At 41.7% G+C, this 67,484-nt stretch overlaps 2 protein-coding genes across 4 annotated transcripts; one reads left to right on the top strand and one right to left on the bottom strand.

The window, feature by feature from the left end:
- Positions 1–17,651: 17,651 nt before the first annotated feature.
- GSX2 (GS homeobox 2) lies at positions 17,652–19,417 on the bottom strand. The gene is made up of 2 exons (XM_068186741.1): positions 18,182–19,417; positions 17,652–17,992 (listed from the first exon to the last, which is right to left on the bottom strand). Exons 1-2 carry the CDS (start codon positions 18,636–18,638, stop codon positions 17,652–17,654), a joined length of 798 nt encoding a protein of 265 aa, XP_068042842.1. The 5' UTR covers positions 18,639–19,417.
- A 16,729-nt stretch (positions 19,418–36,146) lies between these two features.
- Positions 36,147–67,243, top strand: CHIC2 (cysteine rich hydrophobic domain 2). Of its 3 annotated transcripts, XM_068186738.1 has the most exons (7): positions 36,148–36,452; positions 43,168–43,222; positions 43,365–43,520; positions 56,927–56,983; positions 57,150–57,209; positions 59,615–59,669; positions 60,085–67,243. In XM_068186738.1, the coding sequence occupies exons 1-6, from the start codon at positions 36,334–36,336 to the stop codon at positions 59,666–59,668; spliced, it is 501 nt and encodes a 166-aa protein (XP_068042839.1). In that variant the 5' UTR covers positions 36,148–36,333; the 3' UTR covers position 59,669; positions 60,085–67,243. The 3 variants fall into 3 exon arrangements, with proteins under 3 accessions (XP_068042838.1, XP_068042839.1, XP_068042840.1); XM_068186737.1 differs by lacking the exons at positions 59,615–59,669; positions 60,085–67,243 and adding an exon at positions 58,393–59,053 and having other exon boundaries at positions 36,147–36,452; XM_068186739.1 differs by lacking the exon at positions 59,615–59,669 and having other exon boundaries at positions 36,155–36,452.
- The last annotated feature ends 241 nt before the right edge of the window (positions 67,244–67,484 follow it).

Genomic DNA, 67,484 nt, shown 5'->3' with positions numbered 1-67,484 from the left:
GTGTAGTTGAAAAATAAATCTTTATACCCATGTGTTTGTATTTCAAAATATAGATTCTTTTCCATTAAAAAGGTGTCATTCTTTCTTGCCCATCACAATAAAGTTTCTTTCAACATGCCAGATCCAATTATTGGTGTACAGCGTGGGTTTCCCAGATTTGTGGTACTGCAGAAGTGCTTCATGAATTAGCAGTGTTTAAGAAAAGGAAGCAGAGAATACCAAGAAATCCTCCCAGTTTGGACCATATACATGCAGCATAAATCTAGGGCCTAATACAGAAACTTACAACGACGACCTGAAACTGAGGTCAACATCAAAATGAAGAAGCAGTGTCATTAATAAAAGTGTATGTAATATTTTATCCTGTATGCGCTCTCTCCATCTGTAACTAATCTATATCATGTGCAAACTAAAACTAAACTTCACAGAAGTTAATGTGTTAGATAAATAAGGTACTACCTTCTCTTTTTTTTTTTCTTATAAAGTTGTCAAAACAGCACAGTAGATACCAATCAGGCCTCTTAGGTTTTTGCCCAATCTTTGCCTTTTTGCAAGACTGTATGAGCAGCATTGGCTCAATAGCTCTTGACTTCATGATGGTGAGACCAGAAAATCGCAATCCCTGTTCTTTTCTGACATACATGCCATACAGCAACCAAGTGTGAGCTGCTCTGATGAGTTCACTCTGAAGCACACCCCTGTGTGTCTGGCAGTCATTGTACAGGTTGGATGGGGATGGAGGAATTGGGAGGAGAGAGGGTCTTGACCCCACTTATTCCACGTTTTCTGGCCAGTGGGTTTAATTTCTTGCCTACCAAATGATTAATGTCTGACCACTACACCGGACTGACTATGCATCTGCCCGTAACTGCTATTCCTAAGTCAAATTATTCCAGATTTCCTCTGTTAGATCACCTAATCCAAAACAAAACCCCTTTGAGATGCTACTACTCACTCTAAGCCTTCCCCAGGAAGATCCATAAAAAGTTCACAGAGGTGAAGATGAATACATGGAATGCGGACAGGACAGGACTGGAAAATAGATCTCCCACCCACATTAAAAAACCCCACAGCTGAAAAATCCTCCCAGCTCTTTCGACATCGCGACCCTGTGCCCCAAAAAATGGGAAAAATGAAGGAAAATCTCATAATAATTTCTGAGCTGGCAGGGAATACATCCACAGTTACTTTTCTCCCAGAAATTAAAGGTTAACATTTAGTAGTGTGAAAGCAACTGGGAGGGTCAGACAAGCTTGTGAGCAGAAGACACCCACTGCTGCAGCCTTCAGAGCTATAGCATAATGAGCAGCAGATTTCGCCCAAGGGAGTGTGAAGCCAATTTGAATGAGGCTATTATGCTGCCAGACAAACCTGGAGAGGAAGACACTGACTGATGGAACTTGATATATGTGATCTGAAATGAAAAACTGTCTAGCCTCCTTTTACAGTCATATTCACCAAGAAGGAACTTAAGAGTAGCCAGCTCTAGCCTTCTATATGCAGGTACCCAAGCTGAGCTGGTTGCCACTGCATTCATGGAAAGAGAGAGGTGTCTCCAGAGAGTGATTCAGGAAAGCACTCAATCACATACTTAACCTCTGAAGTGTGCTCAAACAATATTGATTTCTCTGATTAAAAGGGAATGTTTCCAGTGTATAGCCGAAGTGATGAGAAACGCAATGGACATAAGAGCATCAATCCCTTGCTCCCTCGAGTTAGAAACTGCTGTCAAGTTTTCTCTTTGAGCCCATGACTCTTTAGCTGACCTACTACAGAAGTAGAAGCAGGACCAGGTCAGTAAAGAAATCATCAAATAAGAAAGAATTCTGATTCAGAGGCCTGTTGGACTTGGCTCCCAAGGGGAAATCCCTGCACACTTACACCGATGAGTGGGATTAACAATAGCACTGTCAACTCATCTTGTAAACCCACTACAGCACCTCTAAAATGGTTCACTTGGAACCATTGGCCAAATCTGTGCTTTTTACATGTTATTTTATTTTTTCTTGGGTTGTTGTGCTTAAAATAAAATTAGTTTCAGGTGTGTGCTTAAATTGTTACCATTCAGTATTAACAGAGAATAACATGTGTACACATTTCCACTTGAAAGGAAAAAAAAATCCTGAAAAAAATTGTATTTCCACCAAAGATGGAAAGATGGAAGTAAAATCTTCCACCAAAGATTTTACTGCCTGTAAAATTTTTTTGTATTTGTATTTTCTGGGGTTTTTTGAATGAGTCTTACCATCTCCAGAGCAAAGGCTGCAAGTTTTCACACTGAATTCCAGAAATACACATATCTCCCAAAAGATATGTGTATTTCTGGAATTTGTGGTAAAGCTTTAGTAGGATAACTGGATCTCAAAGCCAACAATCTGTTACCCACAAAATGATAGTAAAATCTGGTGTGCACAATAATTCAATGTAAAATTCTCTCCCTGAGCATTTAGTAAAGCTCATTCTTTTGCTGTTGTTGTTTGAAAATGTAGGGGTTGCAGGAGTAGTGTATGACAGTGCATTGAAGAATATCATAGAAATATCTGTCCTGTGAGACATCACAATCTAGGGTTTGTATGCTCAAAGTTCTTACATCAGTCAATATTATCTTAGAAACTGACCCTGCAGTCAATGAAATCAAAGAGTACTTTGTCACTGATTTCAGAGGAACATTCTCTGAAAGAGTAGCCATTCCTCAAAGTGAAACACTTCCTTATTCCAAAACTTTTAGGTAACCTATAGGAAGACACAGAATACTGGAATGACAATCTGCTGGACACAAAAGGGCAGGTGGCTCAAGGGTATGAACAAATGCATCAGCATTCAACAGCACTCCTTCACACTGGGCTGATCTTGAGTAGTGAGCAGCACAGACAGCAGCATTTGCGAAACCTGGTCTCCGGTCTTGTCTCTCATCTTCTGTACTTGGTGATGCATTATTTTCATCCTCCTCACTCAACATAACAAGAAATGCCAGTAAGTGTTCTCCAAGACCCAGAGCGGGGGAAGCTCCAACAAACAATGCTTTCTGCAAGAGACTGAGAAACTTAAATAAATAATTAAAATCAACTATGGCACTGTTAAAGCAGCGACAGATTTCCATACAATTTTAGCAGAGATTTGTTTTGAATAAAGGGGAAGTCTGCTCTGCATAGCAAATGCAGCAAAGTAGTTTGGTTCCTTGAGGCTTAATATTGGATTAATGAAACCTTAGAAGAATAGAAAAAGAAAGCTGATAGAAATTATTCTGCACTGCTGTTATTTCTGGGCTGCCAACAGCACTGTTGACAATGCCATTGCTGCATAAAATCATTGGCTGCTTTTCCTGTGGATACCTACAATACAAACATCAGTACCTTCAGGCTTGCGTTTGGCTATAAACCTTCAGAGAGAATGCATTTCATTTAGACAACACATTGCCCCCTCCTGCTATTTCATATCCTGCATATCTGGAAAATTATTTTGCCCTCATGTTGCTCAGATGAACAAATGCTTTGTGATCCATTCAAATAAACACTTGCACTTATTTCAGTACATAGCACTTCCAGTCTTCTCTTGTGCTTCAATACCTATTCCTTTGACTCAGATAATAAATGTAACATGACTGATAATGAATTTAACATGAGATCAGTGGCTATACATACATGGTGGGTAACTTTCAAATTCCATAAAAGCAGAAGGGCAATAGGGTCCTAAAAATGGAGCATTTTTAGATTATTAAGTACTAGAAAGTATTGAAAAATGCAAATTAGAAAAAATAGTTAATTCCTCTGGTGTGGAAAATTAAAATAGAAGTATACAAATAATTTTTGTGTTAGATGGAAGACCTACTTGAGGCTTAAAAGTGAAGTCATCACCCATCCCATCTCCTTACCTGTAGTACATATCTTTCTTTAAAAAATATAATTTACATAATAAACTTAACCTAGGTATATTCCCCCCCATAAGTAGCCCTTAAATTTGTCATTTATTTGCTAAAAGATTTATAATTCTGGGATTTCTGGGTGTTCTGACAATATACCAAGTATATATAGAGAGATACAGAGAGACATACATAGGTATCTGTAGTAGTCACAAAATCTTTTAATCAGTTTTTAACAAATTCTGTTAACAAATTCAAATGGTCTACAAAAAATATACCATGAGAGTTAGAGAATCACCTAACTGGTGAGACTTGGCTTTCACCTTGGTCCACACTTTACTCCCAGTCCTGATGCAGCCCTACTCCAATTCTGCCTTTAAGATTTAGCAGCTCTCTAACAGTCAACAGCTCTCTAACAGTCCCCAGGAGGCTTTCCATAAGGATCTGTTTGACCCTCGCTGTAATCCACTCCTGAATTCCTGCCCCACTTTTCTTCTAGCTGTATACAAACCCACCAAGCTGTGCCTACAAACCAGCAAAGCCTTCTCAGCACTTTCCCAGGAGGGTGGGAAATGGCCAACGGTGTGAAGTGGCCCAGGCAAATATCACCATCCTTTTTCACTTTCTAAAATAATTAAAGCCAAACTTTCCTGCTGCTTTCTGCTCCAGCTAGTTAGTGTATGTGTGCAAACTCCCATTTACATGTGCATCCTACTTTGCTTGTGCTAACTTATGTGTGCATGGACACTTCAAGCTGTGTTTGTAGCTCCAGTTGTGTTTGCACATATCTGAGCCAGGCACAGGGTTTGAAATGTTTGTCCTTTGACCTTTTTGGTGGAGAATACAGTTAATCTTAGCAAAAACATCCCAATTTTGGAGTGCTCTAAGTGGATGGAATAGGCTGATACCAAAAGTATTGCTTTAGTCACTGCAACGTCACTTTCATGATGCTGTAGAACAGTTAAAATGTATTTCTTGATTAGCATTAATGTAATTACAATGGAAACTTCTGTTTTCCAAAGATGAAACTGTATTTGCTAATTCGCTGCTCCAGGGCTACAAGCATGCAGTCATTCTAGCAAAGAAACCAGCGAATTACACAAAATAGAGAGCCAAAGGATGCTAGGACCACACAAGTGTACCTTGTTAGGACTGGAAAGGGTTACCTTTGTGCCATTCCCTTTCTCATTTACAATCATTGCCCCTAGAATGGATTCATGTTGTGCCATTTTCTCTTCTAGCTACAATAACAATGAAGTTTTCAAATCCCCATCCCTTCTTTGATTTGATGGTCATTCCTGTTCCCTCTTTTATACAGTCTGGCAGCCTGAACAGTAAAATCACCAATGAATCAAAATACTCCTTTTCTTAGGGAAAACTTTTGTTCTCCACTTTTTTTTTCAACTTTCACCTTTTGCTTTCAGCATACCTTCCAAAGAGAGCCCAGGGGGGAACCACCCAGCTCCCTGAACCGACCCTAAACGTCAATCTTGTCTTTTGCCGCAGTGATTCCCACTCTCCATTAGGTGGCATTAGTTTAGATTCTATCTTGGAGCAAATTTGGTCTAATGACAGTTTCCCGTTAAAGTCCATACCCGAGTTGGCTGGACCATATCTTCTTTCTCTCCTTGTTTCAGACCTGTATGTTGCCCAGCTATAGAGCCGTTAATTCTGTAGGTTTGCCAGGGTCCCCTGTCAAAAAATATATTTGCAAAATGTATACCATTTTGATTAGTAAATAATATTTTCATATGCAAAATTTCCTGTTAATTTCTATATTTTTTTCAGTGTATAGAAAGAACTGTGCATGCATATGTGTAATAGAACATACATGTATAAAACCAACAAAAGAACAATAAACCATTGCCCAACATTATTCCCCTTGTTTCCAAAAAGTAAAGATCTTAAAAGGTGAAAGAGAAACATTTCCTTATCTCATTCCTAAATAACCTCCAAAAAAGAAGGGGGGAATAAAAACAAATCCAGCAAAACCCGTTGTTTCTGTGTTAATTCTGTGAAAGACAGCACTATATAATAGACAGGCTGGAGTATAATACTCCCTGCTTTCCTATGAAAATTTTTTAAAAATTATTACTTCAAACCTAGAAGACTCACAAGATCCACAAGTTCCCTCAAGATAAGTTGAAACCTGAATAAAATCAAATGGGAAAACCAAAGTGAAGATACAGAGAGAGACATGCTGGCTGAGGACTGCAGCTTGCTGCAGAGGCTGGGGAAGTTGAAGCTGGCCCTTCTAAATGAGAGTAAGATAGAAATAGTTTTCAAACATCTCCATCTCCTGTTTATCTTTTACACAAAAAATACACTTCCATTTCAAATGTCAAATTTCTTCAAATGCCCTGCAGTTTGCCTTTGTGGGAAGGGCATCGGAGAGAGCACTAGCATAAGGAAAAAATAGTGAATCTCTTCCATTTCTCTTTAGAGTATGGGAAGAATTAAACACAAGAATAGCAAGGGGGGAAAAACAGTTATGAAAACAAAAACAGATCAGTCCTTTGCTCTAAATACGCACTATGTTTACTCTCTCCTCTTCCTGTAATTTTATGCAAGTCTTTTCTTTTAAAGTTAAAACCCCCTAGTTCTTATAGACAAAGGACCACCAAAGTATATCATCTTTATGGCTTCAGGCAGATCATGGTTCCTGCTGATATTCCTGTATCTCAAGAACAGCAGACGTCTTCCTCTGGAAAAAAACTCTTTCAAAGCGTGCATTTGCACTGAAGGTTTTATTTAAACCATTTCAACTTTGACCTTGCAGCTAAGGGAGTGCAGGTTCTGCCAGCAGATGATACTGTAAATCTCACATTCTAAAGAGGTTAAACTTATGACAGTGATCTGTCTGTCTCTCAAGCTTGTCCCACCCACCCAGTCCCCCTGCAATTTTGGGTTCTATTAGCCAATGTCAATTAGAAAAGTGTAGAAGTCATACAGATGTACTGATGCTCCCTCCTCCCATGTAGGTGCAGGGCTGTAAACAAGATGACTTGATCACATCCTCTGATTTGTATATTTCTCAAGAAATGGAATGAAGGAAAGGGCAGAAGTTTCCATAGAAAAGAAAAAAGAGCAAAACATGGGACAGTCCAGAGAACTGTGAATGACTAGAGGCAAAGGCCATTTTTTCAGCAACAACACTGTGCTCTGTCATGAGATTCCAGAATAAACAAGGCTGACACACATCATCCTGGCAGCCTGCACTTCTCAGGAGTCACTTTCATTTACTTGTACAGGATTTCTCTCAATGCAAAAAGTAGCACCACCCCCTTTGCTTGTCCGATGGGCACAGTGCCTGTACCCTCAGGATGGTCAGCTCCAGCACTGCTGCTCCAATCTCAGACGATCCAAGCGGCTCAGATCAGCACTGCTGGGAGGGGACACAGGTCCTTCCACCCCATGGAGACACCTCCAATAACTGCTGGCCCTGTTATCTGTGCTGATAGTACAGACAATGAAGAAACCCTCCAAGTATGAAGGTGATGATCTCAGTCTTGTTCCTGAATATTTCCACAAATCAGGGTGTTTGAGGCGTTTGAAGGACTCAGCGGCTCTTTTGGGAAAGATCTTTAGTTGGGAGTTTCTTCTCAAGCTTATCTATAATGGCAGCTCACCTGCAAGGTCTGAATTCCATCCCTAAATCAAATTTCTAGCTTAAACTCATTCTGATAATTAGTTCTGAAGATAAAAAGGTCTGCTCATTTTATCACAATCTGGGAGACTATCTCAAGAAGCAATCCATTGTTGAGGTGGACTAGTGTGGAGTAATATGCATTTGGAACTCAATACATTTCACCTTTGCATAAGAAAGAAAAAATAAAAAAGCTTGAGAGCTACTTTCTGTGCATGCAATCGCTTACTCATATTTAATAGCAATTGGAAAAGAGAAAAAAATTGACAACTTTACTGCAATTTGACAACTTCTGCTAAAAATCCAGTGCACTGAACTGCAACAGTCTATTCAATTGTACATTGCCCAAACCCACTCTGACCTGCGTTAATTACAAAAGACAAATCAGATCTTGAAAAATGTTTTAGCAAGAGAAAATAGACAATACCAAAACACTCAAAAACTCTTGTGATCTTTTCTTAACAGCAACAGTGTTTCAATAATGATTTTAAACTGGTAATATGAAATTGGCAGGTCATGCTGAAAAAGAGCAACACAAACAAACAAAAAACCACCCCTCCTTATGGCTTTTCATTTGACTGTCAAAATATGTAATTTCAAAACAAAACTATGGAAGTAGGTGAAAATGATGACAGCAAAATTAAAACTGATCTTAATGGCATCAAGTAGCAATTTTTTTCTGTTACTCTTGTAGCTCCCCTCAGGGTTATTACAGATTTTAGACAAGAAAGATTGCCTGACCAACACTGTTCTCCTGTATTTGGTGGAGGCAATCACATGTCTGTGACAAATGTCTAAGGCACATTGTGGTGTCTTTATGAGTACTAGTTTAAACCAAGTCAGCATAGAATCCCTGTCTATCCACTCCAGAAGATATATCAAAAGCCAGGACTGGTCTTTCAAGGGAATGGAAATGAAAAAAAAAGAAATATTTCTCTTCCCTCACAGTACCTAAACTGGAGATGTCTACGTGCTTTCCTGTAGCAACACTGAGGATATGAGGCCATGAGTACTCTGAAAACTGTTCTAGAAGAATACAGTAAGGGTGTTAGGTTAGTTAAAATCTACACATACTGGAGAAAAAAAGCAATACCAAGTTTTGTTCAAATGCATTTTACATGTCTTATGCTCCTTGGCTTAATGCTATTTACTTCTTCTGCACATGTGGTTGACCACATTCTGACTTAAACTTCATGGTATTTTGAGAAGACTGGGAGCACGGAAAGATGGAATTTTCTCTGTCATGTTATACTTCTACAGAAGAAAAGGGAGTGATCTGTGCTCACATGTATGCATTGGTCGTCAGGGCAGAAGACTTTGTGGTCCCAAACAGAGTTCTGTGTGCAGTGGCACATAGGTCTGAGCTAAAATTCCTCTGCTATTATAGGAATCAGATTTTTTAGGGTAAGATGACTACAACATGCAAGCTATTTCTCAGACACTTTGGGAAATTGTGTTTTACATACCAACTACAGCTGTGCATATATTATGGCCTGTTGGCTCAGGAAGGTAGAACTGGAAAGCAAATGAATAAATGAATTGTCTGGGTCAATCTTAGTGTTAGGTCTCCAGTATTTTGTCTGGATGGCCTTCGGTCCACCCTGGGGTTTCATGCCTCTCAGTCTGTGAAAGCCCCTTGGCAATTCACCGCTGACCCCTGTTGAGTGACAATTAAGAAAGAGAGAGAGAATTCTTACAGAAACCCGACAGCTTTGCAAGTATATTAATCGACAGTTTCACAGCGCTGTCCTGCAGCCTGGCAGGCAGCTTTCCCTGCTCCTCTTTGCAAGAGGATGCTCCTGCTGCTGTCAGCGAGACCCGGCCCGCTGGGGGCTCCGTGGGATGGGACTTGCGCGCCCTGGGCAGCGCCCACCCAGCCCCTCCTCCTCCTACCACCCCTGCCCGCAAATTACAGATCCAGATAACGGGAATGACACATAAAACAGCAAACAAACATACCCAACACCCAACCCGGACCCGCGGTTGTCGGTACTTTTCACCGCCCCTTCGCATAATGAATATTTTCGCGTTTCCTCCCACTCTCCCAATGGGCTACCAGCTGCAGAAGTCCTGAATAGCGAGCTTAATTGGGCTTTGTCATGCAGAATACCTCCATTTTCTATAGCAGGTTACAAAGGGGCTCTTGGCAGACGTGGCGGGTTCCTCTGGCGACGGCGGGTCCTGCCTGGCTGCGCCCAACACCTCCGCACACCGCGCAGGTAGCGCCTCCGCCACCATCTCCCCGGCACAGGGCCACCTCCAGCCCACCATCTCCCCGGCACAGGGCCACCTCCAGCCCACCATCTCCCCGGCTCCGGGCCACCTCCAGCCCACCATCTCCCCGGCTCCGGGCCACCTCCAGCCCACCATCTCCCCGGCTCCGGGCCACCTCCAGCCCACCATCTCCCCGGCACAGGGTCACCTCCAGCCCACCATCTCCCCGGCACAGGGCCACTTCCAGCCCACCATCTCCCCGGCACAGGGTCACCTCCAGCCCACCGCCCCCGGCACAGGGTCACCTCCAGCCCACCATCTCCCCGGCACAGGGTCACCTCCAGCCCACCATCTCCCCGGCTCCGGGCCACCTCCAGCCCACCATCTCCCCGGCACAGGGCCACTTCCAGCCCACCATCTCCCCGGCACAGGGCCACCTCCAGCCCACCGCCCCCGGCACAGGGTCACCTCCAGCCCACCATCTCCCCGGCACAGGGCCACTTCCAGCCCACCATCTCCCCGGCACAGGGTCACCTCCAGCCCATCGCCCCCGGCACAGGGTCACCTCCAGCCCACCATCTCCCCGGCACAGGGCCACTTCCAGCCCACCATCTCCCCGGCACAGGGCCACCTCCAGCCCACCGCCCCCGGCACAGGGTCACCTCCAGCCCACCATCTCCCCGGCACAGGGCCACTTCCAGCCCACCATCTCCCCGGCACAGGGTCACCTCCAGCCCATCGCCCCCGGCACAGGGTCACCTCCAGCCCACCATCTCCCCGGCTCCGGGCCACCTCCAGCCCACCATCTCCCCGGCACAGGGTCACCTCCAGCCCACCATCTCCCCGGCACAGGGCCACTTCCAGCCCACCATCTCCCCGGCACAGGGTCACCTCCAGCCCATCGCCCCCGGCACAGGGCCACCTCCAGCCCACCATCTCCCCGGCACAGGGCCACCTCCAGCCCACCATCTCCCCGGCACAGGGCCACCTCCAGCCCACCATCTCCCCGGGCACAGGGCCACCTCCAGCCCACCGCTGTCCGAAGCTGCCCGGTGCAGGATCACAGATACTTTTCCGCTGCTCCCGGGGCTGCTCCCAAACGCCCCCGGGACCTATCGATCCCGCCGGATCCCTTTCCCTTGGCGAACACGGAAAGAATGTCAGACAGTTTATTTCCGACACGACCTTTTATTAAAACTCGGACCTTATGACCAAGTGTTCCGGTTTCATAGCAAATTGGTGCGGTGAGGATTAATGGGCAAACCCCGGACTCAAAAAAGGTTTGCCATTATGGAGTAAGCATATATTCTCTCTTTGATACAAGTGGTGTGGAGTGTAAATATTCACCGTGAATTACAGATAATTGCCATTTGGAATCCAAGCTGCTACTTCTGCCCACTGATTGGCATTGTTTTCTTCAAACTTATCTTTCCCCCTTTTGTTTCTTGTTTTGACAGTTTAAATCCAGGTCTATATGACATAGAAAACTAATAAAATTCTCATTTCATTGTTAATCTGATTTCATCGCAGTATAGGTTTTACCCTCACACCTGCGTAGCAGGGTGTAATTCCATTAATAATAATGATAAAAAAACCCTAAATCAACATATTCACTGCATGTCTTTTTCCTGATGATATATTGTGAGCAGTGAGAGTTGAAAAAGAGCCATTTATTCTCACCGTGAATGAGTCTGCCTGGAACTGAAGACTTCACCTGCCTCCTCAGTCAATTAGGAATGTATCGAAAATTCTACCAGAAAACGAGTTAAATTAACCGTTAGCTAATTTCCTTGTGTCCCTCCTACATAATCCCCCCTTTTCAGCTTGCCCCAGAAATTACCACATGTTGCAAGGTTCAAATAGTGCCTAATGAAACAGTGACTAAATGGTTCTCTCAAACCCACAGTGAAGCCCTTTCGCTGTGCCTTCAAAGCCTGGGGGGCTGCAGCGGTCGGGGGTCCTCATCTTAAAAAACATTTGACATCTATATATATTTCTAATAATTATCGAGTTTGGCAGCGAAGTCTCCCCCGGCAGGGCCGCGGCGTCTCTCCCTTCCCAGCGCGCACAGTGCGGGGCTGCGGCACCGCGGCTGCCCCGGGCAGAGGGAAGGTATCGCCCCGCCAGAACACGGCCGGGGCCGGGGACCTGAGAGGGCACGGCCACGGAGAGACTGCGCACACACGCGGCACCGTGCCCCGGCGTGCGGGGGGACACGCGTGGGCTGCCTGGGGGAGTCCACACACCTTTATTTCTAGCGCTCTGAGTCGCTGCTGCCCCCGAGGGTGTGGAAACTGCTTTGGAAAGACCGCCTCTGTGTTGCTGGGCTCTGCCGGGGGCAGCGTTTCTCGCCGTCGCGTCGGGGTCTCCCTTTCGCTTTCTTTACATTCACACGGAGGCGGAGCGCTTCTCCCTATTTCATACAGCGGTTCCACATAAATTGTAAACCTCGGTTTTACCGAGGTTCCTTAATTTAAGGACGGGAAGAAAAAAGCCCCTGGTCGGCAATCTTCTCTGTAAAATTCTCCCGAAGAGAAAATTTGCCCCACAGTTACGAGCTCTCATTTCTGTCTAAAGTGGCCTCACTGAAGTGTCATCTACTAAAACTCGGTGAATTCCGCAAAGAGAGTAGAGTCACTTATTTGAAACGGTAAGGCTAATACAAAGTCATCAAAGCACTATGGTTCTTGTCTTTAAGTGACAACCCTCTTTATTGAACTGTTTGAAATACGCCTCCTGCTTTTCAATGTCTCTCTATCCATCTTTGTCTGCTCTTCAGAAAAGCAGACAATATAAAGCAAAGCCTGGCGAGCTCCCCACGCTCTGGCTTGGGCAGTGCCAACGTTAGCCTTGAAATTGTCACTCCTTCATTAATCTGAAACTAGTTATTTTTCCAGAGCACACAGCACACGCTTCCGATCTCTTTGGGTTCGCTTCCAACAGCTTAAATCCCCCCGGACACGCCGGCTGGGGTCGGAGCAGGGGGGAGGCGCGGAGGGGCCGAGGCCGGTTCACCGCCTTGAGCGGGGCCGGCTGGAAAGCGCGCAGGGGGGCGGAGAGGGGCGCGGAGCAGATCCTGCGTGAAATCGGTCCTTTCACGGCGAGGCTGAGCGCGCTGCAGCGCGGACACACGCCCCGAGGTTTTCCGAGTGGCACAGGGGGTTCGGGCTGTTTGTTATTCCGCTGTCATGCGGGACTCCCCGGCAGCTGCCCGGCGCACGGCGTTCCGCCACCGGCGGGGGCCCGGCGGAGCGAGGGCGCCTTCCCGGGGCCGGGTCCCACCCAGGACCCCGGGCCCAGGCTGCCAACCTTGCCTGGGGTTTCTCGCCCGGACCGAGACCCAGTTCAGCCGACAGAGGTGCTCAGAAGCTACGGGGTGCGCTTCCCGCTATCGTAATTATCATGCTTTTCGAGCAGCCACTAAAAGAATGAAAAAAAAAAAAAAAAAGTGTTTTGGCCGGGTTTCTTTCCCGAAGGACTGCATGCGGTCATCTTTAGGCTCAGGATCCACAATGGGAGTGCTCCCTGCCCACGTCCTCCGAGCTGGTGTCAGGACGCTCGCTGGGGCCCCGGAGCGGTGGTAATAAGGACTCGCCCCTTCCTGGCCATCTTATTCCCGTGGGCACCACGGAAACTGCCGAGTGAACCTTTCTGGCCGTGGCCTCGTCCTGCTGCTCTGCCGTCGACTGAACCGTACCAGAGGGAAGAAGAGCCCCGGGCAGCATGTGAGCCGCCGAGCAGCGCTGCTGCCGATTCGGCTGCCCCTGCCACAAGGGCAGCACGAGGGAGGCGCTGGGGAGCCGCACCCGAGGCCGTGTCCCATGGGGGTTAGCTCAGCGGGAGGAAATTAGGGAGTAGGAAATTAGGATAAATAAAGGTGAGTGCAACGGGATTAGATAGACTGTCCTCTCTGCCCCACCTCCAACCGGAGGTACTGAGGAAGGAGAGTTTCCTGGCAGTTCCCTGGCCTGGATTCCTGCACTGTGAGCCCTCCTCTCCATCAGTGCTTGGGGCTTGACTGATGAGGCCCAGCCTGCCGCATATCCCCTAGAGAGGATGTGCAGCCAGCCAGAACACTGAGCCCTTCAGTCTGGGAATCTCTGGAGTGTACTTGCCACTGTGTTCCAGCTACGCCACGTGTGGAAACAAGGAGCTGAACGAAGGGCCTCCACTTCCCCAAGTCTGGGGTAGAAGTGCGAGCTGCTGGCCACAGACATTGTAGCAAGAGCTCAGAGAGAGGGGAAAAGCTTCAGCAGTGCCTATGGGGACTTCAGGGCAGGGCTGGAAAGAGCAGCCGAAGGGGCATGGTGTCTGGCACCGTGAAGTTCCAGCAGTCCACAGCCAATGCTGCCTGTGAGCTAACACATCTGATCAGGACATGGGAGCAGGTTCAACCAGAGGATCCACAACCAGAGGGTCTGACCTCAGCCATGCAGACTAGGGTCAGAGAAACTCCTCAAGATGGATGTTTTCTTCTTCTGATTTTTTTTTTTTAATTGAAAACATTTAAGTAGAATTACAGTTAGTAAATAAATATCTCAAGGGGAAAATTTTCTGGAGGGATGATAACCCAACAGGTTACAGAAGGTCAGTAGCAGGGTCACTCACACAAACATGAGCCACACCTCTTGTGCAAACACTCATGCTTTAGTTGTGCGACCTTCCCCTTGCTGGGGGGGCTAAGTGGTCTGGAGGGTCATTAGGAGCTGTTCCATACCTGAAATCCACCCAGGACACAGGCAACTCCTCTGCCACCAAGTTATGCCAAGAATGGCTCCATCAGGAGCTGAACACTGCCTGTCTTAGGCACTGGATGAGTGAGGGGGGAAATTGCACTTCACACTTTGTGGAAGGAAAAAAAAAAGGATAGAAAGAAGAAGGGGGGAGGGCAGAAGGAAAAACACAACACATTTTAATGTAAATTTGCCTACATTTCAAAATGTTGAATGCTGGACCTGGAAACTGCACGAAACATTTCCTGCAAATTACAGTACATTCAGCTTCCAGTGGTGCTTCTGTCACACTGACTTGGACTGCCAGGTTCAGGTCGAGGTGGTTGTATCCACCTTCTGAGATGTGTTGGGGCAAACCATTGCGTCATTCCTCTTTTCCAAAGTTTTTTACATTTTTTTTTTACATTAAACATTTACTTTGAAATAAAATATTGTTGAAATATTTTTGAAATAAATATTGTCTCAACTGTCCCAATGGCAGTTTGTATCTGATGATGATGATGATGATGATAATATGCCACAATTACCTCCCAACCCTTGAAAGACACATGCAAGCATTGATTGCTACAAGAACTGTCAACCAACTTCATTTTCCTATTTTTTTAAGAAATTGCTAAATACTGCAATGAAGAAAAATCTCACTGTTTATCTTCTAGAAACAGAAAGAAATACTAATTTATTCCCTAAGGTGCATATTTCTACAGAGGTACACTGAGAACATATACACTCTATCAAGTGTATCCTTGCAGATTTAAAGTATCTTTGAGTTTTGCAGTCTTAGAGACTGTGGTGTTTTTTCTCACCCAGCAAAGTTTGCTTTCCTTGGCTACTGCAGGCCTGTTGACTCCCTCCTGTTACAGTATTGGGATGATGTTGCTGAGAGGGTGGGCAGTACTTTCTGTGGAGCTAATGCCTCCTCCCAGAGCTTCAAGGTTGGAAAAGACCCACTGTGATTATAAAAGCAAGTTAGACACAGGTGAACTGAAGCAGAGAATCAAGTTTCCAGTTTTCACCTCAGCAAATTTTAGGGGGAAAGGGGCCAACCCCCTCAGCTATACCCTCCATGAAGTCCCCCTGGGAAGGAGTCACAAGGACCTCAAGCCTTTGGCTCTTTGGTCTCCCCAGCCTGGCAAGTGAGAGGACTGCCACTGGGGTACCAATATCCCCAGCCACTCAGTTGGCATGCTTCTGGCTTCTGCAGTCAGCTCAGGCAGTGAAATGGTGGTGGCATGAGTCAGTGAGATTTTGTATTTGTTTTCCAAATCCAGGCCAGAAACATCAGTTCTGCCTTTCCCTTCCTGACAGACACGCATGTGCTGACTCTGCCTCTGCCCCGAGCCCTGAAGCTGGTCCAGGCTCTAGGACAGTGCCCATAGCAGGATCTCTCCATCCTACCCCAGCCCCGCCCATGCACCTGGCCTCTCCTCCAAGACAGGCAAGCAGTGCAAGTGTCACTGTGCTGGGGCTGCCTCTCTCTTCAGCAGCCAGGGTGATTGCAGGCAAGTCAAATTGGAGACGTACCTCTGAGCTGAAGCTCCGAAGTTAGGGATAAAGCACGATAAATGTAGGGATTGTTTCAGAGGTTGAAGTCAAAAATGTATATTGGATTAGTGGAAAATCCATCCAAGGAAAAGGTGAGAGAAATAACATAATGTGCAAAAGGCACTTCTGATTTGCTTATATTGCTCGCTGTATATAGGCTTTCTGTCTGCCAGTACTGCAGGAACTATGGAAAAAGTTGTAAAGGGGCTCATTTTGGACTGACAAGCTCCAGGTCCATCCCACTCTCATCAGCCTCCTGTAACTCTCCTGCAAGGAGCTGAGGATGGGCTGCCCAAGGCAGCCACGGGACCCGTGGCTGAGCTCTGCCCGACGCAGATTGCAGGGACCTTCAACCGCGTCTCAGCCTAACGGGTTTGCACTCAGATCTCCTCCCTAAGCCTGGACAGGGCGCCTAATGCAACCAACACCGAAAAGAACTAACGCTGTTCCGGCGCCGGAGGGGAAAAACAATCCCCGATCTCTGCCTAACATCAAGCCGTAAAATAACTTAAGCGGAGTGTCAGCCTGGTGAAGGGTCGACGTGTGCAGCCAGCCCCCTCGGTGACGGAAGACCGGAGCTACCAGGCCGGCGGGGCGGGGGACTGCGTGCGGGATCCCGGCACACAGCCCTTCTGCCGGCCCCGAGCCGCCATCGGCGGCCCTGGGCCAGCGGCAGCCGCTTGTCCCCAACGCGGTGCCTTAGGGCCAGCAGTCGGGAGAGAGCTGTCAGCCGCCAGGAGGGCGTGCCCTGGCTCCGGCTGGGAAGGAACGCAAGGCTGCTGGACTCAGAGGACCGGCTGTATTTGCATTCCGGCCGGAGCGGAGTTCCCCCCTTCTCCGCCCCCCAGCCGTCCCGAGTCACGGGGGAACAGAAAACATGTTCATGTTAGTAGCCGATGGCTTTTATTTTCACTCTTTACGCAGATCTGACACATATACAGCGATGCTTTCACCGTACGAAGGACAAGGACTGCAAAGGAAAGCACCTCGCCCAGCCAGTGCACCTTCGCTGCTGGGACTGGGCTGGCACTTCATGAGAGGAAGGGGGAGTCGGGGGGTAAGAAGAAAAAAGTTAAATTCTCGTCTGATTTCATTTATTTAAATAAATATAAATATAATTTTTATATAAAACTATTCACAGACAAACAGCCGTCCCAAGCCGCCCAAACCGGCGCTCGTTATGTCTTTTCTTATTTTTGTTATGAAGTCCGCCCAGTAGGTTCTCTACAGGTTTTAATTTGCTTTTCAGGTTTGTTTTTTGTTTTTGTTTTTTTATGTCTCGCCTTTTGGTTTCAAATGCGTTTCTTTTTTTCCTTAAAATTGCCTGTGGGGATACAGAGGAAGACACCCTGGGCTATGCGAGCCTTGTCCCATGTTACATTTTTAAAAGAGCAGGTGCCCTCTCCTGGGGTTACATAAATAACGTTTAGGTTGACCTCCCACGACTAAAACGTTTGCATTCCGAGAAAAAAAAAATATATACACTTCTATTTCTATTACTGCGAATGGATGACAATTAAACCTCCGCGGCGGCGAGGGCCAGCCCGCTGCAGGTTAGAGGGCTGCCGTCCGTGGGGAGCGGTGCCAGGTAAGTCGCCGTGCCGCCGCCTCCCTCCGGGCTGGGACCCGGCGGCAGGAGCGGAGCTCCGAGCCGGGCTCATAACGGGGAGATCTCTTTATCCTCCGTAGCCGATGAGGGGGATAGAGACTCTTCATCCTCTGATCGGGGGTAATGCCCCTGGCTGGTGCTGCACTTGCAGTTCCCGTGCGAGTTTCGCTGGGTGCCTTTGCCTTCTTTCTTGTGCTTCACCCTCCTGTTTTGGAACCAGATTTTCACTTGCTTCTCAGACAGGTTCAGGTACGTGGCTATCTCGATCCTCCGCAGCCGGGACAGGTACATGTTGGAGGAGAATTCCCTCTCCAGCTCCAAGAGCTGGGTGCTAGTAAAAGCAGTCCTCATCCGTTTCCCATTTTGAATTTGACTGGATTCGGACCCTCCTGGACGGGAGAGAAATGCGAACTTCAGCGGGACAGGGAAAAGTGGGGGAGGGAGGCTAGAGAGAGAGACAGACACACAGACACAGAGAAGACATTCCCCCGTAGCTTTCCGACCCGGGATAGCCGCTGTCCCTTGGCAACACCCCTTCTCCCGCTGCCCCCCTTCCCCGGCGGCCGCAGGGCTCCTACCCATGCCGAGGCAGTGAAACCTCCGGGGGTCGCTGACGCTGTAGGTGGCGGCGCAGGCAGGTGGAGGATGCGCAGGGTGTCCCAGGGCGGCGGCGGCGGCGGCGGGCACGGAGGCGGCGGGCGGCGGGTGCTGCGGCGGGTGGTGAGCGTGGCTGCTCCGCGGGCAGCACTGGGCCTCGCCTGCGGCGGAGGGGAACTGGCTCTTGAGCAGAGGGATGGCCCCGGCGGCGCCGCCGCCGCGGGAGGAGTGCAGGTGCGAGGTGACACAGAGCGGGCAGACGCAGAAGGCGCCGCTCTTTCGGGACGGGCAGCCCGGGCCCGACACCGACATGACGAGGGGGGAAGGCATGCTGAGAGGGATGAAGAAGTCCTGGCCGTGATGATGCTCAGGAAGGGACGGAGCCGGCCTCGAGGAGTCTTTGATGATTAAGGAGTCGACATAGAAGGAGCGTGACATTGCGGAGGGCTGCGAGGCCGGGGGCGGCTCTCCCAAAGTCGGGTTTTCTTGCTCGGCCAAGTTGCCACTGAAGTCCTGGCGACTCGAGAAGGTGCTTATGTTTGAGAGCTGAACAAAAGGGTCCCTGGAGAGGGCCGGTCTTAAAGTCCCCCCGCCTGGATCCCCTGCGCCGGGGTTTTATATCAAGTATTTAAACACGTGATGGCTGAAAGCCTCGCAGATCTAAATCTCCCCGGCTTCCCAGGCCGGCAGGAGAGGCTGCCGGGGGGGACCAAAGCGGGGTAGGGGAGGGGGGCAAAGTGTGCGTGCCTGCTCGTTGCCCGATGACTTCACTCCTTTGCCTCCGCCTCAAATAAATTATAGGAGCAGAGAAAGCGGGGAGGGGGCGGCTGCTCCGCGGCCCCGTCACACGTCGCGCTTGCAGGCATGTCCCTCTGTCAACACACCCGGGACGCTGGGGATAAAATTAATCGGAAGGAGTTTCTGCTCGGGGTTTTTCCCCAAGGAGAACGCTCCTTTCCCTCGCCGTGAGGGAAAGAGAGGTGAGAGCAGGTAATGCCCTGAAACAAGCGGTTCAACTCCGCCCCCCTGACCCCCAGTGAAAGAACATCCAAAGGGCCGTGGATCCCACAGAGGCCTGGGACCAACACCTTTCCCTAGTCCGGCCCACTTCCTGCACTCAGGACTCCTTCAGGAGGCTCTTTCTGCATCAGAGGAGCCAGGTACACATGCAGCCATGGATATAAGGTTAGGGATGCAGCGCGTTTGTGTGTCTGTGCATACATTACGCACAACCAGTGGGTTGGCTGGCTTTTTTTTTTTTTTTTCTCCTCGCCCTTTTCACCTCAAGTGAGTCTTGCCAAATTGGCAATTACTGCAACGGACAAAGCCTTCAAATATCTGGACACTTCTCAGCCAAACGGTATCAAAACGGAAAACTTCCAAGCGAACTTCCCTGGCCTCTCCAGGACCGCAGTGCGCAGCGCTAATGAAAAGCGAACATGTCAGGAAGGGATTCTTTGATCTCCACCAAGTTTGCTGAAGCAATCATTCAAACTAAAATTGGATAAACAGCTAAATACGGTCGATGGCTCGGAAGCATTTCAGAATGCATTACAAAGCCAAGGTATTCGCAGCATATTACGCGATTTTCCAATGACCTGTTTTATGGGAGTTTAAGAAGAGACTTATCGTTAATAGAAGGACTATCGCGTTCTTGTTTAGCAGATGCGAAGCGGCGTTTAAAACAGACTGCGGATCCCATCCCACTTGACACGGGAAAGGGAAGTGACAATTGCGCTCTAAAGCAGAAAACACAGACTACGCCTGATTGCCAGAGGCTGACCAGAAACTCGGGAGTCCAGCAATAGCCGAAACGTGTTTAGAAGGGGTTATCATGCGCAAGGGCCGGGCCGCGGACATCCTACCATCCCTCCCGCACAGCCAGTCTCCAGCTGTTAAACCCAGCAAAATAAAACCGCCTTCTGAAGGAGCCGGCATTTCCTCGCCCCTGGAACCGGCAAGGCTCGGCGGTACAACTCAAGCCTTGCTAAGAGAGGGGCCCGGTCTCGACCGGCTGTGCTGACCCGTCCTCATCTCCACCCCAGTCCCCATCCTGGCGCGGGCAGTGCCGCTGTGCAGGCCCCCTGTGCAGGGACCGGCTCTCCCATAGCCCTGCTCCCCTTTTCTCCCCCGCACCTCCCCGGGCAGGCACCATGCAACAGCGTTTTTAGGGACACTCCGCGCTCGGTGATCTGAGGATTTATGGATAGCAATTAAAGTTTTATGAATTGCAGCTGAGGTCTGTTATGTGGCTATTTGAATGTGATTAGAATTCAATTAGAAAGTGTTTACCGGCCGGCGGGGGCTCCTGAGTGTAAACAGACAGCTATTCCAGCAATGCGCTAATCCCGCGTCTTGTGACAACAATTAGGGGCTCGCGGGGTTTAGGCGGGTCGGCTCCAACCTCACCTACTTTTCCCCAAACTGCTGCCCAGGGCTCAGCCGAGGCCCCGCAGCCGCCAGGCCCTGGAGCCCCAGCGACCGCCGCCCGCGGAGGCCCTGGGGTCCGCGGCCGCGGGGATCCCCGGGGGCTCTGCCTCCTGAGCTGCGGTGGGGCCCGTGAGATGCTAGTCACGGCCACCGTGCACAAGCGTGGCATTTTTTGGTTCGGCTCTTCCCGTTTAATGCAAAGTATATCTGGAGAAGATTTGAACTAATATCTGCATTTCATTTTAATTTTTTAAATTAATTTTTTTGTTGTTTTCCTTTAGGAGAGGCTATTCTGGAAAATGAAAATATAATAGTACGACTCCAAACCTCGGTGGAAAAGGCTGTCTGCAGTGATGGAGTGGATCTGGGGAGGGGGCTGTCGTAAAAGAAGGCAGACAGTGAAAGAGTCGGATCAAAATTGCAATTTGTAATTGTTATAATAAACCGAACGCAGTGATAAAAGAGAGGGCGAGAGAGAGAGAGAGAAATCACTAGGAAAAACCCACCCCTGAAAGCCAGAGCAAGAAGAGAAGTCATTTGAAAGCAAAGACATCCCAAACCAGGCGGAATGATGCAAGGCGTGCGCCCACATCACATCGGCCTCGTTACAATTTTATTTTTCAATAATTCTGTCCGATAAAATTTCATTGTCCATTAAGTAATCCCCGAAATGAGAGCTCTTATGAGCCTATAATGAGCTCTAATTGCTACGACTGGGAGAGCCACGTGGAAGGATTTAGAAGGTATTAAGCAGTTGGGTACAGAGCACAGGCTGTTACCTAGCCATTACTTTCATAATTCAAGGAGAAAATTAGTCCTTTTAAGGGAAAATCCTTTGATTCCCTTCATTCTGCTCGGGGTGACAGAGTATAGCTTTGTCTGCCTTTAGTTCAAGACAGTGTAACAAATGAGAATGTAACGAAATTGCCCCCTTTTGAAAGTGGAGCAGTTCAAAAAGAACATCAGAGCCGCTCCCCTGGTCCGCCGAGCGCAGGACTGGGTGCTGGTCCCTCTTTTCTTCCAGATGTCTCTAACACCTTTATGTAGAAGAGATTCACGGCTTAAATGACAAAAGCAACTCTTTCCCTTCCCTCCCCCAACCCCGGCAGCTCCCGGCAGAAGAAAAAGCCGTGCTCGCCCGGAGAAAGCGCCGGCTTTCAGGCGCGCATCTCCGCGGAGTTCACGGGAGGAGCTGCCTAGGCGGAAAGCGCCGCAGCCCGGGGACATGTTTCAAACAGAAAAACAAAAACACCCCAAAAAAACAGAAAAAAAACCCAACAAAAAAACCTCCAAATAAACACCCAAAACCTAAAAAACAACCCCAAAACAACACCTGCAGAGCAGCCGTGGCCGCAAACATCACACCGGGGTGACTTGCGGTGGCGCTGGGCAGGCTGCGCCCCGGGCTGGGGCAGTTCCCGTACGGGAAAGTCCCGCTCAAAATAAAGTCTTGCGTGGATAAGAGAGGGGCCGCGGGCTCCTGCGCTATAATCGCGTTTATCCGCTACTCTAACATTGATTTCCTATTAGTTTCCAAAGTGATCGGCAATCCCGACGCTGGCCTTTCTGAAGTGAACGCAATCTAAAGACAGGACTTGCCCCCAGCTCCCATTAAGGAGGTCATTATAAAAGCGTGAACAAGTCTATTAATGTTTTATTGAAAGCGCATCGTTAACTTGTATCCATCCTTTTCTGAAAGTGGCATTGTGATATTGCTGTCTGTGGCACATCTTACCCAATATAGCCCGAGATTTCTCCATTATCTGTAACCAAGCAACACTTTCTGAATACCAAAAATTGAAAAGAACCGCTTAGTCTTCAAGAAAGTCCTCAATAATAGTGGAAAAGAACAAAGATCCAGGAGACAACAAAATGCCACAGGGGTGACTTTTCATGAGCAATTATCTCTCATTAATCAGAAGAACAGCTGCAATATTAATTTTCTCTCTTTCTTCCTCTCTTTTCACAGTCCCCAACATTTGAATAATCATAAATTTTGATTTCATGGAGCAGCTACATTGCCAGCGACTTCCAGACACAAGCTACCTAGGCAGGGCGCACGCTTTGCACATAGCTCTTATTTTAAGGCTGCCAAAGAATAAACTGAAGAAAAGAAAAGAGAGGAAAAGTCTGGATTGCTTTCCCCCCTCCCTTTGCCTCAGAACACGGATTAAACCAGCAGCCCCTTCCCTCCACCCCTGCCGCTTTCACTCATGGAAAGTAACAGGCGAAAGTACCCAGTGTCTACGCCAGCTTCAAGCGTGGGAGTTTCTACAACCTCGCTGTCCATTTAACTTCCAAACATGAAGCCAAGCGTTGTAGATCTGTCCAAAGAGACAATCTTTGGGCGTAACACGCATTGTGAGACATCAAAAGGCCCTGGCGTTACGCGCACTGAGAAGCGTATTCAGCACGAAGGGTGCAATGCCTCTCTTTTCAGGGGCTCAGCCGCGGATTGTTTAACAAGTGACGTCGCCGCGGCAAGAAAACCGCGCTCCTCCAAAGATAAGGATGTAACGTTAAATCTCGCTTTTTTGGATTCCAAAGAATCTCATTAAGGGCAGGGGCCGGAGGCGGCCAAGCCGGGAACGGGAACCGGGCCCCGGGGAAGTGAGCGCTCAGAGCCGCCTGCACTCGCTGCCTGGGGGAACAGGGCAGAGTCGAGGCCAAGATCCCACCACTCCTCGAACTCTGCCCATCTTCGGGCATCCGCCTTTCCCTCCTCGTCCCCAGAGGGCAGGGGCGCGAAGCCCCTCTAGAGACCGGCTCGCAGCCGAGAGCGGCCAGGGGCTCTCCCAAGGGCTTGCGAGCTGACCGCGGACTGAGGACAGGGAAGGCAGCTTCTCACCTTTCTCCGCAGATGCTGATCCCCGGTGCCCTTCCCTTCCGTGAGAGATTTCCTTTGCCTCCATCCCCAGTGACAAATTACCCCACCCAGAACTTGGCAAGCCCCTTGCCCCTGCAGGAAATGGGGCCGTTTCCGAGGGAATGAAGGGGCACTGCTGCACTCAGGAAGGACAGGCCCCGGCTGCCCTGCCCGGGACTGCCGAGCCCCTCTTCCCCCGTGCCCTCTCGCACCTCGGGGAGTGGGGGTGCTGGCGGATGGCGGGACACGGAGCTCCAGCTGGAGTGGCCACCTCTCTCTAGGAAGAAACCTGCTACGTCTTTCAACCACTTCCAGCCTTTGGAGAGATGATGCTACTCCACGTTGTTGGTGCTGTTCACAAAGTTACTCACTCCCACGATTAGTAGTAAATTTCTACATGACTCCTCCAGGGCGACTATGATCCCTTGTGTTTGAATGAGTGTTTCCAAAGAGCTCCAGCAGCAGCCTTCATCTACTCTTCAGTGACTTTTGCTTTTACCTGCAGGCCCACAGACACAACTGTCTTTCATGTAAAGAGCAGCCAGAAGGCTTAATTCTGTTATATATTCTGTTTGGAAGGGGAAATTTGCGAGGTTCTTCCTAAGTCAATCAGGTCTGCTCATATATATGCAGATGTAGGCCTTAATTCTCTCCCTCTTCAACACTCTTTTTAAGAATGTTAGCACTTCGATGGGTTCCCTTCAGTGTCTGGAAGCAAAAATCTCTTGTCTTCGTCTCCTTACCAGAGCACCCTTCTATAAGAGATCATGTGAAGAAGATTGAATAAGAAAATACCCAGTGAAATTGTTATCCACAATCTTGCCTGATATTTCTCTGAGTCTGCCATGTTTCTAGTACTCTTTAGGTATGGGGCAGCATCAGGCCAGACACTACAGGTGGTCTGGGCCCTGGTTTCATTACTGGCTGTTGTTTACAGCTCTAACAGCAAAAATTGCTAGCTGTTACACATGATATGTGTGAGAGAAAGCTGTGATGGTGTATCTTTAAAGGGGATAAAGTTAAACCCCTGCAGTAGCCTCAGCGAAGCTTTATGTTGGGAGATGGAGATGAAACCCCAAGGTTATGTTAGTCGGAACAAGGATTCAAAATGCTGCTGTGGACTCTAGAACACACCAATCATGATCTGTTTTGGTTTTACAGTGATGTACCACAAATCAACACTAGAGTGATACTTTGTAGTAATACAGGCCCCAATCCAACAAAGAACATGAGATTCTGTGTAATACTAAACATCCCATTCCATTTCTCTCCTTGAAATTCAGACTTCATGAATTTTGATCCTTAGGTGTCATGGTTAGGTTGAAGCATTCTGCCTAATAGTGACCAAGAAGCAGTCTTTTGAATTTTCTGCCAGAGGAGGTACCACATTTTTAAAAGGCAGGTTAACAGGAATGGACATTCGATGCCGCTTGTGAGAAAAATTAGGAGGTCATCAAACATATCATCATATTGTAGGTGCTAACTGTTTCACAGTCAGAAAACTGCACATTTTGAGTTTAATTCACACAACCTAAACAAATAAAATGGTTATAATTTCTTTATTTTTCCTGTAATGAAAGTACGGATGTGGTATATTTCAAGAACTGTAGCCTGATGAAGGAATTACCTAAGGAGAGATGATACCACTCCACCAAATTCAGAAAGCAGAGAGGAATACAGTTATGGTGGAGTTCCTCAAGGATAAGTCTCAGAAGCAGTTGAATTACTTTGTTTAACTTGCTTTCCTGCCACAGACAATAGGACTTCACTATTCATAGGAAAGAGGTGAAGTCAGTACCTGTGGAGGCTGGAGTGCCATACTGGAAGAAGCGCAGTGACAAACAACAAGCTAGGAGCTCCACAGCTGAATGTGACATTAATGACCCAGACACATTAATCCATGTCTACAAAGCATCACTGCAGTGTGGTCAGGTGACAGAGTAGAACAGGCAAGGCCATTTCACTAAGGAGACAGAAATAGTGTGCATGTGGATTCTGGAGCATGTCAGCCATACATGGAGAAGCCCACGTAGATGGTCAAAGTCCATGACACTGTGAGTGCTCATCAGTGACGGCAGACAGATTTCATGTCCATCTCAGAAAAAAACCAAATCAGAGCACATCCAGTGAACCGAGCTTTAAAAGTATAGCATCAGAGGAACATGGAACCCCATGAGAAGAGAAGAGTCAGAGAGAGGAGACATGATTTTTGTTTCTACTGGTGAGGTAAATATCTGCTAGAGAGAAGAGCTACTCCATCTAAAGAAGAGTATCATCATAAAAACAGGTGGATATACACTGGCCATGTAGAAATATAGCATGGAAAAAAAGGAAAAAAAAAACCCCTTCTATCTATGAGAGAAATAAGGTTCTGGAACTCCTTGTGGGATTTACCAATGGGAATATGAAATAGAAGTAGTTTTAAGAGAAAACTTGACCCATTTCTGACTGTTACGTAACAGTCCCTGATGTGATGGGACTTTTTCTGAAGACACATATAAACTCTGCTTAACATCCATTTTGAAACAGTACTGACTTCATTTTCAATTGTTGATTATTTCAGGGAATAGGCTGTCTAAAAATATGCTGGATTTGTACTCCCAAAAACCAAGGTCCACAGAGCACCTAGAGCAAGTGTGGAAGTAGTGCTCTGCTGCATCCTTCCTGTCCTCTACCCTGTACCATCCCTGCTCATTGCCTGTTTAGTGTTCTGCCTTCGCTCCAACAGGATCTGTTGTTGTTGTTTGGGTTTTCACCCTGTTTTTACATTTGTTGTTACAATGTGTAATAAAAGCCAAATGTGCCCAAATAGTCAGGTTTTTTTTTCATATGTCAGAATAAACTTTGGTCTGATTTTGATACAATCTGTAAAGCTCTACAAGAAATAAACCAAATCCTCTCCTTTCTTCAGTTCCACTTTCATAATATAGTCTTGGCTTTGCCTGAGTAGCTGTTGTGGGAAAACAAACATCTAATGCCTGTAGCTGGAAGCAGCCCTTTATCACATTCATCTTTTTACACGTGTTTTTATCCTCAATTTAAAATACAGGAACAAAACCAAAAGTTTCAGGAAGCAGAGTCTGAGTGAAATTCAGGCTAGAGGTACCCTACTCCTGCTTTCCCATGAAGAAAGTAATATACTGTGGAAGGACACAATATGAGCATGTCAAAATGAAATCAAAATGAAGGTTTTTATTAAAAAAATATATAAAAGGTTTTGTGTAGTCTACCTCTTCTTATTTCTCATGAATACATTGTCCAAGCTTGTATTTGAAGTTTTCTGCTTGAAAAATCATGGCAACAAAACAATTTCACGTGTTTTATGACCTTGTCTAAGTATATTAGTTCAAAGCTTATTTAATATGCTATAATATTGAGGCTATGTCAAATTATAATCAAAAGAAAATGATAGATGTCTTGAAAATAATTTTATAAAGTTAGGAAAAAAACCCCAACACATTAAAATGAAAGAAACTCCCCAAAATTAACAAAATTATCTAAAACAGTATGAAGCCTCTGAAGAAGGAAGAAGTATTGGAACCTAAACTGGTAGAAAATGTAACCATGAAGGTATAAGTTACAAATTTATTGTGCAAAAAATTACTATGATACATTGACCACAATCGGCCAAAAAGGAGTCCGAAGTTTTAAGAGTAGGTCAGACACAACTGTGTCCACATTAGCAGTCTGTGTTCTCTCTTTCACACTTCAGCTGAGCCAAGGAATGAATATTCCTATTAAAACACGCATGTGTCTAGAATACAAGTAACACTACAGTGTATAAGAGGTGTGGCTGTCTGCACTCTCAGACGTACTAAGACAGACTAGTTACAACTCAGAAGATGGAAAGCTTTGGGTAAAATATTACTCTCAGCTCAGAGCTGTAAGACAGAATAACTCCGCAGCTATTCTGAATGGTGCAGTGGGAGTAGAATTTGGCCTGGTGTTTTCAAAGGTTAGTTAAACAAAATATGACCTTTTTCAGGCTAGGGGAACAAAAGAGGTCAGCTCATTCTCCAGAGCTACAAAAGGTCTTTCAAGGATACCAAAGAAATAAAAATAAAAGCCATGATCACACTTCCTAGATGCACACATAGAAACAACACTTGTATGTTAAGATATTACCCGGTGGAAAAACCCTTGGGAGCGTCCCAATTAATAAGGAGTCCCTCCAGTAATTCACCCACTGTGGGAAAGGTGTACATATTCAAACAATCTATTTTGTCCAAGATGCCAGAGAAAGACAGTTGTAGAACTGAGATTTGGTCCAAAATCTCCTATTTTTCAGCATCTTGCAATATTTTACAGTGCTTCATAAGGCACCTTGAAGAATTGCTAAGAGTCTGCTGAATCTGATTGTACTTTAATAACTCATTGGGCAGAGGAAGTCTAATGCAGCCTTCCCAGTCCTTTGTGGGTAAGAACTTACACAGGTTATTTTCCTGCTTGCAAGTACATTCTGGAACAAGTTGGCCATCGTGTACAAACAGATCAGTTACCCAAACTTCACTGATTTAATTCTCTGCTGCAGGCTGAAATTGATACTCTATTCTCCGTGAAGGGAGCAAAACTCGGCTCCAATGTCTTAAAGGAACTGCAGTGAATCTGATCACATAGTGCCTTTGAATTAGATGTGCAACTTTTTCCTCTGCTGCTTCTTCACACACACATCAAGAAAGTGTTGCACTCACATAGTGATGAGATAAAGCACAGATTTTCACTGAGCTATATCAGGTGATGCATAAGGTGACACTGCTAGCAGTCAAAAATGAACTTCAAGGAACTGGATCCCGTAGAAAGGATATTATTCTCCAATGTCTCTCTTGCTTTGAAAGGAAAGTAAGTTTCTTTTGAGGTTGCAGATTATTTCCCTCTCTCATGCTTTACCACAGAAGTTGGAATTGTTATTTGTTCTCTACCTTCCTCGAGGAAATCATGCCCTAGGAATGCAATATGTTCCACTATGCATTAATTTTTTCACATTTTAAACAACTCATAATAAAAATATTTATTTTTTCATTATTTAAGGATGATGCCCAGTACTATCAGAGAGAAAAAATATCTACTTGGAAGCAGAAAGGATGCTATTTTAAAAATATTCAAAAGGAAATAAAAATTGACATTTTTGAAAGAGACTGGTGCTAGAAATCTCTCTTTGCCTACATGCAGTAGGAATGAATATGTTAGCATTCCCAAATATTAGTGAACTTGAAAGTATTCAGAGGAAATCTCAGTTGTTCATGTTTTGATGATTTTAAATGAAAGATATCCTTCCCTGTTCTCTTTAGATCAACATTTGTCACAGTAACTAATGAGGAAGTAATTATAATGTAATTTATCAGAATAATCTGACAGGCAAAGAATTATGTTCTCAATCATAAAGGACTACATAGTTCTAGTTTTCCAGCAGATTGGGTACATGTGGGTGGCATAGCAGAGGGTATTTGTCTTTAAGCAGGATAAAAATTTTGCACTTTCTATTCTCAAGCAAAAATGGACAAAGGCATTGTCTAATTCTCTAAAATATGTTACATGAAGGCATTTCACCTTAATACAGATTAGTAAATCTTATTTTAACAATTTCATCATATAAAAGCTACTTCTTTTTACAGTGACTTTGAGATTTATAGTTCAGTTGCAGTAGTTAAGTAGTCACCCACTGTTTCTTTAAGACAGCGAGTAAACAATTTAGTCATTTAATCATATTTACCAAGAGGAAAATAGCTGTCCTCAGAATAAACATAAACTACAAGAAGGCATTGAAGGATGGAAAAACAAAGAAACAAGGAAAAAAAAAAAGGAGACATTAGTTTAAAATCTACACTGGTAATCAGGGAGGTGTGATTGTTCACTCCAATAGCAGCTGGTGGAGGCCTGCATTTGTCATTGACCATTTTGGTGTGGGGCATGTTTTGGTTCATTTTTTAAAAATAAAAGTTGACCACAGCTTTACCCAAGTTACAGTATCTGTATCTCTAATATATACAGCAGAGGACTCAGCCCACATTACTCCTTTATACTTGTTTTCAGCACTTCCAGCAGATACTGTTCTTTCTTAAAGGTGACCTTCTGAATAAAGGATTGATATTGTACATCTGCTGTTTTAAGAATGCATTTACAATCTAGAAGTTGCTGTTCTATTTGCATGTTTATATGTTTTTGTTTACATTTTGCTTTGGTGGACTTTATGCTCTTGGTGTCCCAGCACTGAATAAAACCCCATCAGTTTCAATGCTAAATTAATCTTAAATCAAATACAAAAAGTTTTGCGTGTTTCTGTTTAATTGATGTGATTATAGGAAAAAAACCCTAAAAGCCAAGCAGCATGTTGTATTAGATTCTAATATTGATAGGAAGAGAAGAAACAAATTGCTGTGTATATTTCATGTCAATGAGTCCTCCAAGAAGAAAACAAAACCCAGTGTAATGCCTAAAAACAGCCAAGAGTTTATCCTGCCTGTAGGTTACGTGAAACACAAGTAGGTCTTTAAGTCAAACATATCACAAATTCTTTATGGATTTGGAGATTCTGCCTTCAGAAATGTGTAAACATTTGGTCCTTGAAAGATTAGGAGTATCCAACTCCACCCATCCATAGTTTTAACAGCCTTGAAACTACAAGGACTCTATTCTTCATTTTGTAATATGTTAAGGGGATTCTGAAAAGGAAGCATCTGCTTTTCTCTTTACATGCAATCTATGCTTTCTGTACTTTATTTATGATATAGTCTCTTTCAGAAATACTGTATTCTATATAGAGGTATCTTTTGAACTCGTCTCATTAACCTCATGCAATATAGGAAGCTGGACCAAAAGGAAAATAAATTGCTTGACAGAAAAAAATAAAAAAGGACGTGAATTGGAACTTTTCAACATACCTTTTTACTCTAAGAGCTCACTCAATCCTGCACCATAAAGTCAGGAATAGAAATATGACTTACCATAATGGTTTGGTGCCAAGATTTCCCTTTGATTTTTGCACAGAAAATCTTGGTTCATTTATTTGGGGTTTACAGGGATTTTGCAAAATAATCAGTTAATCAGCAAGAAATGACATAATGAAATTGGTCAGACAAACAAATACAATGCTGTGACTAACAGTAAATTCTGATGTGTGAGTTTTAGCTATGTACCTGTTCCTGACTTTGCCTTTCCATGTTTCTGCGATACTGTAAATAATTTTTAAAAATGTATTTGATTTTACCATTAGCAGAAACATGTACATTATCAGATACACTTTATCCAGATTTCTCAAGAGCAACAGGACATTTAAGCAGGACAGAGGAGCCAACCCAGAGGTGAGGGGCTCTGTGTCAAGGGAAGGGACTGATGACCAGGTCTCAGAGCAGACCAGGTCATCAAGAAAAGCACAGCCTGATGTGAGTGCCCTTGGAGGTTTGCCACAGTTCTGTAGCTTTGTTAAACTCCCTCTGCAGTGTACATTATTTCTATCTTCTCTTCTCTGGCTTCTGTACCATCCCTGCTTGCCCCCTTCCCTTGCTATCACCACCCACTCTTGTTTTCCTTCTGGCTACCTCTCTTCTCTTAATTAATTAGGGAAAGAGAAGCTGTTCCTGCCAGCTTTGCTTTGCTATTGAGTAGTGGTAGGAGTTCAAAGAACAAGGTTATGCCTGCACCTGCTGCTTGTTCTTTGATGCCCTGTTGCGTGAAACAATTTCCTTCAGAAGTTCTAACAATGTACTAATTAATAAAGGAAAACACAGGGAGAAACAAGACAAAGACTGGGGGAGGAATGAGGTGAGTAACAACTGAAAGATGTAAGAGGAAAGCAGGGGAAAGAAGCAATTACAAAGGGGGAGCTGTGATAGAAACATAGAAAAAAGGAGAGTGACAAACAACAAAGGAAAGTAAAAAAAAAAAGCAGAAACCAGAAGACGGGTTTAGAAGTCTCTTTAGAAGAGTCTTTCTCTTTAGAAGAAACAGAAGTCTCCTTTAGATTACGGTATGCAATTCTTACAGAGCAACTCTGAGGACAGTGAGTACCTCTGTTAGAGAGATCTGTACATGGTATCAGGTCTCCCAAATTGCAGTAAGGAAATTCACTGGGGAGGGAGGGCATTCCTACCTGGAACAACAGCACAACGCTCCCCAGTCTGCACTCTAAGCCTAACATCTTTATTTAGATATAATGAGAGTTAAGTTGCTTAAAAATGCAATCAGTATGAGCCTGGCATTACTCTCACTGTTCCCAAAGAAAGGATAATGAACTGTAAGTGGGAGTCCCACAGTGTTGGGTCAGAGCAGACACCAAAACAGTCACAGGCAAACCCTGTAATGTAAAGGCATGGACTTGGAAGTATGCTGGCAGGGCTGGCTGATAGCAGGAACACATCAGCAGTGGAGAAGTGACAGCTCACTGATACTTCTTGAAACAAAGGAGAGGTCTGCCTTCTTCAGTGCAGGTGGTAGAACAAGCTGCACAAAATGAGGAGTCTCCTTGCAGCCTCTGAGGGTGGCCCAGTGCTGCTGAGTCCAGTGCTGAAGGCTTCGAGCACACCAGGTGCTGTGAACACACGCTGAAGCATCATGGGCACCTCAACCTAGAAACGTAGAACTTTCACATCATACCTACCACAGCTCTTTATCTATTAAAGGCTGCCATATACTGAATACCCGGAAACTGTGGACTGTGGAACCAGCATTTGTTAGGCAAGTGATATGCACCTAAATCGAGATCGACAGGCTTGGGACCTTCTTTGTCTTATCTCAAATCCACCAAGTGAGCTAACCAAGCCTGTCATGCCACACAGCACAGGGATCTGGGACCTCAAACATTTGCTGGTCCCTGCAGCACTGCTCCAAGAACTTAAGTGTGATGTAGGTAAGCCCATCCCTTCAATGTCTTTTACAAGACTTCCAGCATGGTGCTGCTGTGCTGCACAGCATTAACCCTGATTATCCATCTGCTACTGTGAAACAGGTATCTGAAAACAAACTGGTTACCAAATTCATCTGTAAAGTAGAACAAGGAGGCATAGCTTCACTGAAAGCACTGGATTTTCTTTTGTTTTTGCCAGTATTAAATTTAGTCCATTTACTCAATTTCAGGACTGTTAGATGGAACTAATGAGCCATCAATCCTTCTAAATGCAATTTCTGTGTGAGACATGTAAGAAGAGTAGCTAAGTAAAAACCCCATGAGTTAAGCATACTAGTGTGAAAGTGCATTATTACTCAGGTGAATTCTGTGTTATTCTGTAGAATTCTGTTATTTAGGAAACGAGACCTGTAACAAGTAGTTCATGATAGAAATACTGTCACACTTTTCTAGTGCGACAGCACAAAATGCTGCTTTCTCCTTTGCAGCAAAGCCAGTGTTACGGATTCTCTCACAACCACACTGTTTCTACCGCGGTTTTGCACAGAGCAGTAAGCATCGTCACGTCTTTGTATACACTCTACACCTGAGAAATACACCATGAGGATCTTTATGAGTAATGGAGAGTAAGTGGCAACATAGTCTTTCAGAAAATAAACTGATCAGTATAACGAATCCAGGGGAGTGCCACAAAGATGACTGGACGGATTGAGCACCTCTCCATTGAAAATAGGTTGGTTTGATTCTTTTGGGAGAGTTGTGGTTGTTCAGCCTGGACAAGGCTCTGGGGAGACCTCAGAGCAACCTTCCAGTACCTAAAGGGAGCCTGAAGAGGAAGTTTTTACAGGGGCCTAAACAATATGTTTAGATTTAGATGTTAGTAAGAAATTCTTTCCTTTGAGGGCGGTGAAGTACTGGAATGTGTTGACCTGAGAAGTTGTGGATACTCTCTCTTTGGAAGTGTTCAAGGGCAGTTTGGATGGGTCTTTGAGTGATCTGCTCTAGTGGAAGTTTCCCTGTCCATGGCAGGAGAATTGGATGACATTTAAGGTCTCTTTTGACTCCAACATTCTATGATTCTATGATACATTGAAACAAGCCAGGAAAAAAGAACTGCAGGTTTCAAAGGAAAAATTATAGAGTGAAAAGAAGGCTATTGTAAATAAGAAATATGAAGTACTAGGAAAGTAAGGGGGAATGCAGAATTCCCTTCACACTCATGAAAGTGGACAAGGGGAGTGCTCCAGATGTCATTTATCTGGACTTCTGTAAAGCCTGTAAAAGCCCACAGCATCCTTTTCTCTGAATTGGAGAGAGATGGAATTAAGGGGTGGGCTGTGAGATGGATAAGAAAGTGTTGGATGGTTGCATCCAGAGGGTGGAGGTCAACAGCTCCTGATGGACATCAGTGGTAAGTGATATCCCTCAGGGGTCCATATTGGGACCAGTACTGTTTGATATATTCATCAGTGGCGTAGACAAAGGGATCTAGTACACTTTCAGTGAATTTGCAGATGACATTAAGCTGAGAAGTGTGGTTGACACACCTGGAGGAGGGGATGCCATCCGGAGGGACCTGGACAAGCAGGAGAAATAGGCATATGGGAATCTCCTGATGTTTAACAAGACCAAGTACAAGATGCTGCACCTGGGCTGGGGGCAACCACCCCTACCAAGACAGGCTGGGGATGAAGAGATCCAGAGCAGCCCTGCTGGGAGAGACTTGGGGGTGCTGGAGGGTGAGAGGCTGGACATGACCCAGCCATGGGCACTCACAGCCCAGAAAGCCAAACGTGTCCTGGGCTGCACCCAGAGCCCTGTGGGCAGCAGGGGAGGGAGGGGATTCTGCCCCTCTGCTCTGGTGAGACCCCATCTGGAACACTGCATCCAACCCTGGGGTCCTCAATACAGGAAGGACATGGACCTATTGGAGAGAGTCCAGAGAAGGGCTACCAAGTTGATTAGAGGGGTGGAGAACCTCTGCTAGGAGGAAATGCTGAGAGAATTGGGGTTGTTCAGCCTGGAGAAGAAAAGGCTTTAAGGTGACCTGAATGTGGCCTTGCATACCTGAAGAAGGCCTACAAGAAAGATGAAGAGGGACTTTCTACAAAGACATGTATTAGACATTAGCAATACATTATATACTGTGAGGGAAAGATGCAGTTTTTACATTTTCTGCGAGGGTGAGACATTGGAACAGGCTGTTTGGAGAAGCTGTGGATGCTTCATCTTTGGAAGTGTCCAAAAGGCCAGGCTGGATAAGGCCTTGAACAACCTGGTCTAGAGGAAGGTGTCTGTGCCCACAGCAGGCCAGGGTGGAACTTGATGATCTTTAATGTCCTGTCTAACCCAAGGCATTCTATGATTCGCAGATTTATCTTTTTTTTTTGAATGTTTCAGGCTTCAGCCTGATGTCAGCCCTCTGACATTACATATTAGATACTGCTGAAAATACGTAATCCACCAGTTCACTCTGTCAAATAAAAAAGGTCTCCTCCCCCTTTTTAAAATGTCATCCTACTAGTGCTATATCCCGCGTCACATTGCCTTCCACTGTTGTCACAACAGCTGATGGCCTACCTGTTGCTAAGGCCATTATGCTCACACTGGCATTTCCCAGTCTTTAAGTTTTGGTTATAAATAATAAAAATACCAAAACTGCCAAGAGAAAAGAAGAATCCCTGCCATTTTTAGGGTTTTCTGCTTAGAATTTATCAATGTAATCCTAAAGGGGCTGTTCCTCTGCAAATTCATTGTTCATCTGTTCTGCAAACAGTGGCCTTAGCATGATGCTTTCCATGGAGGATTCAAGGCTGCCACAGGAATGGCATATCCAGGAACTGACAGCACTAAGGGACATGCAGACACCTGGTCTCAGCCTTCATATGAGCAGGTCAGCCTTGGCCAGGGACCACTTTCCCCACATCTCCCTGCACTAAGCCAGAGGGACCAGTGGGCAACCCCTCAGCTCACAGCAGATGTCCGAATACACCCCCCACCCCCTCTGCCCTGGGCTTCATGGATGCCCAAAAAAGGCTCAAAACCTTGTGGTCAAGAAGGCCAATGGTATTCCAGGCTGCACTGGGAAGGGCATGATGAGGGAGGTGATCCTCCCTCTACTCAGCCCTGGCGAGGCCACATCAGGAGCGCTGTGCCCAGCTCTGGGCTTCTCGGGACAAGAGAGACTTGGAGCTCCTGGAGCAGGTCCAGTGGAGGGCAACAAAGACGAGTAAGGGATTGGAGCATCTCTCTGGTGAGGAAAGGCTGAGGGAGCTGGGCCTGTTCAGCATTGAGAAGAGATGTCTGAGGGGGGACCTAATTAATATCTATGAGAATCTGCAGGCAGGATGTCAGAGGATGGAGTCAGCTTCTTCTCAGGGGTGCCAAGCAATAGGAAATGGGACAACGGCCAAAAACTGATGCACAGGAAGTTCCACCGCAGTGTGGAAGGAGGAAGAACTTCTTTGCTGCGCAGGTGACCACACTCCAGAACAGATCGTCCGGAGAGGCTGTGGAGTCTCCCTCACCGGAGATACTCGGGAGCCGTCTGGACACAGTCCTACGCCCTGCGCTCTAGGAAGACCCGCTTGAGCGGGGGTTGGACCCGATGACTGCTGCCAGGCGTCCTGTGCCTCTGGGAGCGCCGGGCCCGGGCAGCGCCGCGCCCGCGGCCAGCCCCGCGCGCGGGCCGCCGCGCAGCCGCCCACGGCCCGCCCCGGCCGGCGCGGCTCCGAGCGGGGCGGGCCGCGGCCGGGCCGGGGCCGGGCCGGATGTTGTTGTTGTTGTTCCTGCCCCGCCCCTCGCCCCCTCCCCCCGCGGAGGGTGACGGGCGCTTCCCCGCCCGGAGCCGCCGCCGCTTCAGCCGCCGCCGCCGCGGCCCCGCTGCCGCCCGGCCCGGCCCCGGGGCGCCCCCGCCGGCCCCCTTCCGTTCGCCTCCCTGGCCGGCTCCCGTCGCGTCGCCCCGGCTCCTCTGGCTCGTCGGACGCCCCGGCCCGGCCATGGCGGACTTCGATGAGATCTACGAGGAGGAGGAGGACGAGGAACGGGCGCTGGAGGAGCAGCTCCTGAAGTACTCCCCGGACCCGGTGGTGGTGCGCGGCTCCGGCCATGTCACCGTGTAAGGGCCGCGCCGGGGCCTGTGCGGCCGGGGCGGGCGGTGGAGGAGGCCCGGGCAGCGGGACGGGGGCGGCTGGGAGCGCCGAGCTCGTGGGTACAGCCTGGGGCAAGTCGGGGGGTAGGCGCGGGGAACACCGGGCCGGGGCTGCTGCCCTTCCCCCGCGTCCGTGAAGCTGCGAGAGGGCTCTTGTCGGCCCCACCGGGCAGCTGGGAGCCGCCTGGAAACTCGCAGGCAGGTGCAAACCTCTGAGTAGGCGCCGAGGAAACAAGACTGGCTTGGTCTGTGACTGGCAGAGGAATGTGAAGTATTTGTCCAAAATGATGAGCTGTCAGGAAGTAAGGTGCCTGTGCTCATCTGTATAACAGCTATGTACCAGCACATGACTGGCTGGACTGTTGAACAAGGTTGTTTATCTCCCTGGTACCCACTCCCACTTAACTTGTGGCTGCTGATATACCTCTGAGGACTTTAACAAAGAGAAGGCATCAGTTAGTCAGATACCTGCATGTAAAATCATGTTGTGATTGGTGTGTGTTGTTTCACTGTGTTTGACATAGAAGCAACTTTGTTTTGTGCGTGTTTGGTATGTGAGTCTAGCAGCAAGTGACCACGAGCTTGTGTAGTACTTCTCAATAATGTAAGAGATGGGGATATCATTCCTTCCATCAGTTCTGTCAGGCTCACTCTGTTGAAGTGTAGTAGTTGTCAGTTACAATGTATAGTGTCAGAAGGTGAAATATAAACCTGGAGACAAGGCGCAGTAGTACAAACTTTTGGTTTCTTTTGTATTCAGTGTTCATCAGAGCTAGATTTGTAGTACAGACATAAAAGCTGAAGATACTGTGGTCTGCTTCTCTGAATCTCATGAACCCTATTGATTTTCAGATACTGACCTGACAATTTTTTTTGGCACTTGGGTACATTGTTGCTTTATTATTAGGTTGACACAAATGCTAATAGCTGGGCAGTGCAGTTAGCTATCTAGTTAAAACAGGAAGTTATGGATAGACTGAGGGAGATTTGAAAAGTTAGAAGGACACAGATGGGGCTGGAGGCCAAGGAGGCCCTGTGAAAGAGTAGAAGTATGCAGTCAGTGTGTTCAACTTATGATTGTTTATTGTGCACAGAAGTGATTCACTGAAAATAAGTCAGTAGCCTTAGTCTGTTTCTGAAAAACAGAGCAAAAACGCAATTAGCAAATGAAAAGTACAAATAACTGAAACAGAGGCTAACACTGGTTTCTTCTCCAAGCCTTGAAGGTAAGTTGTGCAAGACAAGATGAAGGCCCGTTAGTGGAATGTTGGGAAGCTTGTGAAGCATTGGCTGTGACTAGTAAGGGCCTTGTGGCTGAAGGATGGCTAACTTGGTAATTGTTCATTAATAGTTACTAGCTCATTATTACTTTAAGATCTTCCTTAAAGTGCTTGTTCTTTAGGTTTTGAATGAGCAATGAAATACCAAAGTGTGCCTCCAAAATTAGGCAACTGATTTTCATCTACCTTCTTTACTGTGCCAGGTGTTTACAGTAAACTACATAGCATTGGCCGCTTTTACCTTTGTACAGCCTGTAGCTTTTTTTGTCATTGATCCAGAAGCTTATTATTAAAAGTTAGATCCCTTTTAGAGCATTCATTTGGTAGATATAAGGAATAGGTCAAGTCCTATGTATGTGATGAATTTATCTTGCCGGTATAAAAGCACGCATGCATTCTTGAAGGTCTGACAAAAATGATCAGCAGTTAAGCAAATACTGGGTTGATCTCTCCCTGGCTCTGCAGTTTGAAGAGTTGCTGAGTGCTTCTGCTGTGTGTATATTTAAACAGAAGCTCTCTTTTCATAGTCTGTTGTCATATCCTTTCTGATCTTACATAGGAGTCATAATGTTGAGTTTGAAACATGTCAATTCCATGAAAACATATTAACATCAGAAAGACACTTACCATTACTTGATTTCATCCAACAGAGAATGGAAGTGAGTCTTTTCTAAGCTGAGTAATTAAAATCAATTAAAGGAAAGCAGTTAAATATTAACCAAATAAAACATATGAAGTCTTTGCATTTTGAGGATGTGGAGCTTTTGGTTAGCACAAAGTTTTCTCCTTAGACTCACTGTTTGAAGCAGGCTGCTGGCAATGCTAATATTTTTTTTAACATTGTTTTTTAAATATTTGGTTAAACTGTTTTCACACCAGCAGAGTTTTGATAGCTTGGTAGACAGGAGTAACATCACCTGGCTGCTGAAAATTTGAGGTTCTCTCTTGTTATGGCAAAAAATTTGAAAGCACTGTGAAAATTGAGATCCTTACTTAAAACTGAACTGAAAGTCCAAGGTGTTTCATACTTGTTTCTGAAATCTGTATTATGGTAGGAATGGAGGTACATGATGTATTTGAAATAGTGAAGAGAATATTTATGATAGGTGTCTGATAGTGAGTGTTTTCCAGTGATTGTTTTCCTGTTCCTCAACCAGTTGAGACATGTATCATACATATAGCAGACTGTATTAACTAGTAATACTGGATTTATTCTTGCAGTACTGGAATGATGGAGAACCATTGGGATGTGCTGATGAATGCCTTTCTGTGCTGTTGTTGCAGCACCTTATATCTTAATGCAAGATAACTTTTTGTAGGGGGAAAGAGAACTTAGAAAAGATCTATTTACCCAAGTAAGTTTCTTTATTGTTAAACTGAAGTCTGCTAATATATTTTTCAACCTTACTCTGTATCAAGGACACATGAGTGAAAACAGGGCTATGTGAGAATCATGAAGCATGTTAAGATTTGTGAAATATATGTTTATTCTTTAAGGCTTGGGAACATGTGGACCCAAAGAGTAGAGTTAAGGCAGTCAAAAAATGGTTTAGTGTCTCCATAAGAGAGGACAAAGAGGAAGAGGATAACGTGTCAATTTTTTGTGTTAGGATGATCTGAGCTGCATGCTGGGAAAGGTTCCAAATTGTCTGTGTCCTATACTGTAAACTTCTGTACTTCAAAGTTTCCACCTCTCACCATTTCTTTCTCCACTATACACAAGGGCAGGAATTTATCTGTAACTTTGAAGTGGAGACAGGTTCCAGAAACGCTTGTTCAGGTCCAGGAAGGGTAAAGAAAGTACTCATGCATAAGGTGAGCATGGATCTGTTGAAGACATGATGTAAAGTGGGAAAGACATAGAGCAAGCAGAGAAGGGTGCAGGGTGTCACTGGAGATGCAGTATTGTACTAAAGGAAGCTAATAGGACAGCTGTCTAAGGAAATGCATCTCCAAAACATTGATTTCCAATACTTTATTTTAAGGCTTATTTTTGCTTTTTTTTTTGTCAGAACAGTTATGTATTTACATTGAACATGTAGGAGTGTTCTATGGAGTTTCTAATACTTTAAATTTGAAATTTCAGCTTGCAGTCAAGAGTGACAATTCTGAGATCACATAATTACTTACAATGTATGGTATGCTTTTAATGTATGGAGTCACCCTTTTTTAGTACCTGCATATGATGACAAGACTCTGATATGTCAAGCTCAAAATTATGCTGGTAACTGATTTAGCTTCAGCTTTGCTACCCCACCATGTATTAAAAATTATCACAAGCCTTGAGTACAGGCTCTCAATCTCTTTGGTTATAGCTTCAGCCAAGTGTACCTGCATTGGTTGGAAGTTTCTGTGCCTCACTCTGCCTCAGTGTTTGTAATTTCAGATAGCTGTAGAGCTTCTCCAGTGGGAGTTGCTTTTGTTAGGCATGACTTTTGTGAGCTTTATGAATATTTGTTTGTGTTTGATGGAGCTGTCAGCATTTCAGTACTTCACAAATACTGATTTAATGAACTAATTATATAGTATAGTGGTGTTACCTTTTAGTTTTGTGGCTTGTGATGGCACTCGTGTATCTCAAGCTTGGAGTCATTCTCCAGGCTTGGCTGCTTCTAAAATGTATGTGAATCCAAGGGTTTTTTCCAGACTTCAGTTTCCACTTCAACTTCCTGGCAGTTTTAAGTAGGGAATGACACTTAACTGATAGGGCATGACTCTGACATTTATGTAACTTTTGCCTCAGCGCTTAGTTTCACTCAGAAACTAAAGGAGTGAAGAAAGGGTGGATGGTCCTCCTGTCATGGAGTATTCAGCAGGATTTTCAATGGTAGCAATGTTTTTAGTAACTTAAGTTTCCTTTGTTCTGTGTTGAAGTAGTAAACATCCCATGTGTGTTTCTGTGTAACAATTCTCATTTGTTGTTTCACCAGTTTTGAGAGACTTACAGACTTGCGGAGCTACTATTCTAGTTACAAATACTGAAATACGGTAGATAACTTCTGTGTAAATAAGGTCTCCTGTGAGATCTTATTTCAGCCTTTCATTATGCAAAGGAGGCATATAAGAAAGGTAAAGAAAGACTTTTTGCCTGGGCCTATAGTGGCAGGACTGTGGGGAATAGTTTTAAACAGAAAGAGTATAGGTTTAGTTTGGATATAAGGATGAAGGTGATGAGACACTGGAACAGGTTGCCCAGAGAAGGTGTGGATGCACCATCATTGGAAGTGTTCGACGGAGCACTTGGTTCATTGGAAGTGTTGGTTGGATGCAGCTTTGAGCAACTTGATCTAGTGACAGGGAGATTGGGCTAGATGATTTTTGGTTCCTTCCAGCACAAATCATTTTATGTTTCTATGTTTCTACTGCGTGTAATCAATGATAGGAAAGTTGCCTGCTTACTTTGCCTTTAGACCCTATGAAAAAGTCACCTACATCCCCAAACTATGTAGCCCAGTCTGCTGCTGCAAACTTTGGCAACAGGTATTGCTGTGTATGGATTGCATGGAAGTCTGGCTGTTCCTGATGTCCAGTCTTCTTGTACTCTTTGGCATCTACAGCTGTGTGAGTGATGTGTACTTCAGCATTGTCTTTGCTTTAGTGTGTTTGTCAGGGAACTTGTGTAATCTTGCTTCAAATCTTTTGGCACTGCTTGCATTAGTAATGTCAAGTGGAAACAAACCCAGAAGTTAGCTACTTGCACTTTATTTTTAGCTGCACTTTCTTTTAACTGTTTTAAACCAATTTCTGACTAATTTCACTCAATGCTCTCTGTTGTGGGATTTGTTGATGAACACTCCCCTTACCCATTGCCTTCTGGAAACTTTGCACTTTAATCATATGTCCCCCTCAGCCTTCTCTTTTCCAGCTTAATGTCAGCCTCAGTCTACTGAGGCAGCTGCTTTATTCCCTTTATTATACTAGCCTTCCTCCTCTCTGCCTTTTTCTAACCCCAAATCCTAAAAGGAAATGTGCATAGCAGAGCTGCACCCAATACTGAATATGTGGGTTTCATGGAGAGTCAAAATTTTGTTAATCATTTCCCCAGGGGTGCCCAGTATTTTATTGCTATTGCTGCTGACTGGTGCTTGCATTGAGGTGATGTTTAAGAGAATCATGAGTGGTGATAAAAGATCTGTCCTGTGAGCTGTACCTGTCAAACTTTAGTTGAGTGTCACATAAGCATAGTTTAGGAATCCCAAAATTCACCGTCTTTTATTTATCTACAAAGAAACTCATCTGCCAGTTTTTGTCCACTAGCTTTTATGAGGTTTCCACAGTAGCTTACCACATAACTGCCTATTTGATTACTCAGACAAAGTTCTCCATTGGCATGCAGATCATTCATTTCAGTAAGAAAAAGAAAAACAACCTAAAAACTCTGGGAAGTACCTAGCTGCTCAATAGCATATTGTGAAAGCAAATTATGTGTTTAAAATCTTCAGCTGTCAAGGCTCAGGTAAGCTTTTCTGCATACAATGCAGCAATGTGTGATAGGTGTTGCTGCCAATATTTCAAGTCTTGAGCAGTTTAGTTTCTGATTTTTGTTTGTAGTATCTGATAGACTGCTCTGGTTTATATTCAGAATTTTTAAAATTACAACTTAAACTTTACAATGACTGCTGTATACCAAACTAGTAGCCAGTCACATCAATGATTTTATAGTCTGTATAATCTGTACTTGAAGATATTGTCCAGCCCAGATGCCAGAAAATATTCAGATTTTCTTTGAGGTTCATCTGTTCATGAACCCAACCAAACAACTGTGAGGTAGAAAACATTTTTAATATATAAGCTGACACTCTTCTGACCTTTAGATCTTGTGAAACCCGATAGATTCTATAACTCCAGCTCATTTCAAACTGCTTCACAACTTTACATTTATAGTTAGTTATTGTTTAAGCCATGTTTTGTTACTTAGCATTTTGTGTTTTGAAACTTATTATGTATTTATTTTCTGAAAATCAAGCTGGTGTTTATTCCATTTTTATGCTTAGAACAGTTATTTAGCACTGGATGGGCTTTTCTTCAAGATACATCCATACTGGTGCAGGAGGGAGGTAGTTAAAGCTGTGGCCTTAAGTTGCTTCCCTTTCTCCTTAAGTACTTCACTTACCTCACTAGCCACTATTGCTTATAGGTTTTGCTGACTTCGGGGAAGAGTCAATAGTATCAAGAGAGCTATGAGAAGAGACTGTGGGCAAGATGGTTTTCAGTCTATGTACAATGGTATATTTTTGTTTGTTAGTATAATTTTAAGAATTACTCTTAATAACAAGTAGTGTTTTCCTGAAATTATTGCTGTTACTGATACAGACCCTGAGAGTATTATGAGGTGCTTGTAATTTGTGGCACGGATTAGGGTTGTTTGTAATTTTGGTACAATCTAAATTTTGTTTTTGCAGGTTTGGACTAAGCAACAAATTTGAAGCAGAATTTCCTTCATCTTTAACTGGAAAGGTGAGTATCTTTGAATAGAAGTTTGGAATTGGAGTTCAGGTTTTATTACAAAAACAAGTGTTACAAGTATAGAGTACTGTAAAAGTAATAAAGTACACTGCTGTAGTACTAGTTTGTTTCTTCTTTTTCATTTCCCTTGTAGGTTGCACCTGAAGAATTCAAAGCCAGCATCAGTAGAGTTAACAGCTGTCTTAAGAAGAATCTTCCAGTTAATGTGCGATGGCTGCTATGTGGATGCCTTTGCTGCTGCTGCACTTTAGGTTGTAGTATGTGGCCAGTTATCTGCCTCAGTAAAAGAGTAAGTTGAATTATTAATATAGTTTTTGATACTTGGAATTGTACTGGTTTTGTTCTCATTTTGATTTTCTTCTTTTTTTCTCCTTCACCATTAAAATCTGTTGCTAGATCTTACTTGAATCACTTTTATTTTGCACATTTTGGTGTCAGTTGTCCGCTGTACTGGTTAAAGTTACAGGAGACACGAGTCAGGACTTTGAACTTATAACTCAATGACAGGTAGTATAGCTGAATGCCTCCTAGAGCCATTTGTAAAGCTACTATTGTTATTGAACCAACTTTCAATATGCTCTTTAGTAGCTGCATCTTCTCTGTGATACCCTGAGATGATCAGAATTTGCCAGTGAGTGAGTGGCAATTCGTTTTTGAGGAGCTTTTGATTACACTGTGGCTCCAAAGAACTACATGTTTTTTTGTTAAAAGAGCAGTTTTTAAAAAGAATACTTGATTTTTCTTTTTGAATTTTTCTTCTAAGCTTAGTTGAGTAAGATGCTTTTCTTTTTTTACATGAAGAACTTGAAAACAGCCTTTTGTCTATGCACACTTGGCACTTAGAGCATTGTCCACAACAGAAGCTCATTACACATGCCTGGTTTTCACTTCCTTTTCTCAGTGCAGTTAATTAGACTACCCTCCCACCTCTTCTGTGTGTGTAAAAATTGTCTTTGGCTAGTTCTATTTCACTACTTTGCAAGAAGTCTCTATGCCTCCCCATCATCTCCTCACTATTTAGTGCTGTTCATCTTTTCATTTCATTTCATGCCTTGTATATGTTCTCTCCTGTGTTATGCCTCTTAATGCTACAGCTTGTGTACAATTCAGTACACAAGAATTCAGAACAATGTCATGATTTTCTTTATCAAAATAATCATTTTTAGAGGTAATAAGTAAAAGCATTCTAAAAAAATATTTATGGGATGAACATTGCTTATAACAAAACTGGTATGCATTTCCGTATCATCTGACTATCTGTGTTGAGATCTTAAATGCTTAGTGCCTTTAAGAGATTACTTAAGGCTAATTTTAATTATATACAAAATAAAGTAGAAAAGCCTCCTGGTAATGTTGGAGTCTGTGCAGAAATTAACCAAAACAAAAATATTGGTGTCAGTGTGAATTATATCAAACCCTAAGTTATTTATCCCCAAGCTGTTGCAAACTAGTAAGTATCCTGTAGCACGATTACATATCCATAGCCCAAAAATCTGCTAGAAGGAATTAGAATCTAGTGATTGCTTCAGCAGATAAGCAGGTGAGTGCACTGGCTTGCAGAGCAGACCTTTACCAGTCAAGGCCTAGCACTGTAGGTAGCAAACACAAGAGAAGCATCCATTACTACTGTCCATGTTTAACTTCTCAGTGCAAATGCGTCTGCTGTTATGAAGTTTGACCCAGTTTTCTCACATAATGTGTTGTAGCAGGAAATGTTAACAGGATGTAACTTGGTAGGGGCTGATGTTGCAAGCTCTCATCTTCTAGACTGGGTCCTATAATCAACTTTTTTACAGTGTCAAGCAGTGTCAGAAAAAATACAAGGGCTTCTAGCATCTGTAGTCAGAAAACAGTTTGAAGCTGAGGTTCTGTGTGGGAACCTGGTCAAGCAACAGGTAGAGAAGATGTGTGGGATAAGGTAAAAAGGGAAGCTCCTTCCAAAAGGATAAATCTGGAAACAAAAGCCCAACCACATATACTTTGTTTGGAGGAGGCTGGAAAGAGGATAACAGTTTCATTGCTGCTGTAATATAGAATGCATAAGGAGAGAAGAGTCCTGGAAAGAGTATCAACAGCAGGAGCATGGAGACAGATTTGTGATTGATCTTGTCTAAGTCATCCTGGAGTGTGGCCCAGACTATCGGTAAATGTTGCATTTTTCCTGTTCAGGTTGGTACCAGAAGACATTTATGGACCTTTGCATCTTTTTCTGCACTTGAATGTCCAGCATTAGTGCAACTTAGGACTCAGCTGCCTAAACAAAGTATCTTGTGCTATTGTAGAGGCACAATGGCACTAGACACTGATGACAGTTTCATTATTCTTCCAGAGTAAAAGTAATTTAAATCAATGTGGAGATTTCAGATCAGCATCATTTGTCCATGTCAGCAGCTTGCCAAATGAATGTGTGCTTACAGGGTTGTTTCTCAGATAGCAAACTCAGAATTTGGTATCTGTTGGACATATGAAGGATATATAGAGAGAATTAATTAACATGTGTTTCTGAAGACATAGTGAAAGGGAAGAGTCTGCTTTGCCAAGCTCCTAACTCTTAATCTTGGAAATGGCTGGGAAAGAATATTTTTCTTTGGTAGAGGAGTTAAGGGGGAAAGTTGTGGAATATTTTTAAGGACATGTTTGGAAATTCTGGTGTAGAAAAGAAGCAGAAGAAGTTGTAATGATTCTAGTCAGGGCTACTACTTTTACTTACAGAAAAATGGTGAAAAGTTACTGCCATTTGGGTTGCTTGTATAGATACGGGTGGATTTAACTTTGTCTTGGTAGATCTAGAGCAGGAAAATATGAAGTGATATCTTAAAATCCCTTTAGAAGTGATATCCTTAAATTCCTCTTACTGGGAATTACAGGGTTTGAACCCTGTGAGATCTCAGTATTGAATTTTATCCACAAGCTTCTGCATTAAAGAAAAATCTTAGGAATTTAGTTTATGTCAGAGTGCTGTGACAAGTGCAGGAAACTAACAATATGTACTTTCCTAGAGGTGTGGAAAATAAGAGACAGTGCATTGTGAATTACCTGCAGCTGCTCAGCAAAAACAGCAGTTGTAAAAAATACCTGGTTCATCTAGGTTCCAGTCTGTTACTTGCTCAGTAGATTCCAGTAGAGCTATGTTAGGAAGCAACTTCATATTCTCCCACCAAAAAAAAAAAATTACTACCCTGGTTTGCTGCTACTGCCACAGTTTTGCTGATACATAAGACTAATGTATTTGGTGTGAACTACTCACATGTAAATGCTTGAGCTACTTGTGTCTGACTTTACCTGTGTCTTGGAAGAGGATTGTGTTGATCAAATTATCTTCTGTGCTTTGACTTCTGTAGCTGTCCTTTCCCTGGCTGGACTCAGCCATAAGTATAGTCACAACAGCCAGGATTCTTGAGCAAACGGGGGTCCATGATGATGTATGCTTATTTATTCCCTTTAATTTTTAGGTACAATGATTTATTTCCCACTTGTACTCGTACTGTAAAGCAAGCGTAACAAATGATCAGTAAATAAAAGGTTGCTTCTTCTACATTATTTGCACTTATCTGAGAAGTGTTACCCTGAGAGCTTTGCGAGCTCAACCTTATTCTAAATGAATCCCAGTGAAAAGACAGTTACTTGGAGCTGACTTGTGTTATATCCTTTGCTGCAGTGATTACAAAAGACTCCCAAGACTTTACAATTTGGGAGTTTGATTTCTGAAAGCATGATGGGAGTGTTCCCATCCTGAAATTTGTGCCGATCATGTGTTAATTGCACAACAAAAATATACAAGTCTTCATATTTGCTCTTTTCTACTGAAATAGAAGACTAATAAATTTGTTGAATTACAGATATAGTGAGCTAACAAGTTGGAGGCTTTCTCAAGGATTTTATTAAATGAAACAACAATTTTAATAAAGAAAAGGAATTTTTCTCAGAATGACCAATTAAGAAGTGTCTGTTTTAATGAGTCTTAATCAATCTACCCTGGTCTTGAATTACTGGTATAGTTTACGGCTTTTTCAAAAAAAGGTTTTTTTTTTATGGTTCATGTAGACTAAATGTCAATTGCATCTTCAGATTTAGAATAATTTTCCTAGTGGTTATCTCATTCTGTATTTTTACTGCCTTTCATTGACTTTTTAAGTTCTAACATGGGAAAGTTATCACAAATGTAAGTACAAATTGTGAAATTATTGAAAGTTTGTGTATAATAGGAATACATGCTTCTTTTTATGCAGTGAAAAATAAGGTATTGGTTTGTCTCCTTAAATCAGCAGGTGCTTCAAACTAGGAATTAATTAAGCCACAAATGTTTGTAAGTTTAATTTTTAATTATTTAATTTTAATGTGTTTCCAGGCAGTGAAAGCTTTCCCTTCACTTAATTTTTCTTTTCAGTGCTGCTTTTGGAGTCTTTGCATAGTCTTGTTTCCTTTCTTTGTTTGCACTGAGATATTTGGGAAAAGCCTTCTACTCTTCAGCAGCAAAATAAACATTTTAATAGATTCAGTATCTTATTGCTTCCCTCCTTTTATGTGGTCTTGATTTGATTTTAATGAATAAAAGCTTCAAGAAAGTTGCAGGAAGTACAGTCCTTCATTTGCAGATCTAGATCATAAATGATCTTAAGTAGTTTTACTCAAAGAATTTTCCATCTTTTCTGGGACAAATTCCAGGTCGTGCAAATGAACAGCAAGTCTTTAAGTTGTTATTCTTTAAATAAAAAGAATGGTATAGTGAATTATAATTCAAAATGCACTGCAGGCTGAGGTGCCCATTTGAAGCCACTTTTTCAAATGAATTGACACTCATTTTCAGTATTAACTAAATGTTGTAGTTCCTCATGGGTAAATAAGATGTATAATTTCAACAGAAACAGTAACAATGAAAGCTATGATAGCATTGCAGTAGTGCTAGATTTCTTAAAAGCTGGTATTGTACAAGTAAATTGCATGTTTCAAATGCTTCCTGGGCAGTCTCTTAAAATGAATAGAATGAGATATTTAACAGTGTGGTCTGTACTAATACTTTCAAGAGCAATTTGTTTGTTTGTTAATTCACACAAAGCTGATGAATGCTGCTTAAGCCTCATCATTATTTGTCACTTTCATAGCAGTTCACATCTTCAGAGTGCTGTATAAACATAGCTAATTACAACTTCCAAAGTATAAATTAAATATGTAGTGGAGGAGCTGGAATGAATTTTCTTAAATGTGATAGCCTTGTTTGTCAGTGGATGATACTAATGTTAAAATACATTAGATCAGTTTATTGAATTTATGAATATATTACATTTATTTTCCAAACTGAAGAAAATGTATTTTTTTCTCCTATGCCCATCTGCCAGGGACTTAACACTGGAGGTACTCTTAATGTCATAATGCTTTTCTGAGGATTTCCACAAGGTAATTGCTTAAGACAAAAGGTGCCTTGTTTTTGAAGCATCTCTTTAGACAGTTTACATTGTAGTTCAGTTTGGAAGAATCCCTAAAATTGTAATGTATTTATGGTTATCCTAACCAGCACGCATATAATTTCTGTGTTGGCTCTGGTCAACTTAATATAACTTTTTTCAAGGTGGAACTTGTATGTATCAAATATGCATTCTTGACCATTGTTTTGAAATGTATTCAGCAGTCTGGGTTTTTTTTTTTTTTTTTAAGTATTAACTATTGGAAGGAAACTTCAACAAATCAGAAGATTCAGGCCTGGAATATTTTGCTTTAGATATTATTCACTATTACTTTGGTTAGAAGAGTCACTAAGTCATCCATATACTCAAGTAGCTCAGCTTTTAGAACAAAAAAATGCGAAATCATTATGTGTATACCTATGTGGTTAGTTTTTTTCCTCTATCTGAAATCAGATTTCATTTCCTTCACAGCAACCTACAGAAGCGTACCAGGTTTTCACGTGCTTTCCTGAAGGTTATAGTAGAGAGTTGGTGCACAATGGGGTATGGGAGCAGCTAGTTTTACCATGGCTTTTAATATGCAGACTTGCTTGGTGGAGGACAGGGTAGTAAGATTGGCATGAAGAGTACTTACAGATAAAAGGAGATCACAGAATACTAGTTTGGTTCTTTAGAGATCAAATGTAAACCTTTTAGTTCTTCAAAAATATGTATTTTGAAGTTAAATTTGTGATTTTGTTTTTTCTTGATTTTATATAAATCCTAAATATAGTGTATCTCTGGGATGTATCATGGATATTCTAAATGCTATTTAAAATTTAATTGCCTTTGTGATTAGAATTATGTCTCTGAACATTTTAATATTATTCAAAACAGTCTGGGTAAAATTACCATTTCCATGTTATAGCCTCTTTTATGTTGTGCTGGCTAAGTTATATAAAGGGGATCATGCAGTGGTTTGGGTTTAATGTTGCTTTTGATATTGCTCTTCCTATCCAGATTGATGTGTTCCTGAAACTACAAGCATGAGTTGGGTGAAATTGGCATAGAGCTATTTTGAAAGAGCATACTAAAAATGATCTAATTAGTTGTAAGATTTGGAAATCAGTTTAGAAAGGAACATTTTTGGGGTTCTGTCTTTAGCAACTTAGAGATAATCCCAAATAAGGAACATATGCAAACACTGTTGAGGAAAGAATTAGAAGGCAAAATTACCTGAAATTTATATGTTAAATTAAACTAAGTAGAAAGCACTTGACAGAACAATAGCTTGTTAGACTATTACTGTAAAACAGAAAACTGGAATGAAATTCTGGCAAGTGTGAAGTAGTGACACACTTCTGTGCCTCTTCTCTTGATTTTTATCAAAGTACCCTAGGTCTGGAAAGTGTTCACTTTTCTACTTTATTAAAACAAATCACGGTAAAATGTTATTTTCTGCTGAAGTGTAGCATTCCAGTAACTCAAGCATTATATATAAAGTAAGTTATTTAATGAAGAAAACAGTAGTTCAAGAACCATTACTGCTGACAAAACAGTTGGGAGGATGAGAGGGGCAGTTCTACAGAAGAGAATAGTGAAGGAGTTAATAAGTCTCATACCTTACCAAACACATGTAAAGTGTGAAATGACCAGATACTTCTCATTTTTTCGCTCATAAAAATATTTTTTGCTGGATTTTGGAATAAATTACTGAATCTAGAACAACAGTAATGATGGGAAATACTAAGTTGCCAGATTTATTTTTTCTAAATTGGTAAAGTGGCTACAGGATCAACCAGTATTTTTCAGATTCAGCCCTCAGATGTACAAGGGACTGTAGAGGCTGTCCCTTTGAGAGAGGTCATTCTCTTCAGCATGCAGACTAGTGAAGTGGTGGATTTTAAAGTCTTCTACAGAGTTTTGTCAAGTCGTGCTGCCTTTCAGTCTCTCTGGCCATGAGTCTTCTCTCCCATTCTTGGCCACTGCCCTTAGACACCCCTAACAGCAGGAGTCAAAGGATTCTATGTGCTAATAAACTAAACCTGAGAATGTTCCTAGGAGTTGTTGCTTTATGATTTGTACTTCTAGGAAGGTCCCTGGCAGGCTCTGGGTCTGTTTTGTGTAACAATTCATAGGCATTATCAGAATGCTTCAGGCACTATGAGTGGTTCGGAGGTTATGAAAACTTACTGATAGAGATGTAAGCTGTTCTCTGCCAGCTGGCTTGAAATGAATGGGAGTGTTTCTGGGCACAGTTTCGTTTCTTAATAGAGATGTAACCAGAGATCCTTTAGCTTCTCAACCTACACTGGCCTTGAACTATTTTCCACGGCATACTCCTGGATATTTTGGAAATAAATGACAGGGACCAAAATTAACATCTCTCTAACCTTAAAAGAGGAGATGGAAGTGGAATTTTCATTCATGTTCAGTGTAAAATTTCCCATAGAGAATGACACCTGATGAGTTACTTGAAGATTTGATCCTATTTTCATCCCTGTTACGGTCAATTCCATTTTACATGTTCATTTTCTGTGGCCTTTTCTGTGAGAATGTCCTTCAGCAGGAGGTGGATGCTTTAGATTGTCATGGCTAGATTTGAATAATTTCCTTGGAGTGGTCAGGGCTTCATGGATTTTGTTTCCCTATGATGACAGAATCAGAGCTAGAATTTAGTGCTAGAATGATTGAGTTACAAGTTTTTATTTAAAAGTTCAACAACATGAAGTGTAGTCATGATGCTTCATGGATCAGTTCAACACCTGTCTGCCTGTGAAATGTGTTTTTTTTTTTCACCACATTTCAAGGCCTTCTTAAGGGAAGTGTGGTTTTTTTTGCCAAGGTCAAGGCTATTTCTGCTACAAGGCTTCTCCATATTATGAAATTTTCACAAATGGTTGCCTCTAGTCAGTGTTACCTCTTTATAGAAAGTAGCTAGCAACACATAGCTGGTGTAGGAGTGGCTAAATATCCAGTGGCTAAAATATCGGTTAGCATCTTGAATCCTTTGGATTTTGTGTATTTGAGAGGAAACTTACTGAAGCTGGTGTAGGAGTGGCTAAATATCCAGTGGCTAAAATATCGGTTAGCATCTTGAATCCTTTGGATTTTGTGTATTTGAGAGGAAACTTACTGAAGACTTTAAGCAACTTCTAGGAACTTTCTTTAATAGTTTCTCTCTGCTAAGTGTTATACTGCAGACCAAAATGCCTTTGGAAAATACTCATTCAGTATCTGTCAGTTAGTACATTGGTGATAATACAACATCCTCTCCATTTTACTCCTGGATAATGTAAATGGGGTGTATGTTTCTGTCCACCTTCTTTATCCTGCACAAGTTTCATGGCTTTACTGCTTTCTTAAACATTCCAGGAATTTGACAATCAAGGCAACCAGAGTAAATGAGGAATCATCTCAAGATTAGATATTAAAAAGAGTTTACATGCAATAGTTTCAAATAACACTGAGCTTCTCTTTATGTCAGCAAATAGTTTGGTGGAAGAGACCTTTCCAGAAAGTAATTGGTATGATTTGGTTCACTAAGCTTTAAATTCATCTCTGTGTGACGTACCAACCCAGGGTTGAGACCTGTACAAAAGAGGTTAGTTTATGGATCGTGTGAGACCATATCCTCAGGGCTATCTTCCAGAATGCGAAGTTCCATGAAGTCAACTCGATGTCATCAGTTCTCCTGCTCCAGAATTCTGTTGATTGTATTTCTCTGTGTGATCTGGAGCTTTGATCTGTGCTTTAGGCTGGACTTGCTTTCTGCACAAAGTAATCAATCTAGTAAGGCAAAATGCAGCAATAGCAATCTTGTTGGACAAGGCAGTTATTTCAAGATCCTGTAAAAAGCACCAGACTGCTGCATTTATTTCCAGATATTCTTCATTCTGTTTAGTATAGATTTCACTTGATTTCTTGCATAGATGCTGAGGTGGTTTCTGGGATGAGCACCCTTACAGTGGTCTAAAATAAGAAATATCCTAGCTACTAATAGGAGAAATCATGCAAGATCTCCATGTTCACCTGTGTAGTAGAACAGATGCCTTTTCAAACTACTGTGCATTAAAGCAGATAGTCCAGGATGTCAGGATCTGAAATCAACTCAGGTTGTACCTTTGTGATCTTCTCCCTTCACAAATGGAGAATTCCTTAGCAACATGGCAATCTTAAGAATTTGCAGTTTATATTGGTTTACTTGAGGTATAGTGTTCAAGATGAGGACATTCTCAGCACAGATGTACTTCATTCAGTTATGTGTGTTTTGTGGTACTAGTATGGGCCTCAAAATTGACTTGGGGAATGTTCTGACGTATTGAAAGTGAGGATGAGACTCAGTTATCTTCTAATTTTCTATTTCATCATTTGTGCTGATGGCTAAATTACTTGGGTATAAATTTTGTAGTCAGAATGAATAGAAATTCCTGCTTCTGTCATTTTTCTCTTTGAGTGAGCGGAATATAGTGATACTGTAGTTCCAACCTCTGTCAGGATCCATTGACTTTTTTCTGTGGTGTATAATAATAATTCTGACCACGTAAGAAGCTAACAAAAGTCTGCCTAGTGTTGTCTCTCTGTATTTTGAAATTTAAGCATAAAGTATATTTGTTCAGGTTGATATTCAAAAGCAATAATACTTGATTGTGGTAAAGTTTCGTATGAAGGAATTTGACAATCCCTTGCTATTTATTGGGCTAATAGTGCACTGCGTATGCATATGTATGATTTCAGATGAGAAGTTAAAGATCAAATGTACGCAGGGGAGAGTCTTTGGTTTTTCCCAAACAACTACAAATACAATTGTTAGTGGAGGATCGTGTTGTTGCTATCCCGGTTGTTTCCCCATATAATAAAGATGAAGGGAGGTACTCAAATTAGCACCATTTTGGGAGTCATGTAAGATCCTTTTGTTTAATATTGTTCCAGTCATTCACTGATTTACAGCGGGACTTGAGGGGGCCTTGGCCTATTTGCTAGTGCAGTTTAGTGCAGAGTGCTGTTCTTGGCCATGCACTGCCAGAGGGGTCCTGTTGCTGCACAGCCTTCCTGTCCAGATCATAAGTCCACCTGGAGCTAACTGGATAGACACTGCAAAGGGGTAACAGAAATGTCTTGCAGTTGGTCGTGGATTCAGTACTCTCCTTGTTTCTGCATGGAAAGTTCATATTTAGGCTTAGATTTTTTTTTTTTTTATTCCATGTTTGAGGGAAAAACTTTATTTTACTGAATCAGAAGCGATAAGCATCAGTGAAAGTGTATTCTGCGCTGGGGTTTTTTGGGAGTCTGATTTTTCAAAAGACACTGTTAGACATAAGTGTCTTTAAAGAATCAGTTACGTTACAGAAATATTTCATTAAACATTTCATCTAGACAATTGAAGAGGTCTATTTTGCAAAATTCTGTGGATAGCATTGAAGACTCTGCTTTTTCCATGAAATATGTTACAAAGCATGTTTTCTTATCATTGGTATGCTGAAAAGTGTACTTGAATTGCAGGTTTTTTCTTTGCTCAAATATTGGACTGGGTTTAAAAAAAATTAAAAGCTGGATAGTATTAAATCTTCCTAATAAGTAAGTCTCTCTTCCACTTAATTTGTGCTTTTGTTGTGGCTAACAAATAATTTGCTGTATGGGTTTTTCTGTACACCATTGATAGAATATACAAGCTTGTCATCCTAGTGTGCTGGAAATGCTACACTCAAATCAAGTGTTCCTTTCTGGTTTTGTATATCCTCACCTGCTCCTCACTGTAAATCATTGAGATGTCAAGAGCAGTGATTAATTAAGCTGCACGTGCAAGTGCTTTTTTTCACCTGTCAAGTAGGAAGAAAACTTACTATAGCGAATTGTGTGATGCTGTTTAATGAATTTCTTTTTTTTTCCAAGCTCTGAGGTTTGCAGAAATATTTTATAGTCTAATTTTCATTAACATTTCTATATTAGTAGTATGGTGTGTTTGGGAGCTATGACTATTCTACATTATAGTATAGGAAGGGTAGGTAGTATTTAAGGGTATGGGAAGATAAAGAATCGTGGTCTTGAGTCTGCATGTATTTTTGTCTCATGCTTGTCAAATGACTTTAAGCTGTCCTCTTGTTTGAATAAACCAATTAATAGTACCTATCAATTTCTTATTTATATTTATGTATTGTAATATAGATGTAATTTTATTGGTATTTGAAAAGCTTGGATGTTTTTCACAGTCTTTAGGGCAAACAATGAAATTAAATAGTATAGTGATCTTAATCTATTATTAAAAGGTCCTGGAAAGGAAGATTACAAGGTAGATTCAGGTTTTGAATCGGTTTTGCCATTGGTTTAGCAGCGGGTGGGCAGGCAGATGCCTGCTCAGAGTAGAACCTATTGCCATTTTTCACCATTGATAGAGTAGCCTTTCAGAGTCAATGAGCTCTGTCAATGTGAGCTTGTCAAGGCTACAACTTCATAGACCTGAGAGGCGGTTTGAGAGGTCAGCCCTTTTCAGGTTTGCTGTGATGCAAATGAACTTTAATGCTTAAACAACTATTGGAATTTTTATGTCTGCTCCTTGTTCTTTTTTCTTCACAAAGTCATTGACGAGACATTCAGTGCTTTTTAAATTGGAAGTTGCATTGTGCTAAAGACCTAGTACAGATTTACGGAGGGCTGAAAGCAGTTAGATCATGTTCTTTTCATGGTGCGATTAGAATCAAATCGATTTCCCTACAGCCTTCAGCATTCAGATGGCAATTTTAACAAAGCTTGGGGGCTAGACAAGGGACAAAACGACTGAACTGAATGTTAATTACACTCTGCAGCCTTATTTTCTTTTGATTTGGAGCTGACTGGCAACTAAATTAACAAAAGTGTGACCATAACTGCTGCCCTATTTTCATTTAAAAGGAGAGCAGACTCTAAAAGGCTATCTTTACAAAGAAACAAGTGAGGTCTACTGATTATTGTTAAAGGGCACTGTCTTTAAAAACATAATAATAAGAATAACCCCAAAAATACTCAATTTCCAGTTGATGTGATAAATTAGTCGCTGGTATGTCCACCTTTTGATAATTCCTTGGCTTGTGATTTTAAAATAAAACATATTAAAAAATTTGCTGTAATGAATACTGATAGATAGCAATGATCTAATTTTTAATAATGTGACCACAGTACATGCTTAGCTGTGTTTCCCCACAACTGCTTCAGTGTTAAAATAGAGGATGTTTGAAAACCAAGATGTTAATATTTGGGGGGAAATGAACAATTTGTTATCTGATTTTTATTTTACTTGGACATTTTTGTTTCTCATGACAGCATTTAGTTTGGTTTGTTAAGGTTCATTTACTGTATTAGTATTTTGTAGTAATAACAGCAAGATGCTTTCCCCTGACCCCTCTCTGCCTTGTGAGGAAGCTGCAGCTGCACTAAGTTGTATTTGATCCTTGTCATTGCTCCGTCCTTTTGCACCTGCAGCTCTGTTGGTCTCATCTTAACACCTGGCACCATGAATTATCCTCTTTTTATTCACTGTCTGTAGCAAATCCCATTTAGAGCTAAGCAATATATATTCTGGCAGTCAAATGACCATAAATGTCAGTATGTATTTCTCAAATGTAAATATAACTGAATAATTATATTCAAAATGCTGTGAAACTTTGCAGCACAGAATGTCCTTTAATTCTAGCATGCATAATCTTGAAAAGCTGGGCAGAACAGCTTTCAGGATTCTCTGTCTGAAATGTCAAGTGCGGATGGCACAGGCAGTAAACCTTTCCTTTAGAATCCTAAATATTGGGTTTGCTCTCTATACAGATCACAAACTTAGTAATGCTTTTTTGTGGAATTTACTGTAACTTTCTGCATTTGCTTTTTCACTCTCTAAAATCTGGATGTAAATTTATTTATTTAGAGTGCTGTGTATTTGCACTTGACCTACAGCACTGCAAAATAGTTTGCAACATTTGTGAATTTTTATGCTGACCTTAGAAGCAATACATTTAGATCACTGATCCTGGGGGAGCAGTGTTCCTGCTTTTTATACTTAGATCCCTTTGAAATTTCTGTGATTTTGAAGTTAAAACCATAAGAACCAGAGAGCATACATATCAACAGTTTTTGTTCCAAAGTGATTGAAGGTACTTACTCGGCTATCATAAAAAGTTGTTTCTGTTCTAGATACTATTTAATACCAGACAAGTTTTGATCATACTACAGACCACCTTGTACTCAGTCACTGTCCTGTACCTCTCTCCTTTTCACACAAAAGCAGCTGCAAAACAAAGTTTTTCTAAAAACCAGTCAAGAGTAAAATTCTTTCCCATTTGTCTTCCAGACACGAAGATCGATTGAGAAGTTATTAGAATGGGAAAACAATAGGTTATACCACAAGGTGAGTGCCGCAGGGAGCAGCTTCGTACTGTTGGAGTTTGAATTGCACAGTATGGAAACAGATGCTTTTGTTGAACGAAAAATATGAAAGGTGAACAAATGGGCTAGTCTGTGTGCTGCAATAAAATACAGCTCATTTTTCTTCTTTTTCTTTCCTCCTTGTCTAGCTGTGCTTGCATTGGAGACTAAGCAAAAGGAAATGTGAAACGAATAACATGATGGAATATGTAAGTTAAAGGGCTGTTTTGTGAGTTTCTCTATTAAATGATCATTTATTTTGCTTCTGATCTTATTCTCTTCATGATTATTAATCAGTAAAGGTGTCAGGAGCTTAATCGCCTGAGTGCAAGGATTTTCTACGGTTCACAGATGCATGGTTTCATGTGCAGGACTGATTTATAAAGTTATGAATGACTTGAAAACAACGCTTCACTGTGTTCTGAAAAATAATAAATTAATTGCCAAGATAAAATAGCTTGAACATGTGCTGATGGAGTGTGAAATTTTAGATGCTGTATAAAGAATAACCACAACTTTGGTTACGCAGCAAGTCAGATATGGCTATTTTATATAATGCTAATCAAGTCTAAAAGTATGGAAGAAGACCTTTCAACTAAGCTGTTGGAGCTTAAGAAACACTTAGCCTTTTTAGATTTTAACTGCCCCTTACCTCAACTATCTTGAAAGTATCTTCATCTCCAATTGGTGTCACTAAAATTTTTCTTTGGCCGAGACTCCAAATACCTGTCTTAGAAATATACAGTGAGAAGTTATGTGTGGTTTAAAATTAATGGTGTCCTGTGTAGGATTTAGCTTGCAACTTGTTCTTTTTGGTGCAGTTCTTATTTTCCATTTTCAATATATCTTGGAAGTACAGAGGAAAGGGTGAAATTAAGCTGCTAAAATGTAAGCAACTTTAGAATTTCCGTAATTTCTTTTAATGCTTTAGTAACTAGGCTGTAGGAAGGTTAGGTTTTTAAAAATAAAAATTAGCTTTGAAGAAATATCTACTGCATTAGGTCTAACTTATCTGTGATCTTCCATTACACCGCACGTTGTCTGTTCTTTAAAATAACAAAGCTACCATGCCTATAAAAAATTTTAAATGTGATTTAATAGTACAAAATTATATTTAAAATATCTTTATCTTTTAGTCTTCTCCTTTTCCCTGTCCCTCCACTAGATCTTATCTCTTGCCTGAAATATAAGGTCTTCAAAAAACATTTTTTACAGAATGGCTCTATTCAGTTCACTGAATAACTACTTTTTTGTAAAATTTATTCTACTGAAATATTTAGGTTAGATATATGGGTGTGACTGAGAATGGAATAAATGAAATTTCAAAAAATAGACTTAAGGTTTGCCTAAATGAAGCATTTGTATATTGCTGAAAACTTTATTTTTCTACAGGAAACATTGTCAAACCCAATGTTCTCCAGATTCAATTGGAAAAACAATAATGTGAGTTTGTAAATACTATGGCCCAGCGATATTTACAGATGAATATTCTTTCTGTCAAATATAATTTCAAGTCATTTGACCTGCTTACTATACAAATATATGCATGGGCATATAGTTTTACAGGATAAAGACCAAAGATTTTATTTTCAATTTGTGAAACGTCGGGTATTATCTTTGGGTATACTTAATGAGAAAATTTTTACAAAACCTCACTGTGACATTTTCTTGCTTTCAGTGAACTGATCTGCTAGTCTCTCTAAAAACTGCCCCTAATATGATTGTAATTTAATTTAAAATAATGAATAATAGATGCCTATCCTCAACTTTTCATGAAACAGATGATTTAAATTAGACTCTTGTACACAAAACTTGGTGCTTCAGCAAACTGAGGTTTGAAATCTACTGTAGTAGATGTTAAAATAAATAAATAATTAAATTAAGAAAGACAAGATGATCTTATACCTTTGGCATAAACACAGTGCTCCAGCTTTACCTCTTGCTCCCTTTTTGAAAACTTGCCTGAAAATCTGAAGCCCTGGTATTTCTGCAGAATCCAGTGCTTGACTCAGGTCAGTGATCAGTGGATTTTGAGCAGTTTGCATTACTTCTGTGTAAAATAAGTCACCCCTGAATATCTCAAAAATAAACTTGTATACCTAATTTCAGTATTTGTTATTCCAAAAGTACTTCCCTTAGAAATATGATTGGAGACTTACTTTTATTTTCTGAAGCTTCGTATACCTGCAGAGATAGAAGTCTTTATTCTCTAAGCAGCTAAGTTGTATTCTCCTTTACAATCATAAACATTGAGAAATAATTTTTAACTTCTTAAAAAGGTCAGTTTCCCTTACAAGTTAATAAAATCCTTATTTATGTTACCAGATGCATTTATTTGTTTATAAATCAGATCATGCTGCTGTGTTATGACTGTCTCAAAAGAACGAATGTGCAAAAGTCAACGTTTTCTTCAAGCTTTCTATTTAAAGAGGATAAATACTGGAATTGTGTTCTGGAGTGGACCCTGTAGTGTACTTTGCTGAGAAAAATGTAGTTTAAATTTGAATTGAGACCATAAGAACAATCACGCAAAACCATTAGTCAGGTTCTTGTTAACTACGTGAACATTTGTAGATATGGGAGCTTTGCAAAATTGATGCACTTTTTTATACAGGTATTGAACTATAAACATAATTTAGAACCCTGTATTAAGTGGCAACAATTCTGAAGTGAAATTGCAATTGAAAATTGACTTTTCATGCATTGTGCATTCAGGAGGTTTGTTTATTTATTTTTTAATGAATTCATTTATATATCTTTTGTAATTTTTTCCCAATAAATAAATTACTGCATAATAATTCTTTAACATAAATAGCTTACTTCAAGTTTGTGTTTCATATCAGTAGGCAAACTTTTCCAGTTGAATTTTATTCTTTGAGTATTGCTTTTCAACCCCAAACCAATTATCATACATGTCTTTTCTAATGGTCTTCTACCTGAGACAAATGCCATGATTTTTGTTTTTCATCACAACTTGATATACTAAAAAAAAACCAACCAAACCCAAAACCATGTGAATTATAATTGTGATAGATAATGGGATTGCTGCCATCTTTAATACATATTTGTTTTCTTTTTATACAGGTCATCCTTATAGAATTTTTACCAAAGACACCGATTTTTCGACCGGATTAGCATTTGATTTATTTATAGAGACTTATTCAAATATGTTGTTTTTCCAATGGTGCCTTGCTTGGTGCTCTCTCCTGGTAGTGACATAACTTTGGTTCTACAGAATCTTGTGGTGGTTTCATTTGGTTTTTGTTTGTTTTGTTTTTTTATGTTTGTTTGTTTTGATTTATTTTTGATTGGTTAGATTTTTTTGTGGGTTTTTTTAATAAGAGTATGTTCTAAGTGTATTTGGTCAAACTCTGCAAAGTAATTTCATACAAATGTTAATTACTACTTAAGTTATTTTTACTTTTGCTACTTCTGTTTATTAATGTGTCTTGATTTTCAAAGGAGTCTTTTATATGTGTGCGCGCGCGTGTGTACATATATATATATTACTATAAATACACAGCTGAAAATGATATACAAGTGAACAGGTATTTTTTTATCCCAATATGATACAACTGGTTGACTGTACATTGTGTAAATTCCTTTAGTCATTCTGAAGTTGCTGAAGTTCCTTCTGAGATATTTGGAGGCTTCTGTCAGTGACTAGTCAATTGTAAATAATCTTATTTCTTTTTGGGATATTGACTAGTCCCTTCCAGCAAAAGAAGGAGACAAAGTTCTTTTTGAAACTGTGATTTTTGGAACCCAGATATTGTTAGTAGAAATCACTATGCTTTTCATGAAGAAGTCCTGTCAACAGGTTCTGAAAAAGTTTGGCTTAAAAAAATTTAAAAAGGCAGCCAAGTGGAATTATTTTACTCAGACTAGAAGAATCACTGAGAACATTGCATGCATCTGGTTAGTAGAACTCAAGATCACAAAAGTATGTTATTATTGCATTTTATAACGTAGCTGTTTTAGTTCAGTCAATTGCCATGTGCCAGCTTTATTCATACTGTTTACCAGAGCTTGTACACAGGGGTGCAGAAGGACTTGTTTTAGTAAAACTTAATTGCCCAAGAAAACCTTTCATGTTTTTTTTTTTTTTTTTTTATGTTAAAGCTACTTACGCAGAAAAAAATGATTGAATTCTTGAACAGTGCAGTTCCAGATGCAAATGCCATGTATTAAAGTAATCAAACAGGGTGCAGTGGTCAACAGTGTATGTTTAAATGTGTTAGGCTGTTATTTACTGCACCCTTTCTTTTGCTCATTTTGGTTTACAAAGCTTATTTTCTGCACAAGTATAAGACTTTTTTTTAACTGGATATATGATGATTGCTTGGGTCAGGCCAGTTGTATTTCATTTCTTCTGGCTATACTTTAGTTTTACATATCTTCACACATAGCTTTTGGGTTTTTTTTAATTGCAGCTCTCATACTGTAGAATTTACTTAGGTGTTTAAAATTACTATACACAAAATTGATGTAAGTTAAGAACATGTTCTTTGTACAGATGTGTTAGCAAGCAATAATGTGAATATATTAAAAAAAACCAGATATACTCTGCTTAATATTTGTATGAATGAACAGTTGATACCACTACAAGAATAGTCTTCTCTTTTTAATCTTTTAAATACAAGTTTTATTTCAAGGTAATGTATTACAGGTACCTTGATGCTCTGAGCTATTTTTCTATGTCTTCAATATATTTATTCTCTGTAAAATATTCCCTAGTGAGTATTCTATTGCTAAATTGTTCATAGTGGGAGTGGTCTAGAAAGTTTTAAGTTTTCTTAAATCTAAGCCTTCTGCATCTGTTCCCAAAATTCATCCTTTGTTCAGCTTTCATCTGTGGATTCCTACTGTTCACTTTGAGAATAGCTCAGCTATGCTTTTCATACAAGCCTATAAGGGTGTTTCTTTGACTTGGCAGAATATGATTTTTAATTAACAAATCCCAGTTTTGAGCTGGCCTCAGTCTTCTGAGTGCCACCCATGGTTTCTCTACAAAGTAGCCGTTTATAATTTTCTAAAAATCAATTTCAACCTCTTCTTCAGTACAAATCTGGGTCTGCTGCATTCCTCTCACCCACAAGTATTAATTATAACCTTGGACTAGTTTCAGCCTGCAGGAGGACAGAAACCTAACATGCATGGCAGCAGGGGCGGGGGAGGTTGGAGGTGCAGAGGAGAGGTTGGAATTGAACAGAAGTGATAACTGGTGATAAATACTTACGACCAGAAATATAATTGATTTCTTTTGTGTCAGTTTTCAATAAAATGAATATTGGATCATATGAGGCCTAGATTGTATAAAAAATTTCATTTTACTGTAGAGATAATTTGTGTCATGGATGCGGTTTTCCACTGATGTGGGAACCTATCCCTCCACTCTAGTGGAGGGTATGGGTTGTGGTATGTTCATAGCAACTGTTTGCCTTAGTTTACTACTCAGACTTCCCATAGCATGTTCTGTCCATGTCCACAGCTACCTTGCCAGCAGCACCCAAACACAGTGAGGGTAAAGCTGCTTTGGGTGTGATGTGTGCTGAGACCAGAACAATGAACAGAGTGGCTTACAGGTTTGCAGAGTATCCCATTCGTAAAGCTTCCACGTCAACAGTAGTGATGCTTCAGTTCTTGTCTACTTCTAGCTGCATCAGCAGTCATAGTCTTGGTTAGCAGTCATTTCTACATTATAGCTGTGACTTTCTCTTTAAGAAATAATATAGAGATCCAAAGTAGAGCTCTGAGCAACTAAAAAGTTAAATCCCTTTGTAAGGAGGCCAGACTTCCTCCCTCAAAAAGTATTTTGGATATTTTATTAATACAATGTCTCTGACTTAAAATATAATCAGGAAACCTGAGAAAATGCATATATTGAGAGATTAATTTTATCTCAGAAATGGTACTCTCCTCAAGAAGTAGTACACTCACCTAGTAAGAATGTTACAAAACATTTTCATACAGTTCCTTTCAATTCATTAATTACAGTGATGGAAATTGAAGATGGCAGGAGCTTTAATCAGCTGTTTAATGCCTGTGACAGTTGTCAGGATTTCCTTTTGATGTTGCTTCTGAAATTCTAAATCTGTTTATTTTGATTGCTAGTAAGATGGCATATATTACTTTTTTTGTCACTTGGCAAAGAACAAAATTGCACAGTTGGAGCATACTAGAAGCTATAGTAGGACTTCCAGGACACAGCCTACACTTTGCTAAAATAGCTATTACATTGTACTAACTTGTTTAGCTTATTGCAGCTCAGCAGTTCCTACAAATAATCTTATCTATTTCAAATTTCCTTGAACAGTTAAGTTAGGTATCAAGTTGATAATAATCCTTTAGCAAATGACGCTAATTATGCATGTTTCATCTTTAGCCTGCTGAACTAATGGTGAAGGCATCAATGAATCCCTGTGAGAGCTGATTATTAGTTTTATAGTTGCCTTTACCTGGTGAATAAAGATTTCTTACTTACTGTAATATAATAGAAACAAATTCTTTTAAATTTTTTAGTCATAGGTGGAAATAAGTTCTGAGAGAGAAAGACTTTCTGACCTTATGTGAAGAATTCTGAAGAGCTCATCTCTTCATAAATAGTTGTGACTCCAAGTTTATATTGGGATTGACAAACTTCACCAGAAATGAAAATGTTTATGGAGATACAGGAAGTCAGTAAATTTTTTGTAATAGGTCAGTAAGAGTAATTTTAATAAACTATTTATGCAAATCCAAAATTTCCCATGATATTTAAACCCAAGAAAAATAGTTTGTAAAAACTTTTTACAGTACTTAGATGCAAATTATAATCTCTAAATCAATTTGTTAAATGATATGTTTTTGTAATTCTCAAGACCATGATGTTTAAATGTAATATGTTGTCTCTCAGATACAGGCTTACTTAAAAGTCAGTTTTAATTTTTTTTTTCCTAAAAGTGATTATTTAGCCCCAAAGATTTTAGGAAGAGCTTTAAAATACAATCTGTAACTGCTTAGAAGCCAGGAGCCAAGGAAAAAGAACGTGTCTTTATTCCCTTCCCTCCCCCCCCACCCCAAAGTCTTAATTTTAAATTGGTCCCCTTGTTTTGGAGCCCTAGTTTATGGGTTTTGAGCAGCTGGCAATAATGCAAATTGTCCACCAAAAACCTCATTTGAATTCTGAACAGTTTAAAGAGATCATTTTAATTGAAGAGGTGAAAGACTTGTTAAGCAAAGAAAATCCGTGGTTCTTTTAACTTCTCCCAGCACTGCTGTTGAATAATTAAAATAAGGATCATGATGACCCTACATTAGGTCAAAATCCAGATGATTTTGTGTAAAGGAAACACTCAATTAGAGCAGTCTCAGAGCCTCAAATATCTTGGATACATAGTAGTATCTTATTAAGGATAAGTGACGTTGGCTAGTTTTGTACCTGTGACAAAAATAATTTATGTTGCTCTTCAGCAACCTTTCTTATGAAAAGAAAGCATTTCAGAAATCTGTATTCATCACTGCTAATTTGCTGTAATTTCTGTGCTTCTCCCTATAGCCATGTTGCATTTCCATGACAAACAGCTAAGTGTATGATCATTATAATGCCTTTAATAGCCATATTGTAGGTAGAAATATTAACTTCTCAGGGACTAATAGGAAATACGAACATGGAATTAATGAGCTGAATGCCTATCTGCATGAAGGCATACTTTGCAAATGTCACCCTAGAAACTTGATTGTAATATGCATGACCATTATGAATGTTATTCAATTCAAAGTTATGAGAGCTTCTTTTACCCTGTATTACTGGGCTGCTGAATGTCAAAGTATGTTGGGTAAGGATAAATGAAGGGGTTTTTTTCTGATTTGGATGGATCGGTTATTTATAATGGTGCTACCTTCTTAATTCCTGTGTTTATTCTTTGTACAGTTTTCTTTGTAGGCTGGGTGAATCAAGGGATACTGGTGTACTAAGAAAACAGTATCATTCTTCTTAAGAAAGTGGAATAATTTCACGGGGCAAAATACTCAAGGAGTAAAAAAAGTCACTGCTAAAAACATGCCTTTATTCTTAATTAGATATCCATTTGTACTGTTTTGTTGGTAACAGTACTTTGCAGTTCATTACTTTTTGAACTTTCATTTTCTAATATATCAGTCAGTGTAGGCTGAATTAGAAACCATGTTTGAAAAATTAAAACCTCCTGTTTCCTTGCTTGAAAGGTCATATGTTGACACTTGTGCTGATGTATGTATGTATTCCTACCATATAACACCTGGATAATATACATATTTTATAAAACTACATTTTACTGGTTTCATGGAAGTTGTCCTTTAAAAAAAGTCTTCTGGCTTGTTTAGTTCATTAATATTTCATTAAGATTTATTTTCTTGAAGAAGGATTCATAAATGTTCAGCTCTTCAAAATACAACATATCGGTAGGAACAATTTAGTGAGGCAAAAGATGAAATACAGGAATTGGGAGAAGCAACACTCAAAAGATTGGATTTGGGGATTAGGTTTAGAGTTCTGTGGGCATGGCAGAAAATAGTTTTGAACTGCATGAAATGGTATTGAATGATGCGCGTTAAGCAAAAGCTATCAGTCCATTTCAGTAATTATGTAGACTGTGTATTAACTTCTGTTCACTTTTTTATTTTGGTGTGTTATTGATTTATTTTGGCTGTGCTCTAGTTGATAGACAATTCTGCTATCATGCAGAATAATAATGCAGAAGGTAAGCTGCCTTCTAGACTCAGCATCTCTTCATTTAAAATAGACCAAAATGGAATTGCTCATGAGAGCTGCGCTGAGTGCAGAACAGTCTTTTCCTAAGCTGGAGCCTGTAATGCATGACTAATTGATTCCAAAGAAAATTCTTGACCTGTCCAGACAGCTCCTGTCATGTGACAGTATATCTAAGGCCCACAAGTAGGATCCAGTTAGTACAATTTATGTTCAGGTAAGTAAGACTTTTGTAGTTGTAGTTTTTACGGAGAAGGGAACCATTGACAAATGCTCGCTTAGAGAGAACAAGTAGATTTTTATAATGTTTATTGAAACATGCTTTTTTCTTGTTATTTGCTCCTCATTTATAGCTTAATAAATGGAAGTTGCTTTGTGTTGAAAACTAGACTTAGTAGTCAGCTGAAGACTTTTTTTTTTTTTGTTACACTATTTTAAGTTTATGAATACATTTTTTAAGTCATGTTTAGAAATGTTTCAAACAGTCATATCCTGATGCAATGTAGCTGATATTTTTAGTGGCTATATGTTTAAGCTGGTTTCATTGTGCTGATATTGATATCTAACTCATCCACTCCAAGTATGTATCTCTGATCCTTTTATGCTAACAATAGGCTTTCTAGCTTGTTAGGATATGCAGTGTACCTACTGGCTAATATTGTCAATGAACAGTTTGGTTCAGTGAGATAACAGGGAATGTGAAGTAGTTCTTGATTTAAAAAGTGTAACCCAGATTCTTGTTTTCATAGAGTCTGGAAATCAGAATATGAACTCATTCCAAACATGATTTTGAAAGAGAATAGTAAACTACAAAACAGTGCCTAAATGTTGTGTGCTAAATTAGACCTGTGTAGCTCATATTGCATTAAAAGAATTTGCAGACAATTGCATTGGACTGTGTGTGCTTAGGAAAGACCTGTTAAATGTATGAAGCAGTAATGGTAAATAAGTCACTGAAAAGATGTTGCCATCAAGAGGGAAAACTTAAACCCCAGTATTTTGGAGTATGTTAAAAATCCATTTCAAGCAGAAAACGTGTAAGCAATAATTTAACCTAAAACTGGAAATTAAAGAAGCTGCTACTTATAGAGAGACTTAATGTTAATTTTGCCTGTTGGGCATCTCTCCTCTCACAGAGAGTTTAGGAAGGTAGGTTTGCTGTGATATCCACTGTTGTAACATTCCTCTTCAAGTATCCTAAGTCCAGGTGAGAGACTCAAAGCTTAACAGCCAGCACTGTGTTTACAGGGTGCACAGCTTTGGGAGGAGAAGATAGGAATAAAAAGACTTTTTTTAAGGCTGCACAATTGTATATATGCATATTTAAAGAGTATTTAACCATGTCTGCTAAATTACTGAGGCTAATCTGTTGTTGAATTCTAGAATATTATTTAACACATCGACATTGGTTTTTCCTGACCTGACCCAGAATTGGAAAGGACTCCAATATAACTTTTTTTAAAGCATTTCTTAAGTTGTATGTATTATAAACTAATAAAATAATTGTTTAACCTACCTTCTAAGCCTTACAGTTTTTCGTCTGTATTGCGGGGAGGGTGTGGTAGGAAGAGGAAGAAAAATAAAAACTTGAGAAACTGCTGTACTGTGCAATTGTTTCATCTTACTTCAGTTTATACTTTTAGTCTATGGGGGGGAGGGTGAGAGGGGACAGAAAATGATTTTGGGTAATTTAGGTGACTCCAGGACTGGAGTTACCAAATTACAGGCATTGCCTGCCATAAGTGTTTCAAACTGG

This window comes from Anomalospiza imberbis, chromosome 4 (assembly GCF_031753505.1).
Source record: "Anomalospiza imberbis isolate Cuckoo-Finch-1a 21T00152 chromosome 4, ASM3175350v1, whole genome shotgun sequence".
In the NCBI taxonomy this organism is placed as follows: Eukaryota; Metazoa; Chordata; class Aves; order Passeriformes; family Viduidae; genus Anomalospiza; species Anomalospiza imberbis.
This window is presented reverse-complemented; position numbering and strand designations above follow the sequence as displayed.

Coding starts and splice junctions, on each gene's coding strand:
- GSX2 (XM_068186741.1), bottom strand. CDS start 18,638: ATGTCACGCTCCTTCTATGTCGACTCCTTAATCATCAAAGACTCCTCG. Junction 17,993..18,181: donor GTTTCACTGCCTCGGCATGG/GTAGGAGCCCTG, acceptor TCTCCCGTCCAG/GAGGGTCCGAATCCAGTCAA.
- CHIC2 (XM_068186737.1), top strand. CDS start 36,334: ATGGCGGACTTCGATGAGATCTACGAGGAGGAGGAGGACGAGGAACGG. Junction 43,223..43,364: donor CTTCATCTTTAACTGGAAAG/GTGAGTATCTTT, acceptor TTTCCCTTGTAG/GTTGCACCTGAAGAATTCAA. Junction 43,521..56,926: donor TTATCTGCCTCAGTAAAAGA/GTAAGTTGAATT, acceptor TTTGTCTTCCAG/ACACGAAGATCGATTGAGAA.